This window comes from Sinohyriopsis cumingii, chromosome 9, assembly GCF_028554795.1.
Source record: "Sinohyriopsis cumingii isolate HCF-2022 chromosome 9, ASM2855479v2, whole genome shotgun sequence".
In the NCBI taxonomy this organism is placed as follows: Eukaryota; Metazoa; Mollusca; class Bivalvia; order Unionida; family Unionidae; genus Sinohyriopsis; species Sinohyriopsis cumingii.
The window spans coordinates 20,232,612-20,304,700 of NC_142969.1; the positions used below are offsets into that span (position 1 = coordinate 20,232,612).

At 34.5% G+C, this 72,089-nt stretch overlaps 1 protein-coding gene and 1 long non-coding RNA gene across 3 annotated transcripts; one reads left to right on the plus strand and one right to left on the minus strand.

Moving 5' to 3' along the window:
* Window positions 1–2,738: 2,738 nt before the first annotated feature.
* LOC149791353 (uncharacterized) lies at window positions 2,739–28,104 on the minus strand. Its single transcript, XR_016423171.1, has 2 exons — window positions 27,803–28,104; window positions 2,739–3,359 (listed from the first exon to the last, which is right to left on the minus strand). It is a non-coding gene; the product is annotated as an uncharacterized LOC149791353 (long non-coding RNA).
* LOC149791354 (snaclec agkisacutacin subunit A-like) lies at window positions 13,420–30,739 on the plus strand. 2 transcript variants are annotated; one of them, XM_089969182.1, is made up of 5 exons: window positions 13,420–13,524; window positions 21,112–21,282; window positions 21,954–22,076; window positions 22,744–22,866; window positions 28,944–30,739. In XM_089969182.1, the coding sequence occupies exons 1-5, from the start codon at window positions 13,479–13,481 to the stop codon at window positions 29,201–29,203; spliced, it is 723 nt and encodes a 240-aa protein (XP_089825308.1). In that variant the 5' UTR covers window positions 13,420–13,478; the 3' UTR covers window positions 29,204–30,739. The 2 variants fall into 2 exon arrangements, with proteins under 2 accessions (XP_089825308.1, XP_089825309.1); XM_089969183.1 differs by lacking the exon at window positions 28,944–30,739 and adding an exon at window positions 25,838–26,042.
* Window positions 30,740–72,089: the final 41,350 nt, after the last annotated feature.

Consider the following 72,089-nt stretch of genomic DNA (forward strand, 5'->3'; position numbering starts at 1 on the left):
TTGTTGAATAATTGTAATTCCAAAACATTGCAAGTGTGAATTAGATCGATAATGTGATATAGATGATACATGGTCTGTACCCACCCATTATATAAAAATCAAGAACAAGCCTATTTGTTCAATTGTATTGTTCTTTTTTGATACATGTGCACTAAATTTATTCTAAATAAATGTAACAAAGAAAATGTCTTTTAGGATTATAAACCTTTATATGTGTTGAAATTGTGATGGAAAGCCTTTGATCTGGTGAAAACGGCACCTCACTACCGTTTGTCTTTAGATTACCACTCCTTGCTCTCAATTAGTTAAATTCGTAAGACATTTATTTATTAAATACATGTACTCGGGTTTCATGTTTGTGTACAACTATACCGAGGGTGATATATGTACATTGTGCAATATTTCGAAACAGTGAGATCGGTTCACCCTATGGCGCACGTGCGAAGTGATATGGATGGGAAAAACCGATATTCATCCAGTGCACAGACAATGTAGGGCCACATCGTCTGTGTATAAATACCTCACCGTAGGTCGAAATTATTACATTACGGAATGTCTTGTCAGTGAGCAGTCTTCTTAAGGACTTGCAAATCTTCAGCTGCATAGGTTTGTGATCCATTTTTTAATTTATTATGTATATAAGTTATAACTACTGTACTACCTCGAATTGTGTAGTATAATGCAAATATGTTCTGTTACTGTATGTGACTTAACATGAGATTTATATTAGCAATAAAGTTGCATTATATTAAGAAACGTTTAGTACCATAGGATTCTTATCGGACACAGGTAGGTTCACTTTTCAAAATGTTTATTGCTTTGCAATATTCTGCCGATAATGTGATTTGTATAGCTTTCCGTATATAACGTGAATACGTGTCATCGTATATGACTGTGTCATTCATAGTACACGGTGTTAGATTTATGTTTCAGCTGATCAGAAGCGCCCGGGTACCAGCTTTAGAGCTGACCATATAAGTTGACCAAATCAGCTGTAAAGCTGACCATAGCAGCCATAGAGCCGATTGAACAGTGTGTTGCAGTTAGAGTGGCAGATGAACGAGCGTTGCTGACCGATTCATGGGCGCTGATTGACCAAAGAATTGAATGGTGGTCGGTGACTACACGTAATGCTGGCTGTTCAGTGTAACTGGTAGCCAAGTATGCTGTTGACGGAGTGATTTTTGTAACTGCATACATGTAATCTTTTAGCCGGGGGCTAACTGTGGGGGTTACTATACACAGTGTTTTGGGACTGTAAAAATATTTTGCATGATATCAGTTCCAACGTTTCATAATTTTACGATTTGGGTAAAATACCTCATTTTTCACTATTTCAGTGAATACAGTTTACAATATGAGTAAATCAGGTCAATTTTACCATTTAAGTAAAACACATCATCCGTTTCGTCGTGGGAAATTACCGTTAATAATTTTTACTAATTGAGTAAAACACATCATTCTCTTCGTGTGAAATTACTGTGAATCATTAACCTCTGTCCTTGTGCTGTTCACTGTCATTTTCTTGTATTCACGTTTAAGTTCGTGCAGATTGTGTTAATTTGTCAAATATTTGGATCTTATATATGCACGCATTAATCATAATTCTTTATTCATCGGATGAATAAATAAATGAATGAATAAAGAATTATAGTTAATACGTGCATATATAAGATCATTTGAGTCATTAATCTGGCTCCGAGTGGCCGAGTGGTCTTACGCGCTCTCCGTTACGGATCACTCCCATCTCGCCTCTGTCTGGGTGGGTTCGAGTCTCGGATTCGGCCAATGTGGCTATGTGCGAAAGCTTGCCAGTAGGTTTTCGAGGCTTGATGGTTCTTTCCATGGTTTCCCCGGGCTCTTCCTCCACCATTAATACTGGCCGCCATTTATAGCCTATCGTGTGCTGAAAAATGGCGTTAAACCTTACAACAACAACAACAAGTCCTTCATCAATAAACATGTATTTTTTGTCACCATCAAAAAGTGTTCTGTTATAAATCCAAACCCAACATTTTGTTACACTCACTGTATCCTTATTTTTCCACATATGATAGGTTTGCAATTTAATCGCTTGAATCTACTTCTAACTGCTGACCCGTCTGTAATACAGAATTCCGAGGACTCTGGTTATCAGTCCCAGCATAAAGGCAACAGGCCGGAGGAAGCGTTGAGATGCTCTTTCACATTCTCGCCCCACTTTCCAACATACACCGCAAAGGATACCAAGGCACAGAAAGCTGTAGAATTATTTAGGTAATTAATAAGTAGCTAATGAATGAATGCAGTGCGTAGTGATAGTGAGAATTCCATAACCGAAACTAGTTCGCTTAGTTTTATTTTGAGCAAGAAAATCATCATTATGAGCCAGAACAATAGCACCTGTCCATGTGTTGGGTAATTTTGTTTCAAGGAGTTCACTTCATTGTGAAAGCCGCACATTCCCCAGCAACCACTCCCATTAGGCCAATATTCCGTCGCATGATATCCTATCGGAAAGAACTTAAACATATAATTGTTTTTCATGATATTTCAAGAACGAATTGAACCACACGATACCATGAACAAGTCATTCGCCACATTAACGACCTTGATTTATATTTTCGTCAGAATAATACCCCTATAAATAATAGTATCAATCAATCGCTCCATCTATTTTAAAGAGAAATATTACACTGACGTTTTATTTGGTGGTAATACTTTGTCATATGTAAAGAATATTTGGAGAAAGAAAGAAAACAAATCCAATCAATTTATTTGAATGTTGACCTTGGAATGAAATAGCTATGATTGCTTACTTATCGCACTATTAGTATTCTACATTCATTTTTACATTTATTAACGAACTTTGGTCTTTTCTATTTGACAACATTAGTTACAACACACTGGGTAGGTAAAATAAATTATGAATGATGTTGTATTCAATTATGATGGAGTAAGGACAACTTAATGTTTTCAGCCAGATATTCAAAAAGTCTGCGGATGCTTATAACGTCTGATCTTTTCCTTTTTAAAAAATAAGCCATGATTTTAATGACATTTAAAATATAATACTTTTATTACAGACAAACTTGTATCTAATGTTGGTTATACTTGCTAACTGACAGCCCAACAAAGAAAGTGGCCTATACAGCTAGTATAAACCTTAATCGAGTAATTTGAGTGTGGCACTATCATGTGTCTGATGTGTGTACTTCGATTTGAATTGATCCTACCTCCGGCGAAGCTCAGGCAGGCTGCTATGAGATACACCTTTTTCTTCCTGGATATGCAGAACATGAAGACGATTACAAGAACAAGAGCCGCTAGGAAAAACAGCCAGGATAGGGTGGAAAATGCCCGTACAGCACGGAACCAGTCTGCAATAGGAACGACAATTACAGACTTTTATTGGTGTGATATACAAACTTAAAATCATAACTTTATTTCCTGGAAAATGCAACATTTTTCAGTACCATTAATTCAGGAAATATGTATTCCACATGTTTATAAAATAGGCCACCGAAATTATAACTTAGTCTGGAACGCGATATATATCGGGACAAAATATTATATCTATGGAATCATTAGATAGATTCGTATCATATATATTCAAACATTTAAGGAAAGAATGTTGGCTAAGAAAAAACATTTTAGTCAACGTAACCCATTCCCACCCAATTTGTGTTGGACTATATTCTCTTCCTGTCTTTTTTAACTTGTTTGACTTATATTTTTGTTGAATTTTACTCACATATTGTTTCTTTTAACTCGAAGTCCAGTTACTTATCATTTATTATTTTGTCAATGAAATTTCACTTTGTTCTTCAAACTGGTGTAATCGCTTAACTGGAAAAAGCCAACAGGACGTTTCGTGGATTGACAATCATGGGGACGATTATACTGTGATCAGTACCGTTTGATTAATCCAAACAAGGAGTGAAAGTGACCTCATTAAAAGCCTGGCCAGTTCATGTGTCATATAAAGGAGTACGATCCTTGTTAACATCATTCTCAAGAGCTGTATTTGCCATATATCTGGTAACTGCACAAGCTGGGTACTAATCAGGGAATTCTTTCTCAATTGTATCGACTTTCTGATCCAAACAAGGTTGTCAGTTACAAGTGGATTAACCACAACCTTGTCTCCAGCTATATCGTTCCCTAGTAATAAATGAGTGTCCTCAACGAGTGGAGCAGACACCATTCCGACCGTCACAGGTCCTGAGACTAAATGACGACACATTTACACGATGGAGAGGAACATTAACAAAACCGCAATCTACACTTTCACGAGGAGAAGATCTCACAGAAAAAGGCAAAGTACCTGACAATAAAAGACTAGGTGAAGCTAATGTGTTCTTTAAAATATTAATATTGATGGGATTGGCCAAATCTCCCAAGAGTAATACAGAACCCTTCGATATGAATGATTCATAATTCGCCATAGTAAAATCAGGCTGGGGCTAATCAGACCCAAAAATGTATTGCTTTCAATGCATGACCTATTATAAATAAGAGCATTTAAAATAGGTCTCTCTTCATTCTGATGCCTATTTTTCAGTTTGTAGCAATCATAAATAACGTCTCGTTTCTTCTTAAAATTGGTACATGTAGGAAGCGGCAAGGCTATTTGGTCAAGTTTATCTGAAGCTTGTTTTTTAAACGTTGTGAGATTTTAAGATTTTAAAGGGCTCGTATTAGGCTGAAATAATTTCTGCCAGAAGACTGCTTAGAGGATGACTTGCCTACAAAAGCAACTTTATGAGTTAAAGAATACTCATCAGCAACACTATCAACATTTTCCCAGGTTTCAATCTTATGATTGTCAAGATAAGTCTTAATATCACTATGGACACTGGTCTTGAACTCTTCAAGTGATAACTGTTGTTTGAGGCTTTCATAATTTGTACAACTTTCTTGGCTATGCGTCATCTATCAAATAACTGCTCTTTTTCTATTGCATATTTGACGTGAGTTTCTCCAGCTTCCTTTATATAGTTCTTGAACCTTTGCAGATAAGACTCAGTGACTAAAGCACAATCTTATAAAATGAATTCCTTAAACACTTCTTAGCCAGCACTTTGGTGAACTGAGAGTGAATGGTAAATATCGTTTGCTTTACTAATAAGTACACATTGTAATAGTTAAGTCCAATGTTCCCCTGGTCATTTAAACTTTTCAGCAACTTTTTAAATATATGTCAACTTCTTTTTCACTGAAAAGGGGCACTAACCTAACATTATTTGCCACATCAAAACTTAACTTTGTATCAGAAGTGGGAATGTGTTTTAAATTTGCAAGCTCCATTTGTTTTATTCATCATTGATATTCCCTCTATTCCTTCTCACTTTGCAGCTGCAGCTAACTTTCTCGCTGATCTTTATTTGATTGTAAGTGCATTTGTTCTTTCTGTAACTGCATTTTGTTCGTTTTGTTACTGTATTTATCTTTTGTTCTCTTTCTTCCGATTCTAAATGTATCTGCTCTATCTCTTTTTCAACCTTTGATTTGTTCTTTCTCTTTCTCCAATTACGACTGCATCTGCACATGTTTTTTTCTTTATCTTTTTAAAGTCCTAGATTCCTTAACGCTTTTTCCGTCTTGAACTGGATTTTAAATTCCTTCACATTTATATCTGATACAGACTGACTGATCGAAACCAAAGCAATTTTATCCAAAATATTCTTTTTTTCTTCAAAATACTGGATCAAATTAGTTTTTATTCTAGCTTCGTTAAGGAAGCTTTTGCCACAGGAAGGCCATATTTTCTGGCAAGTTGAATCAATACATCGTTTTTCAAAAGGTTTAAATGTTCCTGGACTTGAAAGAAATGTCGTTACGGAAAAAATCTGCTGATTTAACAAAAAATTTCAAAAGAGTAAATTTATATTTGGGATAAAAAAAAGATTTCAAAATCTAGAGTAATTCATCATTTCAAAAAAGCAAAGTTTTCTGACATATCTTAACTGAAATCAATATATCGCGGACTAACCCGAATTTCCTTTGTTACGTGTTTAAGATATCATAAACAGAAAGAAAGAGAAAGAGAAGACATTCAGCTTTGTAAAATTTAACAAATGCATTATTTCCCTAGGGGAATAAAAGGTAAAGAGGAAGGAAAACGAAACTGACGGATTTTAATGTAATTAGATATGATATTCATTAGAGGATTACCAATTAGACACAATTAAAATACATTCATATGGTGGCATAGCTCAGATTGTAAGACAATCAATTAGTACATATTTAGATCTGCTATTATATAGTTCTGAATACATTTTATTTGTTTCAAAGTTTAAACGAATTGCTCGATACGAAATGCGATTTCATATTCGCAACTTTTCGTATACCTCCCGAGGGCTCCAAATACTTTGCAATAAAAGCTTTTCATGAAACTGAGAATCAGTTACTGATTATACTTCATGACATGCAGCATGAGGTCTTGTCAAGCGATTAGAACAAATGGACTTCAAATGATTTTATTACATTAACAACCAACGCTGTAAACACTGACAACTTTGATCAAATCGCTTCCGATTACCTTAACCATGTACAGCGTCTCTACAATAATGGTATTCAAATGAAAATATATACTCGTGATAAAAAGAGGCAAAATAACTATATCAATCGCATGTTATAATTTTGTATAAATTACACTATGTATGTAGCTAGCTCAAGAATAGGATATGACTGAGTAATAGGACGATGTACAAGTAAAGGTGTTAGTGTAATACATCAGTTTCTGATGTAGAAGGTTTTGATTCCATTAAATATGTTCGTGTTCATAATTTTGTTCCATGATTGCATGCCGTGATGAATATGTACTTATCTGAGTCGAAATGTGTCAAACACGATTCTTGAGATCTAATAAGAAGAATATAATGATAGCAAACGTTTGCGGAGACTCATAGAGAGTTATAATTAACAAACTACATGACTTGAGAGAAACTACGAATATCAAAAACAAAAAAAAAGAAGAATGAGGTTGCTGTCAAAATTGCCACAATTCTTTTAAAGCTTTGCAAATAGGAACAATGATCAAAATAAACCATACTTAAATACATAGTAAACCATTTCGGACAGAAAGTAAGCTATCTAGAAATAAATATCATACCGCTAAAAATCACTCAGCACTAAAAACATAGAATAGTAACATTTACATGATTTCTACAAGTAGAAATTACAGAAAACAATCAGAAAATTCTCAAACTCTACAGGACAAAGCTCTCAAGGTAAACTACGAAACATACAAACAACAAATTCAAATCAATCTACACAATATTAAAGAATTTGCTCAAAGCAAATGATGACACACCTATTGAAATGAACACAATTTATGAATACTTTAGGAACATAAACTCATCAAATTTTGAATAATGACGAGGTAGATTCAAATATATAAACCTTTTAAATACTAAATGAAAATGTATATAGAAGAAATACTCTAAGTACTAGGAAATTTCAAATCCAAGTCGGATTGTGAAGATTCTATATGGAATGGGCACTTCAAATACACAGTGGAAGTGGTTCGTCCATTTTTTCTAGGTTTAATCTAATTTCAAATATATTTATTGTCCCAGATCCATGGACTACAGGGTTGATTAAACCGGCAAATAAAAATAAGGGAGTCGATTCGTGGAAACGTGCATTTTCCATAATTCACAAGATAATTTGTTTTCTCTCTTACACCTTTTGTATCCTCCATGAGAGATTTTGTGCTGTACCGAAATAATGTTACATTCTTGTACCACACGATCAGACACAACCCTCGATTGTTTACTCCTGTTATGATTGTAAAACGTTGGCCTATGATATGAGTTGTATTTTCATCTGTTAGTGACGTCGTCTTGCAACATTGTAGCAGCTGTGGTATTATCAAATGCCGCCAATTTAGGGCCCGAGATTTATTTGCATTACTAGGTCTAGATGCGAGTGTGTATGCTACGCACGAGTGCATACAACACGAACATATCTAATCATTTTGTATGTGTGCTTAGTCGTGATGGAATATAGTCTGGTGCTTGCAGTCAAGGTGATGGTGCCGTTTACACGCAGACCTGTATTCGAGTCTCTGTAGCGTACGAGTTAAAAAAGAAATTATTTTACCTGTATGGATATATATATATATATATATATATATATATATATATATATATATATATATATATATATATATATATATAGTTGTGGGGTTTAACGCCATTTTTCAGCACACGATAGGCTATACATGATGGCGGCCAGTAGTAATGGTCGAGGAAGAACCCTGGAAAACCCCGTAAAGAACCACCCACCCACGAGAAGCTTTCTCAGATACCCACATTGGCCGTATATTTATATATACATATATATATATATATATATATATATATATATATATATATATATATATATATATATATATATATATATATTACTGCTCCTGATATAATGTAATCGTTAATGTTTTCCTCTTTACGACCACTGGATAAATGTTTATTGATTCACAAGTTTACATGTGATTTACGCCAATATTGTCTTTCTCCCTTTCTTTTAATGCAATAAACCATAATTTTCAGTTTGATCTATAAGCGATAATACTGAATAGGCATACGTGTCTGATGAAACAAAATAAGGAGACAAATACAATAACCGCAAAAGAAACAGAATAATCACACCAACTATCTAATTGCAATGAATGACTTATTAATGAAGATAGCTATTCGTTATCATCATACGATTTTACGTGAGGTTTACAGTCTGACCTCACTCTGCTATTTTGAAAAGATGCCATGTAACTACCATTAATTTAATCCTCATAATCTAAACGGACCGAGTTGGTGACGTTCAATCTAAATTTCAATCGTAGATGAAGAACTGACCATAATTAACAAATGAATATTTTCAGTCAGAATCCATCCACTGAATAAAACGTGCAAGACATATTCATATTATTGCACTTATTAATCAAGTCGTCATGTATAGGTATCACTATTCCAAACAGCTTGTGTACTCCCAGGAATGAATAACAATTCAACTCACGACATAACAGAATTTAAAAATGATTTTACCAGAAGTAAGATAATTACTTCGCATTAGCCGTATGAATGCCAGCGTAAACGATCTTTAAACATGTGTAACTCGGAAACCAATTAAATGTATTAAAGTGCAGGTCTGTTCATTGGCTTCATTTTAGAATGTAAAAACCAAATTAGTTTTAATTGAAGTTACAGCCATATTATATATATAATACCCATGATTTGATACGGTTTTAAGGTGATTGTCGGAGAGCATGCAATCCAAAGAAACAATAATATACTTCTGACAAATAGAGATTCAGGATTTTGCTTTTGATAAATACAAAACCTATGATTTTTGTTTGGCTATGGGTATGGTCTCATTACTTATGTGTATATATCGACTCCGATTACAAAGTGCAAACCTTGGTTGGTTCGCAAAGGAAGATGTTCAATCTAATTATTCATGAACAGCGTTTTAAACTATTAATGGGAATAGTGATGGCGCTTGATGTGAACATAATGAAAACCCCAGCTCAGTGCATAGATAACACGTCCTTTACTCATATTTCTACTATTATGGATTTTCTAAGGCATACAGTAAAGTGTTTGTATTTCTTAACTCCGAAGCGGATTAAGGATATTTTTTAATTTGTTGGTTTTGTAGTAGGGTGAATGGTCCGTTTTGCTAAAACTTGGCACCCCTCTACAATGCAGTAAAAAGTGTGCGCTTTTAACTCCGAAAGGGGTGAGGATCAACGGAATCATGTTGACTCCACTGCGATGTAGGATTTATTGAAGGCAGAGTTTACTGGACATACATCAAACTTCCATATTTAAATAACAATACGAAAAGATGGATGTTGATGCGAGTTCTAGTTCGTCTTGGACAAGAATTTGTTTGTTGTAGAAAAGAAACCTGAAATTACCGATTAGGTGAGTCGTAGGTGACACGTAGTTGATGATAAATGGCGGACAATCCGAACGACATAAAAAAGGCACCACGAACGACATAAAAAAGGCACCACGAAAGACCACCTTGTTAAATCCAATTAATATCGTATCTTCCGCCATGTTGCACATTGAACGATGTTATACATGTGTTAAATGTCTTTACATTAACTCGACAAAACATAAATCAGATTTACAGAAACAATAGCGAGAATTAACAAAGATCAGGTGATTTAATTAATGATTTGATAATGATAGACTTAACATTAGAGATTATAAAACATCGAAATAAAGATTAAAACAGGACATATCAGTAAATTCTTGTGTCCGACTGTTGTTATATTCTGAATAATAGCAATGCACTCGTTATGCTGTTACTGTCTCGGTTATAAAAGCGGAAATGGACCAATAATAAACGGCGTTAAACCGGTTGGAAAAAGGTTTTAAAATTCTATCATATATATTTATGCTGCTATAATTAGATTTGTCTGTCTTTCAGTTTGTATTATCTCAAATTGTATTTTAGTATCACTTTGTGCAGAGTTTAGTCACGTCCGCGAAGAGGAAAATCTTAATCATATATCAAACATTGTTCTGGAAAAAGCTTATCACAGAATAATTGTTTACGAAACTGATAAAATCGTTTTATGTCCATATGATATGAAGATTAACAAGGGAAGTTAACATATAAGCTTAGTTATCTTTATTTTCTTAAAAAGACAAAAGTTAAACTGTGACATTGTGTAACAAGAAAGGTCACTTTCATGCACTCAGCCAGATATATGTATGATAATATTTACTTTTCAAGTACATTGTGTTAGCTGATGCCTAATGTGTTAAAGGATCATGTTTATAAATGTCTTGTCGTCTGTGGATATTGAGTGAAACGCATACCTAAAATGGTCTTGGAATACCATATGTGTATCAGTACTGGGCGCTTAACTTAGATCTATGACTGTAGGCTGTATTGTATAACCTCATTTGTGAGAAAGGAGGTCCTTATAAGAAAAGGAAACACATCTGAGGTACCCACCGGTGATGAGTGGTCATGGAGTTATCAAGTTTAGTTATAATGTCATATCGAAAGAGAATTATTAGTCAAGCCAATGAAACCCCTGGCTAGCCATTTATAAGCCAGAAAGACTTATCACAAGATTGTGAATGATTTGTATTGACCTCAAATTTAACCTGACGTTTATTAATACTGTATATATTGTCACACTTGGGAAATTCTAAGAACGCAATCAGAAGATACCCAAGGTTTGTCTTTCATGTGCTTGTGTAACCATTTAGTATAATAATAGCACACTTTTTTGATTTCTCACCTAAGACCAAGTTTGACAAACAAACACTGATGACCATAATGTGTTCATCGACGATATTTCCAGAGGTAATACCATGGAAGAATATTAAATCTAAATCCATAATCAAATGGTTAAAGTGGCTTTTCTAAACCTTCCAGTCTTCCCAAATCTCTCCTGTCTGATCATGGGGTCAAAGTTTATGTCTGGAATTATCAGACAGGGTATGCACGTATTAGGTATCAAACCGTTGAAATCTTCTGTAAGTCACCCTGACAGTCAAGACTCTCTAGACTATCATCAAACTTTTGAAGAAAATGGTTCCTTCGTATTGCCTTGATACAGGAAACTATTGGATGAGGGTTACTTCGATTAAGGCCATAGTGTTGTAACATTTCATAACTAATTAAGTACTTTATGACCTTAGAAACGACTGTAGACATGAAAGAATGAAAGGATGCTTCTGACAAAACCAACATTATCCATACAACATATATTTCTCTATGATTATAAAGTCCAGAACATTCAAGAACATTCTCGGTCTCAAATGTCATTTATTCAAAGCAATATGTTGTGTGGATTCTATTTTCTTTTCTTGAAGGTTGCTTTTTTTTACTCAAACAGTTGGGTGCCAGATCAAAATCCATCTATGTATAGGGTAATATCCACGGTGACTATGAACAAAGTGTTTGTATGTTTCTAGTTTAAAAGAGTGTCCTGAGTGTACTCGGTATAACAGTAAGTTATAGACAAGATAGTATGTGTTCCAGAATGTCACCATATTGCAATACGACATATATGTTTAATAAAATAATTTTTTATGTAAAGCAAAGAAACATAAACATACTCTCAAAAATGCATTATCAAATGTCCATATAATATAATAAGCGGATGTAAAATAAGGTAAACTCAACTCGGTGGGAAATCTGCGAATGTGGAAATAAGCTGGAAGCAGTAGTACAACATTAGGCTATTTCGAAATCATCCAATATAAATCTGTTTTATATTCTAGCTTTCACTTTCTATATGTTTAATGATACCAATCATCACAACAAGTGATTGTGTAAACATAAAATTAGGTCAAGGATGTTAAAGCTTAAATGACAATGCTGGAAAATTAATAGTAAGGATGCTATATAATTGTCTCAGTAACATCTATGATATTCAAGAAATACGAAAACATTGAAAAAAGGATTCACGAGTTAAATACGAAATTAAATCATTATTTTTTAAATAGCAGAATGTCTTGGAATCTTCGTTTATACTTTTACAGTGTTTCCTTTTACCCTCATTTGCGCTTCAGAGATCCCCAAATTTTTAATTTGATCCCCATTTTTTGTACCAAAGTTTCATTTTTACTCAGTCTGACCCCCAGTTTTGACACCAAGGTGATTTTTAACTCTCAGTCTTGCACCCCTAGGGGATACATTGCTTTTATACATTCTTGCATTGCTTTGGGTGAAGGAAAGCGGATTACGTTCCAAAAGTGTGTGGTACTAAAGGTCGTGCTTATATTAAGTCCCCGACTTTATACTTAAATTTGAGTATTATCAGATCATTTAAGTAATATTAGCACATACAATAATTTACGTTATCCTTTCAGAAATAAATATAGTAAGGTGTCAAAAAGATCTCCAATATTAGTTTCTCCTTCTGATTTGTTTAGTTCCTTCTTACATGTACATGTATAAGACTCAAGTGGAAAGACCACATCGTTGGTTGATATATATATATATATATATATATATATATATATATATATATATATATATATATATATATATATATATATATGTGTGTGTGTGTGTGTGTGTGTGTGTGTGTGTGTGTGTGTTGTGTAAACTTGTTTAATGTGTTCACTCTGAGCTTTAAATCAAAGAAGTCAACCCGTGTTCACGCGATGTAATTTGGGCCATGTTGGTTAAATTTTCAAGCATTAAATACACCATCAGTGCATCTTTCTTTATGAGTTAGTTATGTTTTTGTTCTCATTTATGTTTCACCCTGTGCTAATTAGATATCTTCATTCGCATGGATATTTGTTACTGCCTGTGGGATAACATTTCCCACATGCCTTGTCCTGGAATATTATGACATACATCTAAATCAACGTGTGTGAGATCCTGCAACATCCCAATTAGTCATCAGTACAAAACATATTTTAGAACATGAGTTAGGATGCTGAGATCATACGACTGACAGGCAGTAGAGTACTAACATATTCTTATGTGATTACAGATTAAGAGTGGTAATGATTTTACCGCATTTATGGATAGCTGTCGTCAGTTGCGTACTTCGTAAGTAGTCTGTTATTCTTTACATAATGGTAGTGCGTTAGTTCACCTTTATAGCCTGGTTTGTGTGTATACCATACATATTGTCTTATATATATTCTGTTACACTCGCTGTTTATGTTTGTAGATTTATCCTCCATAAAGCATGCTTTTTTGTTCACATGTCACTAAAAATTAACTTTACATGGAATATAAGTAACGCCAGATTTATGTTAAGATCTCCTAAAGGAAAAATCCCAGTTATTTATGTGTAGTTTATTGGAACCTTAAATTGATTGAATTTGTACTCCACTGTATTTTGTAATTATATATATATATATATATATATATATATATATATATATATATATATATAATTGATAACTGAATGAAAGCCAAGGTACGTATCTTTTACATATAGTAGGATTAAAATACAATTAGGTAATTCACTGGTTGGATCATTTATATTTTTGGTAAATATTTATTTAGAACAAAGGTGGAAGCCTTGGAATTTATAAAATATAACATAGGGGCTTTTATACATGTAATCACCATAAAGAAAACGTTATCAATTTGAAGCTACATTTTCTAGACAACAATGGCTACTGAAAAAAGACGTTCTGGTGGATTCTTCGTCTCTGTAGTTTCATTTTTAAGGCAGAATGTCTAGTGTCAGGCTGTAAATATATTACTAATGAAATATAAAAGTACATAGTATTAAAATGGACCAATTTCCCGAATAGTATGTATCAAGCAATTACTACAGCTTCAGGTACGTATTTTGCGCTAGAAAATGAAGTAAAATGAAACATCAAACATACCTTATGCTTATATAGATTATTATACATCACTTTTAATAACATTATGTTCACAAAACATGGTCTGTTCTTTAACTTGGGCAATTAAATTGATTTTACTTCCCCTTCGGATAAACACTCATTGCTGAGGTACATTATTTGTTGGCTGCTACCCGTGCAGCTGCTTTTATTTCTTTATAGAACGAAATCGGACAACGAAGATTAACTGCCACGAAATAATTAATATCATCAGATGCTCGATTTTCGGTTTCTGTTAGAAATTCATCGGGACGTATCTAATGAAATCCACCAACGATCATTTTGGTTATGACATCTCATATTCGTATAAGTTATTTTCGTCAAGAAAATGATAAATTTCGCTGGAAAATCGGGATTATGTTCTGACATATACTTATTATTCGCTGCCGTATATTTTGTGTGATGTCACTAATTCCACCTCTAATATCTTTCTCGATAAAATCTAACATATCGACGCCAGACAACATCTCCAATTTCACTTTACTAAATTTCAGTAGAGCATCTCAAGATAATCCATGCGCGGAAAAATACCAACAAGGGTCTGATCCATAATTGTTATAGCTGACCTTTCTAAAACTTTCAAATACATCAGCTAGTATTATAACATCAGTGGCAAGGTATAAATCATGATGATCGCCAGACGTTTAACAGTTGAATTTGTTCACATCGACTTCGCGTACTCGTATTCGCTATCAGACATATTTTCGTATTTTAACTTTGTGTAAAACTGATCTTGTTCTGGCATCTACGTCTCGTTAAACTTTGACCAGTCGTCAAGATGCTCGTAAGGAAATATTCATTTTTGTTTGAGCCAACTTGGTTGGTCGCCAAATTTATTTTCTAAATTATCAAACTCGCTGAAATATTTTACTAATTCATCTAACGAGACAAATTGCAAACTGTCGATAAATCTTAATTTGCATAACGTGACTGATATATACTACTCAAAGTTGTTTGGGATGCACTTAATATTACTGTTTAACTTTAAACACTCTCCAATTTCTGAATCAGCAAACAATTTTACGATAATTTGGCCGTCGTATCCACGGAAAGTTTGAAGAACAACAGGTATAAAGTCTGGTGCAATGCAGTGTAAGATACAACTATCATGAGTGGCGCCACGATAAACTCCGGTAAGATGACAATGATCTTTGACATTTTCACCATTTAGTGGCAATTCACAAATATGACACCGCGCTGCCGTTTTTAAATATCTTCCCGCGTTGTCATCTGTGACAATGGAGTAATTTTTCTTCGTCGGTCGGAGATCTAATCAATTTTGCCGATAAGTGTCTTTAAAAGCCAAATAACAGGATCCTTACCACGACAAATTTTAATTGGTCGGGACAACTCCACAGAGAATATGATTCTCAGCATTCCTCATCGACGACCTGTCGGGTTATTTTCGACACCAATGATAGGCTGTAACAGACACTCAAAATCGGCGTAAATTGCAAATAGAACTGTCATATTGTGGTTGTAGTTTTTAAACTGTAATAAGGTCGTTCATTTCTTTGGCATTGTTATTCGTTGTACATCTGAACAGGACTGTAAATTTCGTTGTAATTCTACGTCGCCATGACAAACTTGTAAACAACGGTAACATACATAATTTTGCTATTTGTGTTTGTTGTATTGTTTACCAACAAGTCCGTTAACAAGTCCGTTAAAGATCTTTATCCACGTGTATTAATTTTTATAAAAGAATACATTTATTGTTGATTGAAACGCTTTTTCTGAAATATATCTTGGAACAATATGATCGCGCTCATCAATACCAAATACATTTACGGAAATATTATTTTGTGCTTCAAACTTTGATATTTTATTTTCTCCAACGGGACATTCTATCAAGGAAACGTATAATTTTGAAATATACGGAACATATTTGGTAACTCGAACTGCGTCAATGTCAGGTGGAAATAACGCTGATATTATAGCCAACATAAAGCTTTTATTATCAGCATTTGTAACGTTAAAACAACATTTCTTGTTTTCAACTTTCACTGTCAGATCAGCATACGAGCTACCGCGTAACATACTGTATTTCATCGTGTGGAACAAAATTTCTGAAATCGCTTCAAATTTCTAACTTGAACCAGTTGATGTATATTTTTCTATCATTTTATTTATTTCTTGATGAATTTCATCGGCCAAACGACAAGGTTCGTTCCAAGCGAAATGAATTTAGTTATTGTATCAATTTACGGATCGGCTACAGTTACATGTAACTTTGAAAATATCACATGATATTGTACCATGATTTTTAGTCCTTTGTGCATATGAAGTTTGAGGTTTATTGTTGGTTAAATCAGATGAAACAAATTCATCAGTGAAACGTTTGCTAGAATTAACTATTATCAATCTGAGAACTGTTATCAAATCAGATAAACACCGTCGAAATTTTAACCGAAGTAATGTTTGTGATTAAGCTTTTTTCGCAATACCGCCATGTCGGCCTATTAGGTGCGTCGGGTAATTCTACGCAATGATACGTCATTTCTGTAAACATTTGATCACATGCTATTTTGGGTCAAAAATCCATTTTGTATCCAGAAAGAAGAATCATACATTAATTAAGAAAAGTGATATTTATAAAGTGTACAAAAATATCCAAAATTTAGACTCGAAATGCACATAAAAATGTGATTTCTAAATGGCAACTCATAACCCACTCCATGACCTTCTTGAAGCGGTAACCCAGAAAATTCGATTTACTATGCATCTTTTAGAATCATATAAATAAATACATTGCATAAAAGATGGAAATGTGTACCTTAAAACAAAGCTATCTTAATCCAAGTTTCCAATTTTGCAAGAAGTTGTCCCACACGTACAAAATCGTTTGCTACCCAACGTGTCTACTTGCAGTTACAATATAAATTCTCAACAAATTACCCGACATATAGTCTGTTTCTAAATTCTGTAGTAATTTTTCCCCATCAACAAGACGTTGTAAACACATTACATCCTATTCATTGTTATTTCTCTTCCATGTAATAGCCTATTTTTCACAAAATGTTGAACTTTACTAACTTTCTTACAAGATCGGTTTAGTTTGCTTAATATCTCTTGCCATTTATTGGCATTTTTACGTTGAATTTTGTAAAACTAGCTATAAACCTGACCTAATTACTCGACTGAACTGCTGACATAAATAGTCCAAAGTAATATATTTCATTTCTATAGCAAGATGGATAAACATTACATCTTTTCAAAGATATGCGCAGAATAGGCCGACATATCGCGAGTCAGGAAAACAGGGGGGTGGTATCCCCTGTGTCCAAAATTAATATTATTTTGAACAGAATATTCTGGTGACAATTGCATCTTTTCAAATGGTAAGCATTGCTGTATTTTATTTTTGTCAATCACTCGAATTAGGTATGCGTTTTGCTTCAATATTGGAAACCGAAAACCTTAGGTGCGCAGAAATACCCGACAGCAGTGTATCTCACAAAGACAACATTCTGTTATATCAGGTTTTACAAGTTTCTAATTTGATTCGCCAAAATACGTACAATTAAACAAATATAAATTCTATACAAATAATGACAGAAAAAAATACCATACAGTGATTTGATGGCAAGTGCTAACGAGCGGGAGCACTATCACATACATCCAAAATAATGGGTGTGCTGGGAATATTTTAGGATCGGTTAAAAATTTAAAAAGCAAAGTTACCCTTCGGTACAAAAACACCAACTGGTTACAAGATTAAAGTTAAATTTGGCGATGATGAGAATTATACTGAAATCTTTAGAAAAGATTTTATTTACACATTGTTTTGTAGAAATATTCCGGAGGGAATGAAGGTGTAGCACGTCAATAGAGAATTTCCCTATGACAATATTGCAATCTTGGATTACAGGACGAATATCAACCTCATCCTATACTTGATTTATACGAAGCTAATGACAAGGACATTCTGCGAAACATTAAAACCATGAAATTGAATGGACATCTTAATAACGTTTGATATCTACGTACCCAAATATGCGGAGTAAACACTAATTGTACTGATTATTATTGTCACCGTCTTGTGTTTGAAGCTTTTTAGTGGCGTAATCCACCAGGTTTGGTAATTAATCCTTATGAAAATATCAAAACCAACAACAAATTTGAGAATTTGGGGCTTGTCACACAGCAAAAAAAAATGTTAGGAAAGGCAAAACAGGAAACCATGAAAATTTTTAAAATGTAAGACCAATTATTTCAACGAATCTCGAAAAGGGTGAACAAGTTAAATATTAAGTGAATGAAAACAGCAGCAAAAGATTTTAACTTTTGTTCGATATCAAATAAATTTGTTGTTGATGGATCTCATAAATCGGCAACATCAACAACAACATTTGATAGAATCATCTTTAGTTATGATGATTAATCATTAGTTAAAATTCTAGCTAATTCTGCTCTACCGATACATGAGTGACAGTAAATAATGTCATCTCTGGTATATTTTAAAATCAACACAAAATCTTTTTCAACACCTTTTTTTTGCCTTCGGTCAGAAGGACCCTGTCATCTTTCCATTGATCAATAACAATTTCAACAGTGACCGACACTCTGTCGTTGTCAAAAAAAGCTTTTCTAATTGCTTCCTCAAGCTCTTTTTGTGTGATAATATCTAATATTACGTAATATCTTTCCATTATTTTATTAAATTAGGCACAAGTTTATTTAATATGGACCTGATGAAATTTTGGCTGACATTTATCGCAACAGTGACTCGGTCACCGAACCAAAAACTGTTGTCGATGACAAAGTCGTTTAAGAATAGTTTGATTTAAGTTTGTTAACACATGACAAAGACAACCACGACGATGATACAGTTGTTGATAAAAAATGCTATGAAAGATCGTATACGAAAGATTTGGTTTTATAGCTTATAAAATCTTTTATGAACTAGAAGATACCTGGAAGACAAAAAAATATTAATTTTATTTTTTTAATGATTTGATGTCGATGACACTAGATCGATAACAATACCTGACGTTATGTAAGCCTATAAAATGTAAGTCCGTACTTGTGCGATATGAGAAAATTTACAGTGATTTCGCTTGTCGAAATCTCATATTTAATGATACTGCTCGGTATCTAACTATTAAATTTGTCACTGTAACCACGTCACTTCTCACGATTTGTATTACCGCGTCACTTCTCACGACTTGTATTACCGCGTCACTTCTCACGACTTGTATTACCGCGTCACTTCTCACGACTTGTATTACCGCGTCACTTCTCACGACTTGTATTACCGCGTCACTTCTCACGACTTGTATTACCGCGTTATCTGATTACTCGTTCGATAACAAATACATCTTATCAGTATTTTGTAGCTCCTGTTCGTAAAAATTACCAATTAACTACCAGATAAATTTTTAATCGAGTAAGTTACTGGATTTGTTTGTAGAACTTTATCAATGACAAATAATTCTTCGGTCCATTTTTTGGTAAATCCTTTTTCGAGTATTTTTATCAAAGAAATTCTAACTCGATCTCGTTCTTTAAATTTGTGTCTCCGGTACATATTTTCATTTGCCAGTAAGGGATTTTGTATTGCCTCAGATGGTGACATTTTGCTAAACGCTCTGTATTTTTTTCTAGCTGTAATCAGATAAAAGAAATTGCAGATCGTCATCGTACCTGTTTTTGCATTTCATTCTCAGGCGTTTAAAGAAGTTTTCGTTTAACATGCGATTAAATCGTTCTACTATAACACTTTTCCATCGTTTCCAGTTACATATTTTTTAATATTGTTCTGTTTCAGAAACTGCTCAAATTGCCTATTAAAAACTCGGCGCCATGGTCGGTCTTTCATTTTTCGCAACTACATGCGCCAAGTCATATGTTACTGACGTGCCAGTTTGATCTGAAACAGGTGTACTAAACTCATATTTGCTAAACACATCAATAACGTTAAACAAGTATAGCTTGCTGTCGTTGTATTAAGCTAGATTAAATACATATACTATATATATATATCGCCAAAATATCGTCAGCGGCATTTGCGAAAAGCTGTCCTTTGTGTAATTTGTTAGCGATATCATCATACAATCTGAGACCATGCTTGTACATATCAGCAATCAGTATGGTATATGGTATGGTATGGTATGGTATGGAATGGTCATGTCATGTCATGTCATGGCATGGCATGGTATGGCATGTCATGTCATGGCTTGTCATGTCATATGTCATGTCGTGTCGTGTCGTGCCATGTCATGATATATTATATTATATTATATTATATTATATTATATTATATTACATTATGTTATATTATATTATATTATATTATATTATATTATATTATATTATATTATATTATATTATATTATATTATATTATATTATCATGTCATGTCATGTCATATATTACATTACATTACTTTATATTATATTATAGTATATTAATTATATTATGTTATGTTATGTTATGTTATGTTGTGTTATGATTTCTAATTTCATGGTGTTTGTTTTTGTAATCATATCATTGTATGTTTTTTGTCTTATAGGTGTTGTCTAATGTTGTAAAGCGCTTAGAGCTTCTAAAGATTAGGCGCTATACAAAGTCCTCATTATTATTATTATTAGTATTATGTTAAGTTATGTTATGCTATATTATATTATATTATATTATGTTGTATTATATTATATTATGCTATATTATATTATATTATATTATATTATATGCTCTTCTATTCTACTCTATTATATTATATTATATTATATTATATTATATTATATTATATTATATTATATTATATTATATTCAGTTCTTCTGAGCTCAGCTGAGTCTGAGCCATGCATCAGAGATGCAACAAGTGGACACTGCTACCAAATATTTGATGCAAATGCCAAATGGACCCAGGCGAACAACATCTGCAAGTCTAATGGTGGCATGTTAATCATTATCGAATCAGGCGACGAACAACAGTTTATAGAAGGTGCACGATATTTTAAGAAAAATATCATTTTCGTCAGTTAATTCTAAGGCACAATGTGCATGCTAATTACATGTTTTTCTTTCGAATCATGGTTTGTTATGGTGAACCGGAATGGTGTATGATAAGTATATCTTGTTAAACAAAATTTAAGTAAAACTTAACAAAATGCACTGAGCCTCAACACAAATTTGACGTTCGTCAATCAATGAAGAGATATCATTCATGGATATGTAATATTTTATCAAGTAATTATATAGAACGTGCTGAAATTCTGAATTTTTTCAATGTTTAGATTTCAATTTCTTGAAGTTTCGTTGAAATATTTTTGTCACTGTTGAAAATGGCCTGGTACAAATCTACATCATATTGGATTAAAGATACATTTTTGCTACCTTTATTGATAATATCAACTGAAATCAGGGTCGGATAAAGTAGAGCAAATATTTTTTATAAGCATGGTAACTTGTATGAATTCTTTTGAGTTTTCTTGAAATAGAACAACTCTTTTCTTAATCCTGTGCTTCGTCTTTACTTAATACAATATTATTTTAAACGCATGGATCTTATTCAAAAAGTTTCAATTTGACACAATTTCTCCCTCAACTACGCTGTATTTATTATGTAAAATACTGCCTAAGGATTTGTTCCAAGAACTTAAATTTACCTGGCAGGTGAAATACAGAGGAGGAACTTCACAGTGAAAGGACTATGGATAGGGTCAGACAGGTTGCATCCGGAAAAGCAGCGTACATGGGCTAATGGAGAGCAATTCTCTTATGTGAATTGGGCACAAGGTTAAACGTCATTAAGTTCAATTTACAAACTTTTCTTAAAACAGTAGGCAATTTATCATGGAGGTTATATTCCAGCAATATAAATTCATTTATATTTTTGAATCTTGCCTCAATAAATCAACTTTCATTGCGAGAACAATTTTATGAGCAGCAAAGACTATATTTTGTGTTAATAAAACACTTCGTACTTGCCGTCATATTAGCTATATAGCGGATAAAATGTATTTGTGTAATAAAACTATTGCTAAGGTTGGGTAGTTTTGCAAAATATCTTTTCTTTGCAAAATATCTTTTCCTATGACATACGGATCAAGTTTTATAACGCCGATTTTGTTTTTAGCATGGATATAGATTTAACACAAATTCCTGATTTCTTCACTGATGAAGTTGCACATTAATAGCATTTCGAACACAATTATCGTACTAAAACGGTAAAATAAGAGGTGAAACTGATTTAAATAGTCTTCAGGTAATATTTTACAGCTCTATCAGTGATAACGTAGAGGAAACTTTATAAATAATAATCACCTATTGTACCTATTTACAATTTTTATAAATTTAAGAAACATTATGCTTAGCTGTATTTTGTGTACTGTTTCATAATGTGCTTAAAGACTGTATTCATTCATGTTTATACTTTCTTACTGATGATTTATATCCATTCAAGGTGAACCTAACAATCACAGCGACATAACAGAGAACTGCGCCGAAATATATACTCGTAGCCAGATAGGATCGTGGAACGATGTTCCTTGCAGTAAATTGAGAGGATACATCTGCGAGCACGCACGTACGTAATCTAATTTTAATGAACACGCTTGCAACATTTCTAAACTTGAATTGGTCATCTATCTCAAATAAAAACCATATCTGATTATTCAAGGTGAGCCTATTAATATTATTCACGCCCTAAACTGTACACAAATGTATGTATGTATGTATGTATGTATGTATGTATGTATGTACAATTTAATATTCCTTACGCCCTAAACTGTACACAAATGTATGTATGTATGTCTGTATGTATGTATGTATGTATGTATGTACAATTTAATATTCCTTACGCCCTAAACTGTACACAAATGTATGTATGTATGTATGTATGTATGTATGTACAATTTAATATTCCTTACGCCCTAAACTGTACACATATGTATGTATGTATGTATGTATGTATGTACAATTTAATATTTCTTACGCCCTAAACTGTACACAAATGTATGTATGTATCTATGTATGTATGTATGTATGTATGTACGTATGTACAATTTAATATTCCTGACGCCCTAAACTGTACACAAATGTATGTATGTATGTATGTATGTATGTATGTACAATTTAATATTCCTTACGCCCTGTTGGTTCGAATCAACATTCAAGCTCTTAAGCTGATGCTGTTTGCGATTCTAATTCTTGCTCGGGTACGTAATACATAGGAAACACAAGTATGCTCCAAAATTGAGTTTCTTCTTCAAATGTGCTGACAATGTAATTAATAGGTTTGAGTCAGATTAAGTGATTGTCTTTTACTCCAGGCATATCCCAGTTACTGCTCACTTAAAGCATGTACAGCTTCGTCCAGTTTAGTGTGATATATTGGGAAGTTTTAGTACACGGCGTATACACTATTAAAAACAAAAAAGGCTAGAACACAAACAGTACAGGAAACCGCTTCCCTAAATAGCTGCTGAATGACTTTGTAAAAGTCCGATTGTTGTATCGCTGATGTAGGTCCCAGTCATGAAACTGATCCGTTTGGGGTGACAAGACTCTTAGTCTAGAGATGGACACCATCCATCGGCTTGAAAATTGTCATTCCGGGAACAGTTTTTCTTAAATGATATCACAGTTTTGACTGCCCTAAAGTTGTGGGCCAATAAGCATACAAATTCATCTGGTGTTCTTTCTTTTGGTTGAAAGGATTATACAATGTGATACAAACATGCAGACTCTTCTAATTGTTTTGTTTGCTTCCTGCATATTCTCTTGAGAAGAAGTAAAGAACGATTTAAAAACAAAGAATTGGTTTCACCGCTACTCGGAGAACACTGTCCATATCCAATCAAATGTTTCAAATGTTCGGTCTTCTTGCTCGATAAATTTTGTCAACAGTTTGTTCGGAAAAATATTTATATTTAATGTCGAAATTGATATGAGCTGGGCGTACAAACTCAAGATGGTTCTTTTACGAAACCTGCATTTGCTATTACTTCAGCAGGTTATAAAAAAGTACTTATTTTATGGGAATCGTCATTGCTATTTTCTGGCATTCACCCTCGGCAATCATCACAGTCAGGTCAAGAAGTCAGTCCCAAATGGCACATACTCCACATAAGACAGAACTCTGGTTAATTGCGTGATGCGCAGTCGTTATCTTCAGGAGGTTATAAACAAGTGAGAAAAGCACGACATAAAGTACACCACAAACATTAAAAGAAATTATGTAGAGTAGGACTATAATGATATTCGTTTATTCGAAATTCTTCGGTGACGATGATGTGCATAGATCATCTGATAAATATATTTGTTAACGTTCGGATGTGATATAGAAATTTACAAATCCCAACAAGCAATATAGTCGTTGACATAAACAAACACTCATTTATTTTTATTCTAAAGATTTCGCAAAGTTTAGTTCAATTTGTTGTATAGGTTGTTTTGCATTATCATTACATAGTACAATTTTGACCTTTGATTCCAATCGAAAGATTTTCCTGATCTATAATTGAAGTTTGATAGTCTCTGATTAGCAACCAGTGCTCAGCAATTCGATATTCAGAATTATCACATAGCCTTACACTTTACAACTAGTGTGGGCAGTTCAAGATTTTTGATATTGCAACACGTTAACATATCACATAAGCCGATAAAATCCTTGCGCATTATACTCTTTATGAAAAGGTATTGATCATGGGAAATATTTCTTTACTCTGCCTTACCTAACTTTTCTTGATGCTATTATAAAGATTGTGAGGGGCATTTTTCGAATCGAGATCCTAAATTGAAAATGGTCAGATTTTTGAGAATATGGCTAATTTGCCACACAGAGGTCACGTATTGTCTATCATGTGCTGTAAAACAAACAAGAACACTAACAATAACACGAAAAAAAAAATGTGGTATTGGACAATTGATAGCGGGCGTAATCCTGTAACATTTAGTCCGCCCTATGTAAAAGAGTGGTTTACATGTTAAATTTCAAGCGTAAGTAAACTCACATCTGTTCATAGAATAATATGGACATAAACCTGTCTACCAATTGGCAGAGTGTTAGTATTATATTGATCTATATTTTTTTCTAACTCCTGGTAAATGATTTTATCTAATTATTATAATTCTTAATCATGGTTGTAATGTGTTCAGAATATCTTTTGTTCAGCCTGGTCTACGCGAATTGAGTATATTATGGCATATGATTTATAAATATATGTTTACGTATGTGCTGGCAGTTGGTAATATTAATCTTAATAATAAGACTTCAGATGACGCCTATTGCGCAGTTTCTCAATGACAGATGGGATATGTATGTTTCCAGAATACTGTTTGGCTTCCTACGGCTCGTGCGAGCTCACGTGATTTTTTTGAACTGACGCAAAAATCAAAAGTGTATGAGGTTATGGTGAGTCTATTGCGAGGTACAGTCTGAATATATGGTGTATATAAGGAGAAAATTAAGCATCCATATTCATTCCAATTTTTGAGTCATTCACACTTATTGTGTTTGTATTGTAATTTTTCAGAAGTATTTCATGTTGTTTTAGATCCTTTTCGAGACGAAAATCATTTCGTTGGATTTTGCAGTGGAAGTCGAAAGTACTCATTATTTGTACTACAGTCTTATTATGGAACAGTGTTAAATTATTTGAGGGAATTCTGGTCAACGCCATCTTGACAACGTCACAGTTCTTCTCCGGTATTGAAATTTATAAGACATTTCATAGACCTTTATGGGGGCTAATTTTGATTCAAAACTTAATGCTATAAGTTCCTCTTATGATTGTCATTTACAACTTTGGCAATTAAATTGTTTGTTGAGGTTTGTAAAACATTTTGGTTTTGCTTCTTTTCTTTTACTTAAATTTGTGAGATTATAGTCATAACAGCTAGGCATATAAAAGCACAGCATTTGCTCAAACTATCGAACGTTTTTTATGTGATGCAATTACGACTGTCTCCCGTTTCGAAATCAACTAATGCAAATATCCGGTCACAAATACACTATAGTAGATACGATATTTCTTCATCCAGTAACCATTCTTTCACATGGTATCCTACAATTTTCAGCAGTGAAACTGACATATAGCTTACTTGCAAACATGTGTTATACTGATCATCTAACGTAAATGAATCAGACTATGTGACATCACACGGAACTTCCCTAAACATTCTTTGTTGAAACATGTTATTTTCTCAGTCAAATTTTCCTTCTATTCGGAAGGTCAGTTGGGGTTTCTGAATTGCGATGTGTAAAAGAAAATATGTTTTTAAACGTTATTGGGTTATAAAACTGCACAAAAAGGTTAGGAAAAAGCTTGTGATTATTTATCGGAGTCATGATGAACGAAGGTATTTCTTCTTTTATCGTTCTATTTGCATTAATCTAAAGGCAGAGATAATCAAACTTTCAAAGGGATAATGATTTAATATTAAATTTATGAAACTCCTTGAATAATGCCCATTATTGGCTTGCAAAAACTGGCAAAAGGTAGACATTATTAAACTCGTTTCATAAATTCATATTAAATCATTACCCATTTAAGATCATCTGTTGATCAATTCTTCAAGTTCAAAATCTTCAGCTATCGTTTTTCGTGCCTTTACAAGTTCGGAAATATAAACATTCATCGTGGGACGGTATTTGAAACTGAATACAAAAATCACGCATTGATCTTTAGGTACAGTGATTAATTTGGTTTCCAATTAAAGACCCTTTTTTCTTTTGACCTGATCCTTTCATTTTTTTCCTAAATACGTTTTAAGTTCATTTTTTCCAGTGCACCAACTGCCAAGAAAAACGAAATATATGCCAGATAGAGACAATACAGCTGTTGAAATACCTCCATCAACTTTGTAGTTTTATATCTCTTTGACCACCTTATATTTGATATCTGAAACTTCTACAATACGTTTTAGACCTTTTAGCTAATACCCGGAGCTACATAATATATTATGTAATATTTCCTATCCCTGAAAAGGATATATATTTTATCAAACCAATTCAGAAAAGACGTAAAAGGCTATCTATTTTGTGTGTGATGAGCTGTTTATGTTACTGGGTATTGTACAATCTTGAACGGAAATTAAAATTAACCTCTTTAGTACGTAGGTGATAATAATAAAATGATGTGTCTCTTAACTCATGATGGTTACTACATTTGCAAAAAGTACATGAATATGTCCAAAGTGGAATGCCTCCGAGTAACTATTAACACACACACACACACACACACACACACACACACACACATATATATATATATATATATATATATATATATATATATATATATATATATATATATATACGAAGAAAATCAAACATAGATAACATAAAACACTAAGTTTGCAAGATTCATTTTATTAAATATTGATAACCTATTATATAAACATTTTAGAAATTGGTGAGGAAATTAGACCGATAATATCTGTTCCTGTCATCAGCTTTTATAACATCTTATACTGTGGCTCAATGTAATCAATATAGACCCAGAATATAAGTTACTCACGTGACTAGTTCCGGTTGGAAAGTATCAAGGAAGAAATTCAACGTTTCTAATTGATATCTGTGAGAATCGTCATGACCTGAAAAGGACAGAATGGCATTTTACCAAGAGTTCAGATAAAGCCAATTTATAATTATGATGCCATCTCTAACTCCATGTTTAGTCATCAAAAACAACTCATTGTCTGTCAAAACTCACATTCTACACCGGATATCATTAATCATATGTACTAAACGATGTTCATTGTAACAGTGACTTGGGTCAAGTGTCTAGTTTCCTGTACATAGATCTCAAAATTCATTTAAAGTAACATACAATCTCTACCAAATAGCAATAATACTAATGTATATTTCTTGACAATGTAGTCCTGATGGGCACTTAGTGTCTTCAGTTTAAAGTATTCGATTATATCATGTACATACGTATATATTCATTTTCTGATATATTGAAGTAACTTTTAAGTGTACAGATGTATGTATGTATGTATGTATGTATGTATGTATGTGTGTGCGTGCGTGCGTGCGTGCGTGCCTGCATGCATGCATGCATGTATGTATGTATGTATGTATGCATGCATGCATGCATGCATGCATGCATGTATGCATGTATGTATGTGTGTATGTATGTGTGTGTATGCATGTATGCATGCATGCTTGTACGTATGTATGTATGTATGTATGTGTGCGTGTGTGCGTGCGTGCGTGCGTATGTATGTATGTATGTACAATTTAATTTTTTTCTCTACCAATATTAATGCTGACACTTCCTTTTTGTTATTCCGATTTTGTTAGGCGTGGCTATGATTAGTGTTAAAAAGAACTGACTTGCATGAAGTTTAAGAAAGTGACAATCAACGAGATGTGTTGTAAAACCTGTAATAGTTGCGTGAGTGTTTATCGAAGACCTGAATATGACAAGTCATTGATATATTTGACCATATAATTTTGTGGAAACCTACTGGCTAAATTGTCAATCAATAGTCCGTGCACGAGTTTGGGCTAAGAATGTGTTAAAAAATTTCCTTGAATTCAAAACGTTGACTAAATAACTGTGAGCAACTGCAGATTATGATAGAATTAAGTGACAGTTCGACGTATAATATTCTAAAAGCTAACATGTTGAACCATTTTCCCATTCCTTTCAGATGACTTTGGCAAGAATAGTAACTTCAGTCAAGGATCTAAACAAAGAATACTTTTAGCTAGTACCATCTGTGGCACCTTGGCACTCATCACACTTATTATCACCATTGCCAGAATAAAAATATCAAGATTAACAAAGCGACAGAGCTATCCAGAATCCAATAACACATACTTGGCTTTGGCAGTTACAAGATCTGAAAATATGTATGATGGAATTGCATTGCCAGTTTATGAAAATATGCAAACTATGTTCTCAAACTAGAAAAGGACGAAATGTTGAACCGGAGGAGTGAATGTTTTGACTTCAGATATTTAGATTTTTTCAACTTTTCGGATCATAAATACATTACATTGTCTGAATTATTCCCAGTAGACCAGCATAAAGGACGTGGAAATATAAAGAGGTTTAATGTTGCCAATCCAATTTGTGGTACAGTTTAAAAGTAGATTGATGTGTATTTGCTTTTTGTTTCAATATACCGAAAACATAAACAATATGTGCCCTTTTCATGCATTCGTATATTTCATTCTAACAAGTACTTTCCGATTTTATACAGAAAACTGTTTGACTTACTTCGATATTGGTGTCATATGTATATCCGATTTTGTACAACAGACTGTCTTCATTTGTCATAACTTGTCTCTTTTTGTAGGTCAATAGCCTTAAAGAGCTATATATGTGTATGTGAGGTTACTTTCCCTTTCAACGAGACAAAAGTTCCAGAAGGTAACAACTCGTTATGTGGATATAGTTTGTGGTGCTATGCTGAAATTCTAGTGTTAGATTTTTTTATGAATAATTTTCAAGGAAAGTCCGAAATGAAGGGAGATAAAGTTAGGTACGTCTTTCGTGACAATACGTAGTGTCGCTAACTGGGGATTGCTTTCTAATTGATCGCGCAGGCATTCGAGGGATCAAAACCAAATAAATCTTCAAATTAACAAATGCCAGCTGCTAATACTAAAGATAGAGCTGAGGGTAAAAGTATGCATTAAAACTATGTGAAGCAATATAGTTTGCAACAGATTATAAAACTATATTATTAGGTACTACAAACAAAGCATTTCAAGCAAATATTGTGAATGTAAGTGCTTGTATTATTTGCAGCACTGGAAGTAAAACTATTTGTACAGTGGTCATATCAGCTTTATATCGAGGGTGCATGTACACACTGTGCCTATATTTTTCAGTATTCGTAATGATAAAACGAAAATAAATATGAATACGTATATGTAAAGACACTGTAACAAGATAATACCCTGATGGGATTGGAGTACAATCGTATTTATAATGTAACTGAATGATAAACAAAACTGACATTCTATTAGTGCGCTTAAAGTAGAACAATGGATTTTGAACATAATGACGCGCACTAATTCAGGAAAGTGTTAACAAGAATTGATATAATTTATAACTGGAACTAACTAGAACATATAAATTCAAGGATTAATGAAACTGGTTTACGCGTACGGAACAAATAAACAAGTGAGTGATTTATGGACCTATCACTGCATATAACATATAAACAAATATGAAAAGCATATAATTGTATTAGCAGTGTTGTTCAATGTATGGAACTGTGTACAAGAAAATGTGAATAATGCATATTTCATCCACAGGGAATATGCATGTATTATTAATGTTCATTCACTTGGCGATATTGGATTGTTGATTTCACGAATATAGTAATATTGAGTAATATTGATTCAAAAATGGAACATATGCATCTCGTTGAGTTCTGCGGATGAGAACAGCGTATTTCCGGTTCAACGGATCCGGTTCAGCGCCACCACGCATGTCTAGTCAACTCAGTATGCTGCAGGATCGTCAAGAGCCTCATTATTCTCTCCAGACCGGTTTCACCCGAAGCTTTGATCCCTCACTGTCAGCATACCATCATTCAAGCCAACATCATCATCGACCATATCGTCCGCATTCTGCTCAACATTGTCCTACGATTACGCACGAAAACACAGCTTTATAAGCAAAGATTGTCTCTCTAAAGTCGACAGCTTCCTGAAAAAACTCGTGGCATTGTGTTAAGACACTCAGAATGTATCCTATAAGTATCATGATGGTGATTGAAAACCCACAGGTAGATAACCCGAAGTGACCGAATTTCTCACATTGGGAAACCGACCTCAATATTATCAAAAAGCAAAGGCTAGAAACAAACCACGCTCTGGTAACACTGCATGCAGCAAAGAACCTGAGAACATATTCGTCTTATACAGCACCTACATATTTCACTTCACACAATTACATGACACACATATATATATATACCAATGATTGTAATACTTCGAGTCTTTATTAATTTTAGATTTTGTTACATTTCTTTTAATGTATATATAGTAAATATCACTTAATACATTCAAACAAGTGTGCATTCACATGTTGTTGGCATGAATATTATGTAGTTTTCGACGTACATTCTACAACCGTTTTCTGCAACTAGTTGAGTTATACGTTGCTAATATTTCTTTTTTCATTGTGCGGGGAATGCACCATAACCTGGGTACATAGAATCGCGTCTAACTGCATGGTATCAATACAAAGAGTTTTGTCAGGAAGCTATCTACCTTATCGAAGCAATATTCCGCTGTAGAGCTATTCATGTGACGGTATGTTCTATACAGCTGTGGACTTTCTATAACCGATTGCTGCTGTCGATAGTGACGTTGGCTTAGAGGACGGTGATAATATGTTCTATATCGCTGTGGACTTTCTATAACTGATTGCGGTTGTCGATAGTGACGTTGGCTTACAGGACGGTGATGATATGTTCTATACCGCTGTGGACTTTCTATAACCGATTGTTGTAGTCGATAGTCACGTTGTCTTAGAGACGGTGTTGATTTACACGTAATGCGTAACAAAAGTTTCCTAAGCAATGCGTCTGCATGGAATAGGAAGGCTCTTGAATGATTCTCCGGCAGAATGAGATGGCCGTGCAGTACTTTGTGGCTCCTTGACCAGTCAACGATAATTATGGTACTAGAAATACACTGTGTTCGTCAAATGGATGATATGAGGCATATATTTTATGTTTGAAAATCAATAGTATTCATTATCATTATATGACTGAAATCAATAATTGAGTATCTCTATATTAGTGACAATAAATGAAACATATGTCAAACATGTAGATGACAGGTACATTATTTTTCATATTTCTGTAATAAGTCTAGGGTTTACTCAACCTTGGTTATAAGCACACACATTGTTCGTATTTGTGTATATATCCTATAAAATAATACTTTGGTAACGTAAGTATATATTTTCCATATTTGTGCATAAATTATATGCATTCATTATCCAGTTTGATAGATCTATATATCAACCATATTTGTTCACACGTTCATTACTGTTGTATGATTCGTTGAAGTAACATGTCGTGATTAGTTCCATTTTGGATGATATATTACTTTACATCAGCTATTAAACCCGGTGAGCATATTTCTGTTAAATAATCTGTTGGACTTTGTGGGCACCATTATGGTGTCAGCTTAATTCATCGTTCAATTACATGGTACATACAAACTTCATTCATTATATAGATTTATATGTCCATGTACACCACAAAATTGTTTAATTACACTTAAAAATTAGCTTTTTTAAATGAAAATATAATATTCGACAATCTCCGTAAACAATTGGTAGTTTCCACGTGCCAAAAACAGATATGACCTACTATTCAAGCTAGCCATTGACGTGTTTAACTTCCCCATGTAAATGTCTATGTGCTATATCTTACGATCGTGCTTCTGTACAGCAAATACGGTGCACTGTGTTGCAAATGGATGTAACCAAAAGAGTGATGATGGGACAAAAGGTTTCTTTCTTTTTCCGAAAGACCCTGTTTACCGGAAAGAGTGGATTGAAGCTGTGGGATAGAATAGGATGAGGGATAGAAAAGTTGTATGCCAACAATAGGATTCCGCTTATGCACATGATATTTTGAAGACATTTACTTTCTTAACCCTCCTACGGTGATGAAATCGATTGGTGTACAAATGAAACTGAATTTATTAAAAACAACAGTGCCTACAATTTTCCAGATACTGTCAAATATAAGAAAAATCCCTTCCGTCACCCGAAAAGTTTGGACCTCCTAAATCCCGTAGAAAGCCTTATGGTGCATATGAGATGTGGGACAGAAGGAGTGCAAGTAAAATATATCAAGTAAAAATTATAGTACAGTAAGTTAACTGCAGCTGTAAAATATTAATGTTTAAAATAATCATAATACTTTTTGAGCCTGCAGAATGTAGCCTTTGATGAAACTCTTTATTTAGCATTAATATAACCAACATGAACTCAAAATCATTTTAAAAAAATACAAGTTATTACTCTGGAACGTTTATCGTTTATAGGTTTTTCAAGTCTCTAAAATCAGTTATATATATATATATATATATATATATATATATATATATATATATATATATATATACCTTATTTTCTGTATATATTTGGACATGAAAAAATTTATTTTTTCCTGTCCCACAACTTATGGTGGAACTTTCTTTCCTCAAGATTTTATGACCCAAGATTTAAGAAACTAAATAATTCTGTGTTGAATTAGTGCTACCTCCACTGCATGGTGCAATAAAATAGATAAACAAAACAGTTATTTGAAAATCAAATGAAAGGTACTAGCCTTGCAATGCTATCATTTATTCCTTCTTATATTTTTGTAGGGGAGTTTTACTGGCTGGGATTGGTGTCCCGCTTAATATGGTTGTCGTTATCTAGAGGTTGACCGCCCTCGATGGTATTGCCCGGTTCGAGTAAATATAAATATAAGTGGTGAAACTTATAGGTGAAATAGAGATCTGAGCAGATATATAGAACAAACCAACACGAGCCGCCGTACATGTAAACAAACAATTTAATCAATTACATAAAACAACTGTGAGAATTCATTACATCAGGAATATACTCTGCTTTTAGAAAAAAAATGTCCACCGAATTACAGTAAAGAAAATGAAACACTAATATATTTAAATAAGTTTGCCGATCTGTTCACTGATAGCTTTAGTTCATCATAGGATCGGGTGAACAATCGAAGTCAACGCCTTGTACGATTGCATAACTTGGTTCTTCGGTTGGCTCCACTTCCACTGTAGCTGTTCAGTACCCTGGATCTCAGGATGTTACTTTTCACAATGCTACTCAGGATACTCTCAGAATACGTCTCAGAATTGATACGTCGCAGGATTACATTACGTCACAGGATTGTACGTCCCACTACATTTCTCTATATACTTCTCAGTATACGTCTCGGAATTGATACGTCGCAGGATTGCGTTACAGGATTATATATCTCAGGAGCTATGTTCTCCCTTTTAAATAAATATAAATAGAGACAACCTAAATTTCCTGTTATTTATGATACAGGGGATTTTGCATTATCCCCTCCTCGTTATCAGATCTTCCTATCGGTGCTAAACAGATACTAAGGCTATCAATCGACTCCACATGTCCTATAATGACCCTAGTTAGTCAAATGGCTAATTCGTCACGCATTAGTATCACACATTTACACACCAAACGAGGCCTAGCGCTTCTGGGCCAGCCTCAGTTTACACAGCGAATAAATGCGATACATTACAACAATTACTACGTCATTTCAGTCATTTCGATCAATACACACTCACTCTTAATCATACGTGAAATCTTCTAAATTCGGTGAATTGACACGAATTCTCGTAACTCATATTAACTAATGTAATGCATTAAATTCTTAGAACCATAATTCTTATGCAAACAAGACTACAAATTGAAACAATTCATCCAACTTATCTAAAGATTAATGTACGACTTCCTATGCATAAACTCAACACAGATATACTTCATAAAGCAAATTATTATACGAATGTAGAAAAAAAGAGTCATGCAAATACAAGTAAACAAATTAAATGGAATTGTCACACTATCTTTGCTTTCAACGTTCCTCCCTCTAATCGCCTAATTAGTTCGTCGGCTTCTTTCGATAACAGTCCCCTTTGGACAACAGTTTTTTTTTTTTTTAACGAGGGAATTTTTGCAAATCCTCCGGAGCCAAGTCTGGTTTCTCTTGCAGATGCGGCAATATTAAAACCATGGACATTTTGTGTGGGAAACACGCCCCTTATTTAACGTAACCAATCAGAATCAAATACCTCTCCCACCTTTCCCAGAGGCTCCAAAGTCGGGGTCAGCTTGACCTGGTAGTTTGATAGTTACAGAGTTTCTGCGTATTTTCAACTGTGACAACTTTACCATGAAAATAAAGTTTACAGTATTTCTAATAGTCCGTATGGCTCTTGTGTAAACAAATGCTTTATTAAGAATAAAATTCTCCCCTCGAAAGGACATTACCGAACATGGCAGTATGGCGATTTGATACGAGCCTCTCTCCATAAATTTAATTAATGGTTCTCTGGTCTCAACTAATGTATTCTTGTTAGATCACCAGAAATTTGCCCCTTCACAATTTTCGTCATGCAAAATTTATTAAAGAAACAATATACCACGAACTCCGTATATGCAGCAGATGCCAGCTGGTGTATGCATCCTTACTGTAGTATGTATCGCTTATGTCAGATATGACACGTCACATTGTTTATTGACGTGATGTATAGAGAAATGAATCATGTTTTCTTGTACTCGAAGGTTTGAATAAGTTAAGAATGTAAGCTTGATCCAACGAAATTGAAACGAAACGGAAATATCAGACATATGTAATACTAGGAAACAACAATGTATAGAAACTTATCATTATTCATTTCTATAGATATTTCTCGGTGTCAAATATTACAGTCTCTACGTATGAATGTACTTTAGTGTAACAAGTAAGTAGAGTTGTGTGATTCAGCATCTAACCGGCCCGCTTGATCGATCAACACGAGATCTAAAATGTGAAGGTACAATTAGAGCTGGATGATAAGACTGGTCGGTGAACAATGGTCTAATTGCTAAAGGCTATTTATAGTCTACCATAGAATGGAGAGACTATCTTAAATCTGGTGGGATAGAGGGAGGCCTGATTTTGCTTTCACTGGAATAGCCAGCCAGGGTCAAAAGATTTGTTTGTGGGACGATTTGGTTAATCTTTCAACTCGCTTTTAACAAGTGCATCGTACTTCAAAGTAATGAAGGTTTAACCTCTCGGGTTATGAAGATCAATGCTGACATTATTTTATTTTTTTTTAAATTTATATAAGTCAGTTTCTTTGATTTGAACAAATGGTTATTTACAAAGAACCATTAGGTGTATGGTGAAAATAATATGAAAATTGCATTATCGATCTTGACGTGATAAAGATTTAAACTGGATACATGAAACAGTATAACCGGCAATACGTACCGATCTAAGTAGAATGTAACACAGTCATATTTATTTTATTTAAATTTTAGTCTACCTTGAGGTAGAATTTAAGAATAGTTTCTAAGTTCTAACAATTCTGCTGTCAAGGTAATGAATATGGTGCCATTCCAGGATATAAATAAATAATTTATAGATGTAATATCTGGAAACAAAACTTTATCATTGATCAGTACATTTATATAACTGTCTTTCGAGTCTTAGAATGTCTGACTGCAAATCTACATTACTGTATCAATACGTACAGTGATAACGAGTTCCTGACCGAAACGCTTGACTGACCAACATATGAATCAACATGTAAATATATCGTAGGTAAACAAATATCCGGATCAATTGAGTGTTGGTCGGATCCTTGGAATTTCTTAAATGCGGTAAATCTTTGATAAACTGGAATTGGTCGAAAAGGTAAATTAAAATGCTATATCCTGTTGCCAGAGAAACTTTCACTTCCTGTGTCGTTAAGTAACATTACAAATACTGTTAAATTTGCGAGGAAAGCTAGAGGACAACCAGCACCCACATTCACTCATCCACTCTGACGAGCGATGCTATCAAAACATTTAAGTTAAAAAGCTCTATCCCAGGTAAATATCGTTAATAAACAATGTTTTGTATGGTTCTTATCGAAACTTTCTATTTTAATTTCTCAACTTTAATTATTTACAATCAAACGCATTTGGAATACACTTCATTACACTATTTCGACCGAACCGGTTAGAGCGTCCGCCTCGGTTGTATGACGTCGCGGGTTCAAAACCTGGTCGAGTCATACCAAAGACTTATAATTCCAATTTTTATAAGATAACCGCGTTTTCTACAATTTTATTAGATGTAGACGATCACGTGATACTGATCTGGAATTTTTACACATTGATAAATTCTGCGCACTACGTTTGGCTTCCTGTTTCCATGTAACTTTATGTTAAATTTTATCTATATCAACACTTTAGACCATAATAACAACGACAACAAGCCCCATCCCTCCCACCCCCTGTATAACCGTTCAAAATGTTAAACCCCTAGATAAAAAGCGTCGATTATAAGTTAAAACAATGTAATTGCACTGACCTTTCTGCACTCCAATACTAACTCATTTTGCCGAAGAAAGCATACAACCAATCTTTAGAAATTATTGCATTTCGCATCGATATCATGTTCCAGCAGCTGTTACTAAAGGTCAGGGTCATTTGACGAACAATGGATCTCACTAAAAATGGACACGAGTTTGCTTTTGAAAGATCGAAATCGGCAGAAAGCAAGAACAACGGATGTTTTAGCAACACCTTACAAACGCAAGCGTAATGTTAAAACAGTAATATAACCTGGTCTAAGCATTTCTTTTAAATGAAAAACAAAATGATCCTAACCAGCTGATTGGATAACTAGCATTACCAACTGTTACACTCAAGTCTACAATATATCACTACACAAAAATCGGCCACTCATGTCTAACGAAGATGGGACTTTGTATTCTATGCAGTGAAGAGGCAATTAAAGAAAACTTCGACCTACATAACAGTGAACGCTTGTTAATGAAATCTGCTGATATGATGACAGAAAGAAAGTAAATTGCAATTATAACGATTAAATGATCATGGTTGGGTATATATATATATATATATATATATATATATATATATATATATATATATATATATATATATATATATATATATGCATAAATTGTTACCTAATCACTCACAAAGTTAATATAAAGTTCTTCGGACTTTCGTTTACTTTGTGAGTGATTAGGTAAAATTTACATATCGATAAATACGCGACAATGATCATTTAATCAAATAATAAAAATACTACTAGCAGCTTCCTCGCTAGGCGCTGAGCATGAAGAGGTGTGTGTTAGGATTGGTCGGCCTGGTGTGATAATGTGACGAAGTAGGTCATGATCCTAAATGTATGTGGCATGATGGTTTAGTGCTAGACATCACTATCGACTCCCACACTACTGACATCGTAGCGATAAACCTGAACAATTGTTAAAGCTACGCTAAAAATAAAAATCACACCACCACACTCATTAAACTATCGTAATTCATTTAATAGTTCCTTCGTGATATAAAGTTTCTCCTGAGCTGATTGCCCCATAATAAGAACCATCGAGCGAATCATGTCTTTGCAAAATGACATCTGATAGATTAATACCTGTGATTACGTCAATGATTACAATAATACCTGTGGTTACGTCAGTGATTACAATATTGTTACGACTCTTAAACTGAGTAACATAAAAGAGCGAAAAACAGCAAGTTTTGTAAAATTCAACAAATAATTTATTTATCTAGAACAAAAAGTGAATGTAATCCGTAATAGTCCAAAACGTTCTATCACAAATGAAATATATGTTCTTCCAATTTTATTCCAGACTTTGTACATAACAAAGTTCTGCTTTCTGGTCACCATTTAAATCTCAAGGGATTAGCGATAGGTCTGCTTTATGTATGTGTCAAACAAGCACACATGGTCAAACAATCTGTTTTAAGGACCGATTGTTTAGATTTTATGTTTCCGTTTTGTTTTTAATAAGCGCCTCACGCCACAAAGCAGTGAACATTTTATCTATACAATTCCCAAACTGACCTGTTGGATTTTGAATCATGATCCGAACATTACCTATTGTTCTTGGAATTATTGATAATTACTAGAGGACTATTAGGTATGTGGTCAAACTTGTACGGAAAATGCTTTATAGATTTTAATGTCATAAAGGAGTTAATTGAAAATGTTATATATTACAAAATACCAGCAACATACACTGCACTAACAAAAGAGAATCAATCTCTATATTTATAATATTTAAAGGTCACTGGTCAAATATATTGTACAAGAGTGTGATATTATTATATTCATAACAAACACATTTGTTATTTATGTACACCACAAAATTGTTTAATAACACTTAAAAATCCGCTTTTTTAAATGAAAAAAAATATATTCGATAATCTCGTAAACAATCGGTAGTTTCCGCGTGCCATAAACGGATATGAACTTCTATTGAAGCAAGTCATTCACGTGTTTAACTTCCCCATGTAAATGTCTATGTGCTATATCTTACGAATCGTACTTCTGTACAGCAAATATGGTGTACTACTGTGTTGCAAATGGATGTGACCAAAAGAGTGATGATGGGACAAAAAGGTTCTTTATTTTTCCGAAAGACTCTGTTTACCGGAAAGAGTGGATTGAAGCTGTGGGATAGAATAGGATGAGGGATGGAAAAGTTGTACAATTTTTGTCAACAACAACATCCCGCTTGTGCACACGACATTTTGAAGACTTTTTCTTTCTTAACCCTCCTACGGTGATGAAATCAATTGGTGTGCAAATGAACCTGACTTCATTACAGACAGCAGCGCCTACAATTTTCCCAGGTACTGTCAAATATAAGAAAAATCCCTTCCTTCACCGAAACGTTTGGACCTCCTAAATTCCATAGAAAGCTTTATGGTGCATATGATAAGAGGGACAGAAAGAGCGATGGTAAAATATATCAATTAAAGATTATAGGATAGCAAGGTAACTGCAGTTGTAAAATATTAACGTTTAAAATAATCATAATACTTTTTGATCTTGTAGAATGTAGCCATTGATGAAACTCTTTATTTAGCATTATTATAATCAACATGAACTCAAAATCATTTTTAAAAAATATAAGTTATTACTCTGGAAAGTTTATCATTTATAGGTTTCCAAGCATGTAGAATCAGTTATATATATATATATATATATATATATATATATATATATATATATATATATAGATATATCTTGTTTTCCATGTATATTAGGACACGAAAAAATATATTTTTTCTTGTCGCACAACTTATGGTGAAACTTTCTTTCCTCAGGGATATATGTCCCAAGACTTAAGAAACTAATGTGATGTATAAGAGAAATGAATCATGTTTTCTTGTGCTCGAAGGTTTGAATATATTATAAGACTGAAAGCTTGATCCAACGAAATTGAAACGAAACGGAAATATCAAACATATGTAATACTAGGAAACAACAATGTATAGAAACTTATCATTATTCATTTATATCGATATTCCTCGGTGTCAAATATTACAGTCTCTACGTTAGAATGTACTTTAGTGTAGCAAGTAAGTACACCTGTGTGATTCAGCATCTAACCGACCCGCTTGGCCAATTAATAGGTGGTCCAAAATGTGAAGGTAAAATCAGAGCGGGATGATAAGACTGGTCGGTAAATAATGGTCTAATTGCTAAAGGCTATTTACAGTCTACCATAGAATGAAGAGACTATCATAAATCTGAAGGGTTTGAAGGAGGCCTGTTTTCGCTCTGACTGGAACAGCCAGCCACGGTAAAAGATTTGTTTGTGCGACGATTTGTTTAATCTCTTTTCAACTCACTTTTAACAAGTGCATCGTACTTCAAAGTAATGAAGGTTTAACCTCTCTGGTTATGAAGACCAATACTGACAGTCTTGTTTTAAAAAAAAATTCATATAAGTTGGTTTCATTTATTTGAATAAATGGTTATTGACAAAGGAACATTACGCATATATGAAAAATGCACTATCGATGTTGAAGTGATAAAGATTTAAACTTGATACATAATACAGAATAACCGGCAATACGTACAGAGCTAAGCAGAACAAAACAGTCATATTTATTTCATTTAAATTTGAGGTAGAATTATAAATAAAAAAAACGTTTGCAAGTTCTGACAATTTTGCTGTCAAGGTAATGAATATATTGCAATTCCAGGATGCAAATATATAACTTCTAGATGGAATATTTGGAAACAAAATTTATCATTGATCAGTTACATCTATATAACTGTCTTTCAAGTCTTAGAATGTCTGTCTGCGAATTTACATTACTGTGGCAAATATGTATAGTTGTGATAATGAGTTTCTGTCCGATCCGCTTGACTGACAAACATATGAATCAACAAGTAAATAAATCGTAGGTACACAAATATCCGGATCAATTGACTGTTGGTCGGATCTTTGGAATTTCTTAAATGCGGTAAATCTTTGATAACCTTTGGAATTGGTCCAAAAGGTGAAATAAAATGCTATATCCTGTTGCCAGAGAAACTTTCATTTCCTTTGTCGTTAAGTCCCACTATAAATACTTTTATATTTGCGAGGAAAGCTAGATGAAAACCAGCACCCACACCCAGACATCCACTCTGACGAGCGATGCTATCAAGACCTTTAAGTTAAAAAGCTATATCCCAGGTTCCTGTCGTTAATAAAGAATGTTTTGTATGGTTCTTATCGAAACTTTCAATTTAAATTTCTCAACTTTAATTATTTACAATCGTCCATATTTGGAATACACTTCATTACACTATATCGACCCAACCGGTGGTCTAGAGGTTAGAGCGTCCGCCTCGGATGTATGAGGTCGCGGGTTCAAAACCTGGTCTAGTCATACCAACGACTTATAATTCCAATCTTTTTTTGAGATAACTGCGTTTCCTAAAATTGTATTGCATGTAGACGATCACTTTATACTGATTTAGACGTTTTACACATTGATACATTCTGCGGACTACGTTTGGCTTCCTGTTTCCATGCAATTTTATGTTAAATTTTATCTATATCAACACTTTAGACCATAATAAAAACGACAACAAGCCCCATCCATCCCACCCCTGTATAATCGTTCAAAATGTAAAACTCCCATATAAAAAACGTCGATTACAAGTTAGAACAATGTAATTGCACTGACCTTTCTGCACTCCAATACTAACTCATTTTGCCGAAGAAAGGCATTGGCAGGCTTTACCAGCCAGTCTTTAGAAATTATTGCATTTCGCATCGATATCATGCTCCAGCAGCTGTTACTAAAGGTCAGGGTCATTTGACGAACAATGGATCTCACTAAAAATGGACACGAGTTTGCTTTTGAAAGAACGAAATGGGCAGAAAGCAAGAACAACAGATGCTATAGCAACACCATACATACACAAGCTTAATGTTAAAAACATTAATATAACCTGGTTTAAGCATTTCTTTTAAATGAAAAACAAAATGATCATAACAAGCTGATTGGATAACTGGCATGACCAGCTGTTACACTCTAGTCTACCATATATTACTACACAAAAATCGGCCACTCATGTCTAACGAAGATGGAGCTTTGTATTCTATGCAGTGAAGAGGTTAATGAAAGAAAACTTCGAGCTACATAAAAGTAAACGCTTGTTAATGAAATCTGCTGATATGATGACAAAAAGAAAGTAAATTGGAATTAAAACGATTAAATGATCATGGTTGAGTATATATAGATTTATAAATTGTTACGTAATCACTCACAAAGTTAATATAAATTCCTTCTGACTTGATTTACTTTGGAGAGATGAGGTAAAATGTACATATCGATAAATACGCAATCACGATCATTGAACCCAATAATAAAAATACTACTAGCAGCTTCCTCGTTAGGCGCTCAGCATTAAGATGTGTTTTTTTTTGGACTGGTCGGCCTGGTGTCAGGATAATGTGACGAAGTGGGTCATGATGCTAAAGGTATATGGCATGATGGTTTAGTGCTAGACATCAATATCAACTCCCACACTACTGACATCGTAGCGATAAACCTGAACAATCGTTAAAGCTACGCTAAAAATAAAAATCACACCACCACACTCATTAAACTATCGTAATTCATTTAATAGTTCCTTCGTGATATAAAGTTTCTCCTGAGAGACAGATCTGGATTATGTATGAGCTGATTGTCCCATAATAACAACCATCGAGCGAATCATGTCTTTGCAAAATGACATCTGATAGGTTAATACCTGGTATTACGCCAATGATTACAATAATACCTGTGGTTACGTCAGTCATTACAGTATTGTTACGACTCTTAAACTGAGTAACATAAAAGAGCGAAAAACAGCAAGTTTTGTAAAATTCAACAAATAATTTATTTATCTAGAACAAAAAGTGAGTGTAATCCGTAATAGTCCAAAACGTTCTATCACAAATGAAATATATGTTCTTCCAATTTTATTCCAGTAGTGTTCCAAATAATTTTCAATATTGAATGGGTTCATGTGCAATGTAGTCTCCAACGTACTAATGTGCCAAATGGCCTGGAATGAGGAGATTTGTTAACAGTCATTTAATGTATCGACATAATATAAATCCAAATATCCCCATGACCGAGTTCACTATTATTCCAAATTAATGTTTTAGTCAATATACAATATACAAGGGTATACAATGCTCTTTAGCACGGTATATAACTTTCCTTAGATTGGTATACATCGTTTTCCTAACATGCAAACCGCTCCGGTGGCCTAGTGGTTAAAGCATCCGCCTCGGATGCGGGAGGTGGTGGGTTCGATCCCCGGCTGAGTCATACCAAAAACTTACAAAAATGGTACTAACAGCTGCCTCGCTGGGGGTTCAAAATTAAGAGGTTAGTGTTAGGACTGGTCGGCCTGGTGTCAGGATAATGTGACTGAGTGGGACAACATGCTACATGTCTGCGGCATGATGCCCCAGAGTTAGACATCACTATAAACTGCCACACTGCAGATATCGTAGCGATCTGACTGACAAATTGTTAAAGCTACGTTAAAAATCCCAATCACATCCAATCACATCTAACATGCAAAACATTAATCACTATAGTGTCTTCGGTCATTGAATAAGACACATAATCTCGACACGTTCTACGATTATTCAATACCAGACTTAACTTCTATCCTAAAAGTACATGTCCTTTCTATTTTCCTTATAAACGATTAGTTGTCTTCAAATTTGTATGGGTGTCATTAGCAACATTGGTGTCAACTAAAAAAGAGATTTGTTATCTGGTATTCACTTTTAAGATCATTGGGAAATATGATAACACAAATGGAATTACAAGCGGAGAAAGTACAAGGAGTAAGAGAAAATCGACCAATGATACCGGTATGACTCGCGAATACAATGTCTCTGTCATGCGCTTAGATTAGAAGACGGTGATAAATAATGACCAAATAGATCAAGGCTATTTCTAATCTAACCCCGAATGACGAGAGTATGTACATGTTAATTGCTGACCACACGTTAAATCTGAATGGGATAAAGATAGGTAGGATTTTTTTTGTGACCGAAATTGCCAGCCAGGGTCAAAAAGATTTGTTTGGGGACTATTTGCGTAATATTTTTGTTTGTAACTCGTTTTTTACAAGTGCATAGTACCTCAGAAAGTGAAGGTTTAACCTCTCTGATTATCAAGACCAATACTGACATTAACTTTTTTACAATTTTATATAAGTGGGTTTCTTTTATTTCAGTAAATGGTTATTGACAAAGGACCATTACGCATACGGTGAAAATAATATGAAAAATGCAATATCGATGTTGAAGTGATAAAGATTTAAACTAGATATATGATACAGAATAACCGGCAATACATACAGAGCTAAGTAGAACATAACACAGTCATATTTATTTTATTTAAATTTTAGCCTACCTGCAGGTAGAATTTAAGAAAAGATATAGTTTGTAAGTTCTAACAATTCTGCTGTCAAGGTAATAAATATACTGCCATTTCAGGATGCAAATAGATAACTTCTAGATGTAATGTGTGGAAACAAAACTTTATCATTGATCAATTACATCTATATAACTGTCTTTCAAGACAGAATGTCTGACTGCGAATGTACATTACTTTGGCAAATAAGTACAGTTGTGATAATGAGTTTCTGACCGAAACGCTTGACCGACCAACATATGAATCAACAAGCAAATAAATCGTAGGTAAACAAATATCAGATTCAATTGACTGCTGGTCAGATCCATAGAATTTCTTAAATAACCTTTGATAACCTTTGGGATTGGTCCTAAGGTGAATTGAAATGCTATATCCTGTTGCCAGAGAAACTTTCATTTCCCCTGTCATTAAGTCCTATTACAAATACGATTATATTTGCCAGGAAAGCTAGATGAAAACTTGCACCCTCACTCAGTCATCCGCTCCGACCACGATGCTATCTAAAGCTTCAAGTTAAAAAGCTATATCCCAAGTTCCTGTCGTTAATAAACAATGTTTCGTATGGGCCTTATCGAAACTTTCAATTTAAATCTCTCAACTTCAATTATTTACAATCATACGCATTTGGAATAGACTTGGTTACACTATCTTGACCTCACTGGTGGCCTAGTTTGTTTGAGCGTCCGCCTCGTATATGGGAGATTGCAGGTTCAAAACCTGGTCGAGTCATACGTAAGACTTATAATTCCAATTTTTTATGAAATAGCCGCGTTTTCTACAATGTTATTGGATGTAGACTAACACGTGATTGTAATCTGGAATTTTTACACATTGATAAATTCTGCGGACTACGTTTGTCTTCCTGTTTCCATGTCATTTTATGATAATTTTTATCTATATCAACACCTTAGACCATAATCATAACAACAACATGCTCCCTCCCTCCCAACCCCGGTATAATCGTTCAATATGTAAACTCTCGTGTTATGAAGCCCAATACTGACATTATTTTTGTTTAACATTCATATACGTCGGTTTCTTTAATTGAACAAATTTTTATTGACAAAAGACCATTAGGTATATCGTGAAAATTATATGAAAATTGTACCAATGATGTTGTTTTGATAAAGATTTCAACTCGATATAGTATAACCCACAATATCTACAGAGCTAAGTAGAACATAACACAGTCATATTTATTTCATTTAAATTTTAGTCTACCTGCAGGTAGAATTTAAGAAAAGACATAGTTTTCATGATCTGACAATTCTGCTGTCAAGGTAATTAATATATTGCCATTCCAGGATGCAAATATATAACTTCTAGATGTAATGTGTGGAAACAAAACTTTATCATTGATCAGTTACACCTATATTCCTGTCTTTCAAGTCGTAGAATGTCTGACTGCGAATTTACATTACTATGGCAAATAAGTACAGTTGTGATAATGAGTTTCTGACCGACCCGCTTGACCAGCCAACAAATGAATGAAGATGTGAATACATTGTGGGAACACACTCATATCCGGATCAACTGACTGTTCGCCAGATCCTTGGAATTTCTTGAATGCGGTATATCTTTGATAACCTTTGGGATATTTCAAATACGAATTAAAATACTATATCCTGAGGCAAAGAGAAACTTTAATTTCCTGTGTCGTTAAGTTACATTACACATCCTATTATATTTTGGATGAACGGTAGACGAAAACTCGCACTCACACACAGCCATACGCTCCAACGATCGATGTTATCAAAACCTTTAAGTTAAAATGTTATACAACGGGTTTCGGTCGTTAAAAAGCAATGTTTTATATGATTCTTATCGAAATATTTTGTATGGGCCTTATCCAAATATTTTGTATGGGCCTTATCCAAATGTTTTGTATGGGCCTTATCCAAACATTTAATTTGAATTTCTCAATTTGTATCTAGAGCAAAAAGTGAAAACCTAAAAATAACTTACAGTATTGTGAATTAAATCCAAAATAGTCGTCCCAAGTCCAAATTAATGAAGTTTCTATTGAATTCCAATGGAGTTAAAAATATTCCTTTATTAAATTTGTTGATGCGGTTGTAGTCTCAGATGCACTAAGTGCCAAACGCCTTGAATATGGCTTTGTGTTAAGAGTTTTTTATGTTTTACAATAACATAATCCAAATATATACTTGACTGAGTTCACTATGATTTCAAATTAATGTTTTTATCTAAGAATGTTATCGAGCACTTTGTAATTCAAGTGGATATCAATCTGAATTAATAAATCCATCCAAAATTAAAAACTGAACACGACAATAAGACTGATTCCGCTTCGTATGTTTAGGCAAGAATGAAAAAGCCTGAAGTAAATAAATCCAGATACCACTCCACTTGACCTTGGTGACAATAATCATTTCCTGGAAATACTCTGACTTCTTATTTGCTGCAACGTTTCAAAGTCCGAATCAAGACTGTATGTTTAACTCAATCTGAAGTAAACATGTTTGCAATTAATAATGATCTGAATATTTAATCTGAAATCATAGGGAATTATTACCTGTGTATTATGTTGTTTACAAATAAATGTCACGGGACAGCTGCACCATTAACTTGATCTTTCACAAAGGTCAGCTACAGAATATAGATATACATTCTTACGTTGCGTCTTTAGGCTCAAAGAAACAGTGACAAAAGAAAGAATGAAAACAACAAGCTTTGGAAATTTGAACAAATTATTTATTTCCATAAAAATCACCATAAAAATGATAAAATATGAACTTACGGTTTTAAGAATCAAATCCAAAACTGATATAAGAATAATCCATGAATTAAATTTTAGAAGTCCTAATAATGAAATTTAATAATGACTTCAAGTACGAGTCCCGACGAAAAAATCCTAATGAAATGCGATGACGTATACTGTAGCCTTTATATTACGGATGTGTCTACAATTCCTTGTTAATTCGTAAACAATATTCCGGTGTTTGAATTTCCGAATAAAATTTCAAGAAATGTTTTTGTCGAAGAATTCGGTATGAGTACTCCAAGATCTCCAGGAAAAGGAATTAATCTTTTAGAAGACAAATAATCTGAATAAAAATTAAAATGTACAAATGGAACACCTTTACGTACCAGCGTTTACAAGCCCGGCTGAGATTATTTCTCTATAGACAAAGTTAATACATACACATAATGCGTAAAACAGACACCCGCACAAGGGTCAAGTGATCACATTCCAGAACATTTTAGAAGGTATTCACACGTCTAAGATCACGTATTCCAGTACCGCCTCGATTTCACTATTACCATTCAAACATTAAAGTTGTTTCTTGATTCCCAATCAAGGTGAGAATCTAGGTCAGCAAAAGATACAACATTCGGCGTTTACGACAAAACATATCGGGTCAAACTAAATTTCGGGAAAATATCAAAATCCGTGCAAATTTCTTATACTCAGCTACTGGTATTTTTAGTTGTAATTTAATCTTCTCCTTTTCCATCTTTTTGTAATTTTACCCTTTTATTGGAAAAGTGGATAGCTAATTTTTTCAATTTATTTTTAAGGTATACCATTCTCTAATTATATCCCTGTTACCCAAATCCCTAAAATCTCTTATTTTATTTCCAATTTCTTGCTTAAACTCTTCTTCTTCCAAGATTGTATTACTAAGTTTCCACATCCCTTTTCCCCCATTTCCTTTTAGTTTATAAAATGAAATCTAAATTTATTATTTTATGATCATAAATTTTAAAATCCTGTATACTAGCATTTTTATATATGTTTTCTTTCTAAAGGTCATTCAGCAATCGGAAAATAACAAAGGCAAATAGAAGCGGAGGAAGTACAATGAGTAAGAGAAAATCGACTAATACCAGTTTGGTTCTAAAATACCACATCTCTCTCATCCGGTTATATCTGACGACAGTGATAAATAATGTCCAAATAGCTAAAGGCGATTTCTGACCGAACTTTAATAAAGAGACTTTGCACATAACAAAGTTCTGCTTTCTGGTCACCATTTAAATCTCAAGGGATTAGCGATAGGTCTGCTTTATGTAAGTGTCAAACAAGCACACATGGTCAAAACAATCTGTTTTCAGGACCGATTGTTTAGATTTTATGTTTCTGTTTTGTATTTAATATGCGCCTCACGCCACAAATCAGTGAACATTTTATCTATACTATTCCCAAACTGACCTGTTGGATTTTGAATAATGATCGGAACATTACCTATTGTTCTTGGAATAACTGTGATAATTACTAGAGGACTATTAGGTATGTGGTCAAACTTGTACGGAAAATGCTTGATAGATTTTAATGTCATAAAGGAGTTAATTGAAAATGTTATATATTATAAAATACCAGCAACATACACTGCACTAACAGAAGAGAATCAATCTCTATATTTGTAATATTTAAAGGTCACTGGTCAAATATATTGTACAAGAGTGTGATATTATTAAAGTCATAATAAACACATTTGTTATTTATGTACACCACAAAATTGTTTAATAACACTTAAAAATCCGCTTTTTTAAATGAAAAAAATATTCGATAATCTCCGTAAACAATTGGTAGTTTCCGCGTGGAGACACGGAAATGAACTTCTACTGAAGCTAGCGACTCACGTGTTTAACTTCCCCATGTAAATGTCTATGTGCTATATCTTACGATCGTGCTTCTGTACAGCAAATATGGTGTACTACTGTGTTGCAAATGGATGTGACCAAAAGAGTGATGATGGGAAAAAAGGGTTCTTTCTTTATCCGAAAGACTCTGTTTACCGGAAAGAGTGGATTGAAGCTGTGGGATAAATAGGATGAGGGATGGAAAAGTTGTACAATTTATGCCAACAACAAGTTCCCGCTTGTGCACACGACATTTTGAAGACTTTGTTCTTTCTTAACCCTCCTACGGTGATGAAATCAATTGGTGTGCAAATGAAACTGAATTTATTACAGACAGCAGCGCCTACAATTTTCCCAGATACTGTCAAATATAAGAAAAATCCCTTCCTTCACCCGAAAAGTTTGGACCTCGCAAATCCCGTAGAAAGGTTTATGGTGCATATGAGAAGAGGAACAGAACGAACGATGGTAAAATATATCAGTTAAAGATTATAGGATAGTAAGGTAACTGCAGATGTAAAATATTAATGTTTAAAATAATCATAATACTTTTTGAGCCTGCAGAATGTGGCCTTTGATGAAACTCTTTATTTAGCATTATTATAACGAACATAAACTCAAAATCATTTTTTTAAAAATATAAGTTATTACTCTGGAACGTTTATGCTTTATAGGTTTCCAAGCCTGTATAATCAGTTATATATATATATATATATATATATATATATATATATATATATATATATATATATATATATATATATATATATATATATATCTTATTTTCCATATATATTAGGACACGAAAAAATATATTTTTTCCTGTCCCACAACTTATGGTGAAACTTTCTTTCCTCAAGGATATATGTCCCAAGACTTAAGAAACTAAATAATTCTGTGTTGAATTAGTGCTTACCCCACTGCATGATGCAATAAAATAAATAAACAAAACAGTTATTTGAAAATCAAATGAAAGGCACTAGCCTTGCATTGTTATCATTTGTCCCTTCTTATATTTTCATCATGCAAAATTTATTAAAGAAACAAATTACCACGAACTCCGTATATGTAGCGGATGAAAGCTGGCGTATGCATCCTTACTGTAGTATGTATCGCTTATGTCAGATATGACACGACACATTGTTTATTGACGTGATGTATAGAGAAATGAATCATGTTTTCTTGTACTCGAAGGTTTGAATATATTATAAGACTGAAAGCTTGATCCAACGAAATTGAAACGAAACGGAAATATCAAGCATAAGTAATACTAGGAAACAACAATGTATAGAAACTTATCATTATTTATTTCTATAGATATTCCTCGGTGTCAGATATTACAGTCTCTACGTTAGAATGTACTTTAGTGTAGCAAGTAAGTACACCTGTGTGATTCAGCATCTAACCGACCCGCTTGGCCGATTAACAGGTGGTCCAAAATGTGAAGGTAAAATCAGAGCGGGATGATAAGACTGGTCGGTAAATAATGGTCAAATTGCTAAAGGCTATTTACAGTCTACCATAGAATGACGAGACTATCTTAAATCTGAAGGGGTTAGATGGAGGCCTGTTTTTGTTCTGACTGCAACAGCCAGCCAGGGGCAAAAGATTTGTTTGTGGGACGATTTGTTTAATCTCTTTTCAACTCGTTTTAAACAAGTGCATCGTACTTCAAAGTAATGAAGGTTTAACCTCTCTGGTAATGAAGATCAATAATGACATTCTTTCTTTTTAAAAAAAATTCATATAAGTCGGTTTCTTTTATTTGAATAAATGGTTATTGACAAAGGACCATTACGCATATATGAAAAATGCACTATCGATGTTGAAGTGATAAAGATTTAAACTGGATATATGATAGAGAATAACCGGCAATACGTACAGAGCTAAGTAGAACATAACACAGTCATATTTATTTTATTCAAATTTGAGGTAGAATTAAAAAAAAAAACTTTGTAAGTTCTGACAATTTTGCTGTCAAGGTAATGAATATATTGCAATTCCAGAATGCAAATATATAACTTCTAGCTGTAATATTTGGAAACAAAATTTATCATTGATCAGTTACATCTATATAACTGTCTTTCAAGTCTTAGAATGTCTGTCTGCGAATTTACATTACTGTGGCAAATATGTATAGTTGTGATAATGAGTTTCTGTCCGATCCGCTTCATTGACCAACATATGAATCAACAAGTAAATAAATCGTAGGTAAACAAATATCCGGATCAATTGACTGTTGGTCGGATCTTTGGAATTTCTTAAATGCGGTAAATCTTTGATAACCTTTGGAATTGGTCCAAAAGGTGAAATAAAATGCTATATCCTGTTGTCAGAGAAACTTTCATTCCCTGTGTCGTTAAGTCCCATTACAAATATTTTTATATTTGCGAGGAAAGCTAGATGAAAACCTACACCCACACTCAGTCATCCACTCTGACGAGCGATGCTATCAAGACCTTTAAGTTAAAAAGCTATATCCCAGGTTCCAGTCGTTAATAAAGAATGTTTTGTATGGTTCTTATCGAAACTTTCAATTTAAATTTCTCAACTTTAATTATTTACAATCGTCCATATTTGGAATACACTTCATTACACTATATGAACCCAACCGGTGGTCTAGAGGTTAGGGCGTCCGCCTCGGATGTATGAGGTCGCGGGTTCAAAACCTGGTCTAGTCATACCAACGACTTATAATTCCAATTTTTTATGAGATAACTGCGTTTTCTAAAATTTTATTGCATGTAGACGATCACGTGATACTGATTTGGAAGTTTTACGGACTACGTTTGGCTTCCTGTTTCCATGTAATTTTATGTTAAATTTTATCAATATCAACACTTTAGACCATAATAAAAACGACAACAAGCCCCATCCCTCCCACCCTTTGTATAATCGTTCAAAATGTAAAACTCCCAGATAAAAAGCGTCGATTATAAGTTAGAACAATGTAATTGCACAGACCTTCTGCACTCCAATACTAACTCATTTTACCGAAGAAAGCCATTGGCAGGCTTTACCAGCCAGTCTTTAGAAATTATTGCATTTCGCATCGATATCATGTTCCAGCAGCTGTTACTAAAGGTCAGGGTCATTTGACGAACAATGGATCTCACTAAAAATGGACACGAGTTTGCTTTTGAAAGAACGAAATGGGCGGAAAGCAAGAACAACGGATGCTATAGCAACACCATACATACGCAAGCGTAATGTTAAAACAGTAATATAACCTGGTTTAAGCATTTATTTTAAATGAAAAACAAAATGATCATACCGAGCTGATTGGATAACTAGCATTACCAACTGTTACACTCAAGTCTGCCATATATTACTACACAAAAATCGGACACTCATGTCTAACGAAGATGGGGCTTTGTATTCTATGCAGTGAAGAGGCTAATGAAAGAAAACTTCGAGCTACATGACAGTGAACGCTTGTTAATGAAAGCTGCTGATATGATGACAAAAAGAAAGTAAATTGGAATTATAACGATTAAATTATCATGGTTGGGTATATATAGATGTATAAATTGTTACGTAATCACTCACAAAGTTAATATAAAGTCCTTCGGACTTGATTTACTTTGGAGAGATGAGGTAAAATGTACATATCGATAAATACGCAACAATGATCATTTAATCCAATAATAAAAATACTACTAGCAGCTTCCTCGCTAGGCGCTCAGCATTAAGATGTGTTTGTTAGGACTGGTCGGCCTGGTGTCAGGATAATGTGACGAAGTGGGTCATGATGCTAAAGGTATGTGGCATGATGGTTTAGTTGTTGTTGTTGTTGTTGTTGCAGGGTTTAACGCCATTTTTCAGCACAAGATAGGCTATACATGGCGGCCAGTATAATTGGTGGAGGAAGAACCCTGGAAAACCCCGGGAAGAACCACAAACCCACGAGAAGCTACTGGCAGGCTTTCTCACGTACCCACGTTAGCCGAGCCTGAGACTCGAACTCATGCAGACAGAGGTGAGATAGCAGTGATCCGTAACGGTGAGCGCTTTAGACCACTCGGTCACTCGGGGCCCCTGATGGTTTAGTGCTAGACATCACTATCAACTCGCACACTACTGACATCGTAGCGATAAACCTGAACAATCGTTAAAGCTACGCTTAAAATAAAAATCACACCACCACACTCATTAAACTATCGTAATTCATTTAATAGTTCCTTTATGATATAAAGTTTCTCCTGAGAGACAGATCTGGATTATGTATGAGCTGATTGCCCCATAATAACAACCATCGAGCGAATCATGTCTTTGCAAAATGACATCTGATAGGTTAATACCTGGTATTACGCCAATGATTACAATAATACCTGTGGTTACGTCAGTCATTACAGTATTGTTACGACTCTTAAACTGAGTAACATAAAAGAGCGAAAAACAGCAAGTTTTGTAAAATTCAACAAATAATTTATGTATCTAGAACAAAAAGTGAATGTAATCCGTAATAGTCCAAAACGTTCCATCAGAAATCAAATATATGTTCTTCCAATTTTATTCCAGTAGTGTTCCAAATAATTTTCAATATTGAATGGGTTCATGTGCATGTACTCTCCAACGTACTAAAGTGCCAAATGGCCTGGAATTAGGAGATTTGTTAACAGTCATTTAATGTATCGATATAATATAAATCCAAATATCCCCATGACCGAGTTCACTATTATTCCAAATTAATGTTTTAGTCAATATACAATATACAAGGGTATACAATGCTCTTTAGACCGGTACATAACTTTCCTTGGATTGGTATACCTCGTATTCTAACATGCAAACTTTAATCACTATAGTAGTTTCGGTCATTGAATAAGACATAATCTCGACACGTTCTACGATTATTCAGTACCAGACTTAACTTCTATCCTAAACGTACATGTCCTTTCTATTTTCCTTATAAACGATTAGTTGTTGTTAAATTTGTATTGGCGTCACTAACAAAATGGATATCAGCTACAAAAGAGATTTATTATCTGGTATTCCCTTTTAAGATCATTGGGAAATATGATAACACAAATGGAATTACAAGCGGAGAAAGTACAAGGAGTAAGAGAAAATCGACCAATGATACCGGTATGACTCGCGAATACAATGTCTCTGTCATGCGCTTAGATTAGAAGACGGTGATAAATAATGACCAAATAGCTCAAGGCTATTTCTAATCTAACCCCGAATGACGAGACTATGTACATGTCAATTGCTGACCACACGTTAAATCTGAATGGGATAAAGATAGGTAGGATTTTTGTTGTGACCGAAATTGCCAGCCAGGGTCAAAAAGATTTGTTTGGGGGCTATTTGCGTAATCTTTTTGTTTGCAACTCGTTTTCAACAAGGGCATCGTACCTCAAAAAGTGAAGGTTTAACCTCTCTGATTATCAAGACCAATACTGACATTAACTTTTTTACAATTTTATATAAGTGGGTTTCTTTGATTTGAATACATGGTTATTGACAAAGTTCCATTTCACATACGGTGAAAATAATATGAGAAATGCACTATCGATGTTGAAGTGATAAAGATTTCAACTGGATATATGATACAGAATAACCGGCAATACATACAGAGCTAAGTAGAACATAACACAGTCATATTTATTTTATTTAAATTTTAGTCTACCTGCAGGTAGAATTTAAGAAAAGTCATAGTTTGTAAGTTCTGACAATTCTGCTGTCAAGGTAATGAATATATTGCCATTCCAGGATGCAAATAGATAACGTCTAGATGTAATGTGTGGAAACAAAACTTTATCATTGATCAGTTACACCTATATTCCTGTCTTTCAAGTCTTACAATGTCTGACTGCGAAGTTGCATTACTATGGTAAATAAGTACAGTTGTGATAATGAGTTTCTGACCGACCCGCTTGACCGACCAACAAACGAATCAACAAATAAATAAATCGTAGGTAAACAAATATCAGAATCAGTTGACTGTTGGTCGGATCCTTGGAATTTCTTAAATGCGGTATCTCTTTGATGACCTTTGGGATTGGTCCTAAGGTGAATTGAAATGCCATATCCTGTTGCCAGAGAAACTTTCATTTCCCCTGTCGTTAAGTCCTATTACAAATACGATTATATTTTCGAGGAAAGCTAGATCAAAACTTGCACCCTCACTCAGTCATCCGCTCCGACGAACGATGCTATCTAAAGCTTCAAGTTAAAAAGCTATATCCCAGGTTCATATGGTTAATAACCAATGGTTTGTATGGGTCTTATCGAAACTGTCAATTTAAATCTCTCAGCTTTAATTATTTACAAACAGAGGCATTTGGAATACACTGCATTACACTATCTTGACCGCACTGGTGGCCTAGTTTGTTTGAGCGTCCGCCTCGTATATGGGAGATTGCGGGTTCAAAACCTGTTCGAGTCACGCGAAAGACTTATAATTCCAGTTTTTTATGAAATGACCGCGTTTGCTATAATGTTATTGGATGTAGACTTACACGTGATAGAGATCTGGAATTTTTACACATTGATAAATTCTGCGGACTACGTCTGGCTTCCTGTTTCCATGTTATTTTATGTTAAGTTTTTTCTATATCAACACCTTAGACCATAATCATAACAACAACATGCTCCCTACCTCCCACCCCCGGTATAATCGTTCAAAATATAAGATCTCGGGTTATGAAGACCAATACTGACATTATTTTTGTTTAAAATTCATATACGTCGGTTTCTTTTATTTGAGAAAATGGTTGTTGACAAAGGACCATTAGGTATATGGTGAAAATTATATGAAAATTGCACTATCGATGTTGAATTGATAAAGATTTCAACTGGATATATGATACAGTATAACCGACAATACATACAGAGCTAAATAGAACATAACACAGTCATATTTATTTTATTTAAATTTTAGTCTACCTGCAGGTAGAATTTAAGAAAAGACATAGTTTCTAAGTTCTGACAATTCTGCTGTCAAAGTAATGAACATTTTGGCATTCCAGGATGCAAATAGATAATATCTAGATGTAATGTGTGAAAACAAAACTTTATCATTGATCAGTTACATCTATATAAATGTCTTTTAAGTCTTACAATGTCTGACTGCGAATTTACATTACTGTGGTAAATAAGTACAGTTGTGATAATGAGTTTCTGACCGACCCGCTTGACAGACCAACAAATGAATGAAGATGTGAATAAATTGTGGGAACACACTCATATCCGGATCAACTGACTGTTCGCTAGATCCTTGGAATTTCTTGAATGCGGTATACCTCTGATAACCTTTGGGATTGGTCAAATGTGAATTAAAATACTATATCCTGTGGCAAAGAGAAACTTTAATTTCCTGTATCGTTAAGTTCCATTACAATTCCTATTATATTTTGGATGAACGGTAGACGAAAACTCGCACTCACACTCAGTCATCTACTCCACCGAAAGATATTATCAAAACATTTAAGTTAAAAAGCTTTACAACGGGCTTCGGACGTTAAAATGCAATGTTTTGTATGATTCTTACCGAAATATTTTGCATGGGCCTTATCCAAATGTTTTCTATGAGCCTTATCCAAATGTTTTGTATCGGCCTTATCCAAATGTTTTGTATATGCCTTATCCAAATGGTTTGTATGAGACTTATACATATGTGTTGTATGGGCCTTATCTACATGTTTTATATGCGCTTTATCCAAATGTTTTGTATGGGCCTTATACAAATGTTTTATATGGGCCTTATCTAGATGTTTTGTATGCGCCTTATCCAAATGTTTTGTATGTGCCTTATCCAAATGTTTTGTATGGGCCTTATCCAAAAGTTTTGTATGGGTCTTATTCAAATGTTTTGTATGGGCCTTATCCAAATGGCTTGTATGTGCCTTATCCAAATGTTTTGCATGGGCCTTATCCAAAGGTTTTGTATGGGTCTTATTCAAATGTTTTGTATGGGCCTTATCCAAATGTTTTGTATGTGCCTTATCCAAATGTTTTGTATGGGCCTTATCCAAAAGTTTTGTATGGGTCTTATTCAAATGTTTTGTATGGGCCTTATCCAAAAGTTTTGTATGGGTCTTATTCAAATGTTTTATATGGGCCTTATCCAAATGTTTTGTATGGGCCTTATCCAAACTTTCAATTTGAATTTCTCAACTTGTATCTAGAGCAAAACGTGAAAACTTAAAAATAACTTACAGTATTGTGAATTAAATCCAAAATAGTCGTACAAGATCAATCTCAAGTCCAAATAAATGAAGTTTCTATTGAATTCCAATGGAGTTAAACATATTCCTTTATTAAATTTGTTGATGCGGATGTAGTCTCAGATGCACTAAGCGAGAAATGGCCTGGAATATGGCTTAGTGTTAAGAGTATTTGTATGTTTTACAAATAATATAATCCAAATATATACTTGACTGAGTTCACTATGATTTCAAATTAATGTTTTTGTCTAAGAATATTATCAAGCACTTTGTAATTCAAGTGGATATTAATCTGAATAAATAAATCCGTCCAAAATTAAAAACTGAACACAACAATAAGACTGATTCCGCTTCGTATGTTTAGGCAAGACATAAAAGCCTAAAGTAAATAAATCCAGATACCACTCCACTTGACATTGGTGGCAATGATCATTTCCTGGAAATACTCTGACTTCTTATTTGCTGTAACTTCAGAATCAAGACTATGTTTAACTCAATCTGACGTTTGCAATTAATAATGATCTGAATATTTAATCTGAAATCAGTGGGAATTATTACCTGTGTATTATGTTGTTTACGAATAAATGTCACTGGACAGGTGCACCATTAACTTGATCTTTCACAAAGGTCAGCTACAGAATATAGATATGTATTTTTATGTTACGTTTTTAGGCTCTAAGAAACAGTGACAAAAGAAAGAGTAAAAACAACAAATATTCATTATATGTAATATATGCATAACACCTCATATTATAAACAAAACGAACGATTTATACAATATAGCTTTCTTTTCCATTAACCAAAAGCAAATATAATTAAAATTGCACACTGTGATGTGTTATGAATGACACAAAATATGCATTAAGCAATATAAAACTTCTATATACGAGAAAGTGTAGTTACATTATCGTTTTCCTTCACATACCTGATGTCAATATTGATTCTTGCAACATTAAACTCCACCTTAATAATCACAGTATTTTTTTCCCTCTTGCTAACTGAAGTGAATAGGTTGTGATCACTGAACGTAGTATTCGTGGAAAGAAGCTGACCTGATATACACAAAGTGTTGGTAAGACAATATCAAAATAAAACATTCCTTTTCGATTGTGAAATAATTTATATGGTGCTTGTTTATTCGTTTAGAAAAATAGCACACTGGATCACCTACACCATTTTTATCGTCCTGAATGAATGCTACATCAACACCAACATCACTTGCATCAACATACCTTTTAATTGACAGATATGCGGAGCAGAAAGCACAGGTGCATTCTTACATTCGACCTTTAATTTACCTAAAGTCTCCTGATATTTTTCAGACCAAAGAAACTTATCTATCCTATTCAACAAATTGTTCAGAGTTTCGACCATTATGGACAAATTGGAGCAAAATTTCTGACAATATCCTACCATACCTACATATCACGTAATCTGCTTTTTACTAATAGGAACAGGAAATTAAGAAATGGCCTTGACCTTAACCCCTAAATGTTTAACCAGACATTGCTCCACGATATGTCGTCAAAATGTAACACGGGCACAGGAAACTCACTTTTGCCAAACTGATTTTCAAGTTTGCATCACTGAATCTATCAAAGAATTTCAGAATGGTTTGCAAGTGATCTTTCCAGGTGTCGTTGTAAATGATGGCGTCTCTATGTATGCGTCACAGTTATTTAGATAGGATGTTGTCATGTTCATTAAATGCTGTAAAGCACAAAGCGAACCTTTTATTCCAAACGGAATTAATTTATATTGATAAAATGCATCTGCTGTTATCAATGGAGAAATGTCTTTTGCCCTTTCGTGAATAGAATTTTCCAGAATCCTTTCAAATGTTCAAAACTTGTGACAAATTATGCATTTTCAATGCACTCATCTAGTCATCTTTCTGTAGTCGGTACAGGTGGAAAGTACTATCTGGTTTCGGCAAAAGAATATATGCTGAACTCCAGTTACTCTTGGCTGGGTTTCGAAAATGATTCTCCAATAAAATTTTTAATTTCCTTTTTCAAACATTCCTACCATAAAACCTATTGCTTCTATAACTATTTCCTTTACAGCAACCAAAAGTAAATGAACAACTTCATCCCAATCATTTCCAGCATATAAGCAATTTGATCCAATCATATTTGTCAAAGTTTGGTGAACTATTTCTAAACTGGACTTTCAGGGTGATAGAGGAACTTAATTGCGGGATGCCTAATTCATGCATAACGTGGTGGAAATTTTTTCAGACATAACATTTGACACCTGATCAGGTTGGACATATTACGGAAGACCAAATTGTACAAATAATTCCATCAAAGCTAATTATGGTTTTCGTTCTAATATTCGTCAAACGAAGTTCCTCTGTAAATCTTTTTGATGCATACATTATGGTCAACAAGAATTTCCACAAACATATTATGTAGTGTTCAGCTGGTAGAGTTAATAAAACTCCTTATTTGAAACCTTGAAACTTTTAATGTGCATGAAGGTTGTCTTTCCACAAAATTATATCACTATTTCTGTAGGTTTGTAAATTCCTTCTCATACATTTAAACAGAATGTATTTTGCAACAAACGACATTTGAATCTTTTTATTTTTAAAGATATACAACACACGAAAGGAATTGTAACTGGAATGAAAATGATACACATGTAAGTAATTTGCTCTTTATGTCATTTGTATGCAATAGAGGGCGCTAAAGCTCCTGAACGAGCTACAGCTGTACCATACATGTCATACATAGCTATATGTACCGGCTTCAACATAGCAATTAATAAGACACAGAATAATCCGTTTTCTTTGTATTCTGCACAACTATTATTTGTGTTATTAAAACGTCGCTGATATTCCTATTCATGCAAACAATTTGTAGTGTCCTTACATGTCATGTTTAGACAGCGAATAGTATACGTGTAGCAGTTTTGGAGGAAGAATACACACGTTGGCGTATAACGACAAGACTATTTAAAATAGGCTTTATATCGCGGCCAGTACAACTGGTGGATGAAGAATTTAGGAAACCCATCGGTAAGAACCACCCATCCCGGGGAAGCTACTTGCAGCTTTTTCACATACCCACACTGGCCCAACATCATACTTGAACCCACGCGGACAGAGGAGTGATGGCAGTGATCGGTAAAGGTGATCGATATAGACCACTCGACCACCCGGGGTCCTTTTGTTGTTGTTAAAGGAAGGGTGATACTATGTAGCTATCTTTTATCAATATTTGGCTTTAGTAATTGGCTCTAGGTCTTTCATTATATATTCATTTTCAAAAATGCTTTGTGATGTGATCATTAACAGTTGGGACGAAATAAGAGGCTCCATTTTCACTGTCCACTTAAAGTATAAAATATAATGTGTATCATTAAAAATGTTCGATATTCCTTGAATATATTCAGAATTGTCAAGTGTTTCACTCTATTCCAAGATATCATTTCAGCATGTAATGTATCATAGTGGATAATGGCATTCCATTTGTTTTCTGAAATACAGATTCCTTCAGTCATATTTGTCCCCCACATCCACCCCACCCAACACAACCCACATCCGTTATTACAATTCTCGACGTGTTCAGCTATCTTTTCCCTTCGCATAAACAATGCAGTATATGTATAAAATTTACCTGACGACACCAAAATAAACATTTTGCTTAATGAGCGGCAGAAAGGCTTATAGTCTAATCAAACTTAATCACTACAAGTTTTATCCTCATTCAAAAAGAAACCTAATCAATTCACCCTCTTCCATCGATCAATATGAAACATAATCGCTGAAATTTCTTGGACAATTTAGTAAGAAACTTTAATTTTCTCCACATTGGCATATACGTTTTTCGTATCATTGTAAAATATTACTTTTGTAAATCATTAGCAAACTCGACGTAAACCGCCAAAGAAATTTCTTCTGTGGTATTTAATTAGAGTAACATTGACAAAGCTAAGAAGAAATGCAAAGAGATGAGGACAAGAAAACAACAGAAGAAAGTTGACTAATGCTATATAACAACCCATCCGTGAAATTCCTTTATCATACATTTAGAAAAAAGGTCAGCGATAAATAACGACCAAAATAGCTAAGGGCTATGTATTGACCTTTCCGTGGTCAGTGTATACATATCATCTAGTTTTCTTACAAAGTACGTCGCTATCTTGAGTAATTAGCTGGAAAAATCCAAAGAGATTCCGGATGAAATAAACAGCAATGGACATTAAGTTCGTAATTAAGCTGGTCAAACTCAAGGTGATAAATGGATAGGAACTCAAAGACTGACTGCAAACGTTTAGATTTGGTCAGCTAGGTTAGGTGAGAGATTTGATATTCATTAGTCAATCCGTATAGCGTGAGCATTCAGCGATTTTCCTGACTAAGATTGGATTCAAGGAAATTTCAGTGTTTTCCAGGTTTATCATTGACTTGAGATTAAGATAAAGGATCAATTAACAATTGAAAAATATATATTTAGATACATCGGTTATTTAATAATAACATCTCATAATACAAACCACTGACCTTTGTTCCAGGCATTCTAAATTACTTCGACGGTGAATAACTGTGAGCAGGAACTCTTCTTTATCAAAACTTAGTTTCTCTTGATAAGTGTTTTCTACAAGAGAATATAACAGAAGAATTCGAATCCTCTACGGAAAAAACACACTTTCTCAGTATTAAAAAGGAGACGCACAAAGGTGACATAATGGGTTTCCGCGAAACGTCATTGCTGTGCAAGATCGTGTTGATCTTGCTGTTTATGTGCTTGATCATCGAACTCGTTGGGTTTGCCATCCCCTACTGGTTAGCCGTTATTTTACCAGATGCCACGTTTCACGCTGGACTGTGGATGTCGTGCGCGAATAATGGCATAACCATTAGCTGCGTAAACATCGATAACGAGGGACTCCCAGGTAAGGCAGATAATTATTTAGGACGAGAATGATGACGACAAGGGTGATGTTGACAACGACTAGTAATTGTTTTTTATAATTAGTTATAGTTATTGATAATTACAACGCTTGTTGTATGACCAGTTGACTGATTAATATCACATATTTTATCATCGTACATAAACCACAAATCCAATATGCGCAAGTAGGGCATGTATCCAACGGTGTGTATGGCACCATGCTCTCAGACGTTTCTTGTGGGAAATGCAAAATTGACAGCGCCATGAGATTGATCTCTCTTTCAGTAACATGGTATAATTTTTTTTTTACAGCAAGAAATTATAGGATTAAAAATTCCATTTAGAAATTTGTCGACCTAATTATATCCTTATAAATTATCACGGATAGCAATACATTACATAAGATTAACGATTGCCTCGATGGGAGCTCCTTAACCCATCATATGAAGCTGCAATGGAGATTCTTATGGAGCGGTATACATTTGTACAGGCCAGCGGAAAGTACGGCCTATACCCTAATGGTGCCTAATTGACAACACAGGCACAAGTGAAAAAGCGTGAGATTTCTACACCAGCTCCACGACTAGCAAAAAGGCGCGAGGGGTGCATCCTTTCATCTAGTCCCACATTGACGGATAATGAAGAGCATGCTTACGCCATGAAAGTGTAAGCCTATCTTAGAGACAAAAAGGTGATAGGTCTTATGCTAGGACATTTCAATAGGGTGGTGTGATGCGAAGACTCGGACTTTTCGAGAGGTTGGTATGATTGATTCTAAGACTCGGAATTTTCAAGAGGTTGGCGTGATGCAAAGACTCAGACTTTTCAAGAGATCGTGTGAAGTTAAGACCGGACTTTTTAGGAAGTTAGCATGATGCTAAGACTTTTCAAGCGGTTGGTGTGACTCTGCCATTTCGGTGGAAGACTATCTTCGAGACAAAAAATGTGATCGGACTTAGATTAGGAGTTTTCATGAGGTTATTGTTATGATAAGACTAGCGCGTTTGAAGAGGTTGTTGTTATTGTAAGACTCCGACTTTTCAAGAAGTGGTGTGACACTAAGACTCGGACTTGCATGAGACTGGTGTGATTCCAAGATACGGATTTTTCAAGCTGTAGTTTGATGCTAAGACTCGGACTTGCATGAGACTGGTGTGATTCCAAGATACGGATTTTTCAAGATGTAGTTTGATGCTAAGACTCGGACTCTTCAAGAGTTTGGTGTGATGCTTAAACACATGGTTCCCATACTGTTTTTTAAAGTTAACTCTTCAGGTAAGTTCCCGGTTTTTTTCAGGATAAAATTAAGGTTTTCTTCTAGGTTCACATATGACCATTACTGAATGGAATCAAAGAACATTTTAGCTTGAAAACGTGCATGTTTTCAATCAAAATTTGCTTCCATTTCAAGACTCTCCCAAAACATTCAAGTCAGAAAAGATGATGATGCAACAAACCACAAAATGGTCTCAAAGGAAACAAGTTTGACCATATTCCTATAAATAGGCATGTAAAGCTATTTCCGTGAACATAATGAAAATTTAAAATATATTTTTCTGACCTGCATTATGTTGCTAAAAGGAAAAAAAACATAATAAGCGCAATTAGTTTTGCTTTCTTTTAAACCTTTAATTCTAGAAAAGTCAGAATAATCATTTGTAAATCAAGATAACAATATATATATATATATATATATATATATATATATATATATATATATATATATATATATATATATATATATATGTATGCATGTTATACAAAAAGCTAACCCTATCACAGTATAAAAACCCAGATAAATGTAAAGTAGTAGAATCTTTCAATGTAATGGAAAAAGTTCAACTCTGAATTAATCAGTGGCAATACAACCACAAATAAAATTGTTCAAACAACCTAAGTTCCTTAAGACGGTTTGGTTAAAACTCCGTTATTATAAAACATATTTATAAAGGGTTGATTTACATATTTATAAGAAGACCTTCGAAATTATATTTTGCTGTGTAAATAAGGACGGACTTATCTGTAACATCAATATATATATATCTGCATGGAATTTGATAAACCAGTCCTCAAACCTGTAATGACACTCACAGGCGCTCGTATCGTTAATTAATAAATTATACATTGGACGACAATCACGAACTTTTCCTGGGTCATATTTATGATTTGAAACCAATGCTTCAGACTACATTTGATTTATTTCTCAGTATTAAAACCGTTATGACTTTAATCCGCTGACAGACTAGAACAAATATTGCATATATAAAACTTGACTCGGTACTTGCCATTTGCATTACTAGTCACATGACTACACAAATCTCCAACTACGAGATCGGAAGTCCAATAGTAACGATGTGATATCAAACTCCTTTTTTATGTTCTACAAAAATTAAGTTGTATTAAATGAAGGTCAGATTCCGTTTGTAAAGACAAGAACGACCATAATTCTCAACAGGTTTATGTCAAAAACAACGACTAGAAAGCTGTCGCTGTCACAACAGTCGGGACAGATTCATCAAGTAGAGAGCACATGTCGACGTGGTGGTCACTTGATACAAAACACCTAGGGTAGTTGTTCTCGGCATATATAATTTTGCGAATATTTTGTTCTTTGGTGTTTGCATTATTATACAAACAGTACAACACTTTCATTTAATAGAGTTTTGTATCCTAGAACATTTGAAATGGGTTATTATTAATATCACGTGACTACCGGATCAACGAAGTTATGAACATGTGGGTTGTTAGATTTTTATACTCGTGCGATTCATGCGACTTACACACCTACCAGGTCAACTTTGAGATGCGCTGTACCTGGAGACGTCGTGGGCAAAATCCAGACGACAAGTGTTGGAACTAGACACACAATCTGTTTTTTTTTTATGGGATTGGTTGAAAAGCTCTCCAGTTAAGTTACCCTACGGTCAGTTATCTCGCCTTTGTTAGCTCGCAATATCTAGGACAGATTACATTTGGAACCCCGATTACTACTGACATCGCCTGCGCAGATATTGAAATCATGGGCAAGGTACCATATATGCATGTACTTTCCAAGTTAGACTACCTGCAGAAACCCATCAGTGGTCCAGTCTGGCCAACCAGTTTTTACCTTGTAGGAGTTCCAAACACCGACCTCATTATTTTTATATCTAGGCAAGACTTTGTCCCGGGTAAAGTTCTCGTATACGCTGAGGAGCGATGCATTATCTTTCCAATACTAGGAGGGCTATTACAAAGGAAAGACTATACCACACAAAGCTGTATTTTCTGCAGCACTGATGTTTGCAGCGACAACATAGCATATGTAGCTAGCCAAGTCAGATGGTTTGTTAGAGCAGATGCTCCAACAAAATAACCTGGAGTCAGCTCTGTTAAGACCGAAAATGTGTCTCTGACATCAATAATTGCTACCCGAGACAGCAGCTTGACCCATATCTCTATATGAGAATTAATCAAGTACATCAAGGTCTCCCAGAGAACAACAGGCTAATTTCACCATTTTCCCAATAGTATGCGTAACCTGCTGCACGATATTGTTACCTAACAAGGAGACACTGCAGCGGTTGCAAAGCAGCACATATTGTATTTAAACGACTCAGTCTGAGCAGGAGGCTTGCCAGCGGCTATAATATGCCAGCTCCAATTTGCAAACATTTCGATGGAAAGCTTATTCAAGTGGGCACCTTCCTATAGATGCTAACATCTGTTTGCCTGGAGGCCTGTTCTCATGTGACTCGGTTCTGGACAAGGCTTTACATAACGGCACGTCTGTCAATAAATCTTCTGCAGTTATAATGTATAACTATTGGGGTGATAAGTAGGCTACAAGAATGTTAGAAACTATGCATCGCAAACACGGATGTTGCTGAAAAAGATGACTACCTGCAGAGATACTAAGCAACATTGTGAAACGAAAGCCACGGAAGCCATGCTTACTGGTGAACCGAAGCGGGTCCGCTTATAGTTGTAGGAAATAGTCCTTGAACAGGAACACGAAACAATATCCTACACTGGTTTCAAGCAAAAAGCGAAAACGGTTACTGGCGGTCACTACATTTACGTTGCACATATGCCTGGCTTAACGCGCTGCTAATGCAGAGGACGACTCTACCTCGCTACGACGTCAATGACTACAAAGCAATTATCTTCAAAAACGTCAACAGTTGCACCTTTCACCAAACTGCTTGATCAGCTGTTTTGTCCAGAAGCATAGAGGTACGCATATCATATTGAAAACGGAGACCCGCCCCAAAACAAGCAATTAAAGAAGACATATCACGTTGAAAAAGACAAGTATTTTGTTGAGGCTCTTGTCCAAATCTTCCACGTAACCTTATTCTCTAAGCGCAATGCCCAAGAACTTTGCCCACCAATTACTGAGGCTTGCAAGAGACCTTATTTCATACAGGGATGCTCAGGCATCTATGAAGGGCTCCCTTCAGCAATGAACGTGAGTTGAAATTCAACAGAAAGAAAAGTTTCCTTTCTCTTCATTTAGCTTTTACCAATGACAGCGGAAGACTCCAAATGTTCGATATGGAAAGGACGAATGGCAGATAGATCATGTGGGTTGACGCTCCTACGTGGCAGGCAAAAATAAACACAACTTGAATACAGAGTACACATGCATTCTACATCCTCGACGGCTTCACACTGCAAACATCCATTTATACAACGACCTGTGCTTAGTCACCGTTGACTATGCATGACATATGGCGATTTCACCGCGTTATAAATAAATCACCAGCCCGAACCCATAAAACAAGAATTGTGGCTTTACACTTTTCGATAAAGCTAGCGCGCACAACCGGTAGCGAAACTGAGTTCACATACCGCTCCTTTCCAGCCATAATGAAAGCAAAACATCACGTGGATGAACAACAAAAGCAAACAAGTCCCCCAGTGCGGATTGACCAGTTCCTTCTCACACTCCAAACCATGCTCGACCGCTGACGTTTTGCTACCAGACACAACAATTTATAGGACACCCTCTCCAAATCAATAAGTTGTATAAGCACCGTATGCACAGTGGTAATAAACAGCCTCCGGCTAAACCTGGCTCTAGAAACATGGAATGAATAGAGGCTTCTTAATAGTAGTCTGAGTACATATAACAAACAAGGTACGGTCTACCAAAAAAGTGAGCTTCTCAATGGTTTGTGGATTAATAAACACGTTAGTATGAATTCATTGACCTTATAAGATTGCCAGGGAACTTCACGGATTAAGGACTGCTAACCGTGTCCGATCTGGACAGGATGTAGTGGAAGCGTTGTGCTTTCCAAGCTCAATCAGCAGGTGTGACAAGGCAACAAAAACCAGGCCGAAGTCAGGTGGAACGAATACTTACCATGGAAGCTTTGACACCTCGCTGAACCTTTTGTTTACGCAGCAGTGCCCTCCATTAGATCTACGCAATGTAGGGGCTAGTAATATTTACAAACGGCATATACCACATACCCGATTGTGGTGAGCCGTCAACATAGCTTTAACACAACAAATATCATTGCGTATTGTTGCTGCTTCATGGTAAAGGAGGTTTTCTAGCTAAAAGATGTACGTGATGTCCATGCACTTTCCGTTTCGTTATTAACATGTTATTTTGTTTTAACGACCAATGTATCACATGTTATTATGTCGATTGAAAGTAGTTGGTCAGGTATATGCTTAATGTAACCAGTAGGGACCTGCAGTGCTTGTCGTTACATTGGATCCCAGACACTGCATTCCGCCTTTGTTTCAACGCTGTCGCAATTATGTCCCTTGAACATGTGCATATGGAATGATGTCTAACCAGTGTCATCTAAAAAAGCCTGGTCGACCCAGAGAACATACGAAAGTATAGCCTGCTGATTTTGTTAATCCGTTGTCGCAAATGGATTGGTATGATTGTCGGCAGTATTTTGGAGTTTTCTCGCAGCCATGAGTTGTAGCATCACATTGGCAAGTCGTTTATCAGCATCAACGCTACTTGGTTGTTTATCCTTAATGACTTACGTCACTTCCTGAGATTGCTCTGCTGACAAATCCGTCCTCAATTATAATGATCATTTGTTGGATATGGTGAAATATCCATATCCAGTTGTACTTGTAATTTTTTTCTCAATGTTACTTTCCAGAATTTTGAGGCGTGTATGTAATCATGACATCTGATATTAGTATTAATAGCGCACCGTACTTAAAATAAGGTGGATGCTGATTTTCAACAAACAGACTTGGATGATTATATTATTTAAAGATCACATTCGTGGTTAGCTAATGGCAGATAGTGACTCGCACTTAGATTAGCCTCCTATATGGCATAGCTCATCACATTAAGCCCGAAAAGGCATGCACACAATATATATTTGTCGATGCTCTAGAAACCAACAAATCGGATAGGCGATCAAACTGATTTACTAGTTTTAATTTGTCGTGTGCGGAGACTTCCGCTTGCCCATTGTTGGCATTTGGGCTGTTTGGCCATGAATAATCGCGTCAAGATCAGCGCCACTCACAGCAAATTCTTATGTCATGGATGTAATTATTTGAACACCCAAATCATAGTAGTTAATAGATAGTATAAGTTATATCCACAAGGGTTACATCATAACTGGCGGCATACAACATATGAAGTCACCAGACTACACTACGACAAGTGTGGAACGCGGACGTAAACAGACTGAAAAGACTCTATTGAACAGTGCGCAAATGAAAATTCTTAAAACTTTCCTTTCTGAGTAGCTCATGCACGTCGTTCACCGTCAGTGATATTTCTCTACGAGTCCTTCTAAACAAGCCTTCGTCTGCTAGCGAAAGTCACAGGCAATAGAATTGTGATTTTCGTTTATGATCCATACCCTATTGTCAGCATCTCGGCTTACATAAGCAAGTATATTAAGGGTGTTTTTCTTATGCCGGATGCCAGAATGATAGGCGCGATAGTTGAGTAGAAAGTTTTAGAGAGTGCAGAAAGCAAATAACCCAGATCATTGCCTTTAGGATAGAACAGAAATACTGCCTCAAATATTTAGCTGCGGAAAATAACACAAAGAAACGAAAGTGTACATACAAATTACAGAGGTATAGTAGAGTTATCGTATGTGAGAAGGGGGATGACATCCATACCAAATATCAGCTCTCAAAGGCAAGGGATGTAAAGGCATCTGTGATAAGAAAAGCAAAGAAGAAACATCAAACTTCGGCATTTCAACTGAACAAAAATTGTTGTCAATGCGAACAGAGATCCCAGCCAAGACATGCAAGATGACTGATTTCGAGCTACTCGATCAGGAAGGGATCAGAGGGCATAACGCTCAAAGAAGGAACGGCGCAGGAACGGACAACCTCCTAATTGCAGATTTCCTTGGGCAAAAAGGTCACTTCACTGCTTTCAATAACACTCAGTAAGACTGTATAGCTAAATAAGATTCAGAGTGTTGAGAGAAGAAAGCAGTCGTACGCTGTCGAGGAAATGACCATCCGGAAAATGCGAAACTGCATTGTAGATCTGCTGTTCGAACGTGAGTATGAACTAAAAATAGTTATATATATACGAAGGGCAATAAGCAACCAAAGTAAAGTTATTTGGAATACAAGCAACAGAATTATCCACATGAATGTAAACCTGCTATTTGAACGGCTAGTATGTACTATGTAATTACAAGTACTGTTTGTTGTATTATTCCCATTTATGATTAAGGGTATTAATTATTATATTTGAGAGTGAAACAATAGGAAGTTGATATAAACTTGTTTGTTTTTTTCTTCTTAAGGTTAAATACGTAAAATGGTTGATCTTACACCTTGAAGGAATCGCCCTTGGAGAGAAATACGTATGCAAAACATAATCGTCCCCGTGATTGTCCATCCACGAAACATCCAGTAGGCTTTTTCCAGTTAAGCAATTACACCAGTTTGAAGAACAAAGTGAAATTTCATTGACAGAATAATAAATGATGTGTAACTGGACTTCGAGTTAAAAGAAAGAATATATGACAAGAATTCAACATAAATAGAAGAGAAACAAGTTCAAAACAAAAGGAAGAGAATATAGTACAACACAAGTTGGGTGGGAATGGGTAAAGGTCGGAAAGATCAAGTTGACTAAAATGTTTTTTCTTAGCCAACATTCATTCCTTAAAGTTTTGAATATTTTACGATAAGAATCGATCTAATGATTCCATAAATATAATATTTTGTCCCGATATATATCGTGTTCCATACTAAGTAATAATTTCCGTGGCCTATTTTATAAACATGTGGAATACATATTTCCTGAATTAATGATTCTGAAAAATGTTACATTTTCCAGGAAATTATGTTATTATTTTAAGTTTTTATATCACACCGATAGAAGTCTGTAATTTGCTTTCCTATTGCAGACTGGTTCCGTGCTGTACGGGCATTTTCCACCCTATCCTGGCTGTTTTTCCTAGCGGCTCTTGTTCTTGTAATCGTCTTCATGTTCTGCATCTCTAGCAAGAAAAACGTGTATCTCATAGCAGTCTGCCTGAGCTTCGCCGGAGGTAGGATCAATTCAAATCGAAGTACACACAGCAGACACATGATATTGCTACACACAAATTACTCGATTAAGCTTTATACTAGCTGTATAAACCACTTTTTTTGTTGGGCTGTCAGTTAGCAAGTATAACCATCATTAGATACAAGTTTGGCTGTAATAAAGGTATTATATTTTAAATGTCATTAAAATCATGGTTTATTTCTTAAAAAGGAAAAGATCAGACGTTATAAACATCTGCAGACTTTTTGAATATCTGGCTGAAAACGTTAAGTTGTCCTTACTCCATCATAATTAAACACAACATCATGCATAGTTTATTTTACCTACCCACTGTGTTGTAACTAATGTTGTCAAATAAAAAAGACCAATGCTAGTTAATAAATTTGAAAATGAATGTAGAATAATACGTCAGCAATCATAGCTATTTCATTCCAAGGTCAACATTCAAATAAATTGATTGGTTTGGGTTTTTTTCTTTCTCGCAATATTCTTTGCATATGACAAAGTATTTCCACCAAATAAAATTTCAGCGTAATATTTCTCTTTAAAATAGATGGAGCGATTGATTGATACTATTATTTACAGGGATATCATTCTGACTGGAAAGAGAAGTCAAGGTCGTTAATGTGGCGAATGACTTGCTCATTGACGATGTGGTTCAATTCGTTCTTGAAATATGATGAAAAACAATTATATCTAGCAATTATATGTTTAAGTTCGTTCCGATAGGATATCTTGCGGCGGAATATTGGCCTAATGCCAGTGGTTGCTGGGAAATGTGCGATTTCACTATGAAGTGAAGTCCTTGAAAAACATAACCCCACACATGGACAGGTAATATTGTTATGGCATAATGGTGATTTTCTTGCTCAAAATAAAACTAATCGAACTATTTTAGGTTATGGAATTCTTACTAACACTACCCACTGCATTCATTCACTAGCTACTTATTAATTACCTAAATAATTCTACAGCTTTCTGCGCCTTGATATCCTTTGCGGTGTATGTTGGACAGTCAGTCGGGGATATGAAAGAGCATCTCAACGCCTCCTTCGGCTTGACCGTTGTTGCCTTTATGCTGGGACTGATAACCGGAATCC

Excerpts from the sequence above, each read along its gene's own strand:
- LOC149791354 (XM_089969182.1), top strand. The coding sequence starts at position 13,479 with ATGATTTTACCGCATTTATGGATAGCTGTCGTCAGTTGCGTACTTC. Across the intron at positions 22,077-22,743 it reads TTATGTGAATTGGGCACAAG|GTGAACCTAACAATCACAGC; the intron begins GTTAAACGTCAT and ends TATCCATTCAAG. Across the intron at positions 22,867-28,943 it reads ATACATCTGCGAGCACGCAC|ATGACTTTGGCAAGAATAGT; the intron begins GTACGTAATCTA and ends CATTCCTTTCAG.